At 31.3% G+C, this 60,948-nt stretch overlaps 6 protein-coding genes and 1 pseudogene across 9 annotated transcripts; 4 read left to right on the top strand and 3 right to left on the bottom strand.

The window, feature by feature from the left end:
- Positions 1-9,436: 9,436 nt before the first annotated feature.
- On the top strand, positions 9,437-11,936 carry LOC123193227 (putative deoxyribonuclease TATDN1). Of its 2 annotated transcripts, XM_044606074.1 has the most exons (4): positions 9,437-9,577; positions 9,681-9,791; positions 10,624-10,706; positions 11,590-11,936. In XM_044606074.1, exons 2-4 carry the CDS (start codon positions 9,727-9,729, stop codon positions 11,808-11,810), a joined length of 369 nt encoding a protein of 122 aa, XP_044462009.1. In that variant the 5' UTR covers positions 9,437-9,577; positions 9,681-9,726; the 3' UTR covers positions 11,811-11,936. The 2 variants fall into 2 exon arrangements, with proteins under 2 accessions (XP_044462009.1, XP_044462008.1); XM_044606073.1 differs by having other exon boundaries at positions 9,437-9,791.
- Positions 11,937-13,568: 1,632 nt separating this feature from the next.
- Positions 13,569-17,309, bottom strand: LOC123193226 (asparagine--tRNA ligase, cytoplasmic 1-like). The gene is made up of 7 exons (XM_044606072.1): positions 17,151-17,309; positions 16,604-17,061; positions 15,445-16,035; positions 14,515-14,771; positions 14,308-14,437; positions 14,127-14,185; positions 13,569-13,940 (listed from the first exon to the last, which is right to left on the bottom strand). Exons 1-7 carry the CDS (start codon positions 17,152-17,154, stop codon positions 13,757-13,759), a joined length of 1,683 nt encoding a protein of 560 aa, XP_044462007.1. The 5' UTR covers positions 17,155-17,309; the 3' UTR covers positions 13,569-13,756.
- A 3,592-nt stretch (positions 17,310-20,901) lies between these two features.
- Positions 20,902-25,207, top strand: LOC123192276 (basic leucine zipper 34-like). Of its 3 annotated transcripts, none has more exons than XM_044604759.1 (5): positions 20,902-21,115; positions 22,087-22,671; positions 23,581-23,656; positions 24,208-24,334; positions 24,859-25,207. In XM_044604759.1, the coding sequence occupies exons 2-5, from the start codon at positions 22,121-22,123 to the stop codon at positions 25,026-25,028; spliced, it is 924 nt and encodes a 307-aa protein (XP_044460694.1). In that variant the 5' UTR covers positions 20,902-21,115; positions 22,087-22,120; the 3' UTR covers positions 25,029-25,207. The 3 variants fall into 3 exon arrangements, with proteins under 3 accessions (XP_044460694.1, XP_044460693.1, XP_044460692.1); XM_044604758.1 differs by having other exon boundaries at positions 21,967-22,671; XM_044604757.1 differs by lacking the exon at positions 20,902-21,115 and having other exon boundaries at positions 21,273-22,671.
- A 4,387-nt stretch (positions 25,208-29,594) lies between these two features.
- On the top strand, positions 29,595-34,833 carry LOC123193170 (annotated as a pseudogene).
- A 12-nt stretch (positions 34,834-34,845) lies between these two features.
- LOC123192502 (vacuolar protein sorting-associated protein 60.2-like) lies at positions 34,846-39,181 on the bottom strand. Its single transcript, XM_044605084.1, has 7 exons — positions 38,972-39,181; positions 38,442-38,593; positions 37,432-37,525; positions 36,605-36,676; positions 36,403-36,514; positions 35,915-36,066; positions 34,846-35,323 (listed from the first exon to the last, which is right to left on the bottom strand). The coding sequence occupies exons 1-7, from the start codon at positions 39,038-39,040 to the stop codon at positions 35,270-35,272; spliced, it is 705 nt and encodes a 234-aa protein (XP_044461019.1). The 5' UTR covers positions 39,041-39,181; the 3' UTR covers positions 34,846-35,269.
- A 7,266-nt stretch (positions 39,182-46,447) lies between these two features.
- On the top strand, positions 46,448-49,552 carry LOC123192500 (uricase-2-like). The gene is made up of 8 exons (XM_044605082.1): positions 46,448-46,783; positions 47,110-47,202; positions 47,731-47,806; positions 47,950-48,059; positions 48,245-48,336; positions 48,470-48,643; positions 48,793-48,886; positions 49,268-49,552. Exons 1-8 carry the CDS (start codon positions 46,574-46,576, stop codon positions 49,349-49,351), a joined length of 933 nt encoding a protein of 310 aa, XP_044461017.1. The 5' UTR covers positions 46,448-46,573; the 3' UTR covers positions 49,352-49,552.
- Positions 49,553-49,989: 437 nt separating this feature from the next.
- LOC123192501 (nudix hydrolase 26, chloroplastic-like) lies at positions 49,990-57,985 on the bottom strand. Its single transcript, XM_044605083.1, has 5 exons — positions 57,716-57,985; positions 57,580-57,630; positions 56,300-56,392; positions 54,899-54,993; positions 49,990-50,226 (listed from the first exon to the last, which is right to left on the bottom strand). The coding sequence occupies exons 1-5, from the start codon at positions 57,968-57,970 to the stop codon at positions 50,088-50,090; spliced, it is 633 nt and encodes a 210-aa protein (XP_044461018.1). The 5' UTR covers positions 57,971-57,985; the 3' UTR covers positions 49,990-50,087.
- Between the last annotated feature and the right edge of the window lie 2,963 nt (positions 57,986-60,948).

The raw sequence follows: 60,948 nt of genomic DNA, 5'->3' as shown, positions 1-60,948 counted from the left end.
GGGAATGAAATTTGCTTCCTTTCCTTCACTTCTTTCAATCCCGTAAACTCTCCTAAGAACTCTAAGTATGTGCAGCTGCTCTCCAATTTCAGTTCCAGATCTAGAGTACAACCCTCCTCAATCTTAAGTTCTGGCCTATTTTCTCCGTCAACAAGGGTTTCTCAAGATGAAACGGTTCAGTTCAAGTGTTATGACGTGCTAATAGAAGATTTGTCCAGCGATTGGGATTTCGACGACGAGAAGTTTGACGACGATGACAACGTGGACAACACAAATATATTTCAGGTTTGTGTTTTTCCATTTTTTCACTTTCAATTTTTTAATTTTTGCCTTAGATTGATTAAACCCTAACTTTGGAATTAGGGTTTCTGAATTGGGGGTTACTTTGTTGTATCATGAATTTTATTTGCCTAGGGGTTCAGATAAATGTCCATAAGAGGTTTTGTTATATTTTATTAGTTCTATGAATTCTTTGCATAAGCAAAAGAGTGGGTAATATATTGTCTTGTAAAAAATATTAATCACCTATTTGGTCGATTAAGATTTTCACAGATGATTGCAACTTGTTCCATTGCCTTGATGTCAGAGTTACTGAATTAATATAAAGAAGTCTGATTATTGTTTAGTTTTCTCCCCTATTTTTTTGCAAATTTTCTGTTTATTATGATTATTTTATGAATCTACATTGAATAATTCTTCCTCTTATTGCAAGCTTAGGTTTGAAGACTTTGATTGTTTTTCATTTGTGAAAGGATACTTGATTATAATTGTTCTCATTTGTTTTTTTTTTAGTGCTATGTACAAGTATTGTTCTATATTTTATTTCTTTCTAAAAGTTTTCAATATTGTCCATTTGATATGAAATTTAACATGCTGAAAAATTGGAAATAACAAAATAAATGGATAGTAACGGTTCTGAGTAGGAACTAGACCTAAAACCAAAACTAACCATGTTGGTTCTGGGTAGGAACTGAACTTGGTTGGCTCTGGCTCTGGCTCGGGTTCAGGCTAAAATAAAACAAAGTTCTCGTTTTTGTGTCAAGGACTGAAATAAAACAAAATTATCTCAATACCTAATGTATTTATTTAGATTGGAATCATTCACTGTGGCTGGATAGAAGTTTGGCACTATCTTTGTGAGTTCAACCTCGTTTAGGAAATCTTAATGATATTTTGGCTGAAAGCTTGGCTGAATTGCGGGGTTTTTGTTGTGTTCTTAATAAACATAATTATGTTAATATCTTTCCTAGTTGAATTGGTCTAAAAAGCTACTCTTCTTCATTGTAAATAAACTTTTGTGTTCCTTTTATCATATCAAAGCTCTCAGAGTTTCTTCTTCATGCTTTAGAGTAGGTTTTCTTAGATATTACCAAGCTTTTGAAAATGATTGTAAACTACAATGAAGCTTTATAAATTTTGTATTGAATTTTGGAAATTGTCCTTTAACTAGTGGTGGTCATTAATTTTTTATTACACTAAATTCATGAGTAATAATATGTTGTTATGATGAATGTTTGTTGTATATTTTATTGCTTGTACTTGCTTGTCTATTTTTTTGATCTTTTATACTTGCTTGTCCATTTTTCTGATTTGTTTATACTTGCTTGTCCATTTTTCTTTATCCTTGGTATAAACATGCCCTTACTTCAGTTAGAAGTTAATTTGATCTCTAAATTTTGAGCCCTGGAAAATTTGCAATTTCAAATTTCAGATCAATGCTTGTATATTTTATTGTCTAATGTGATGTAGTGCAGGGTATCTTGAATTTGAACCGTTATACCATTATGTTGTTTTCTCTGACTAACCATTGACATGTGATTGTGATGTAGAATATGACGTCAAGAAGAGTAGAACCATCTAGAGCAAGTCGAGCTTTATCGCAAGCATTTACTGCAAGCACAATGGCTCCTTATGTATGTGCATCCATTAAGAGAAAATCGATGCAAATTGAAGCACTTATACCTACTGAAACGGTTGGAATTGATGATGTGGATATTGATTTGATTGCAATAGGAGATTTTGATATCTCAGCTTCAAGTGAAGAAGTCAAAGCAACTGAACGTCCTGAAAGACAAACAGAAGCACCACCTTTTATTATTCCATCTACTAAAAGGAAGAAAACATCAGTTATTTGAGAGTGTTTTCCAGAAGATATGTTTGTTACTATTGGAGATGCTACATATGTGGTTTGCAAGTATTGCTAGAAAAAGATGAAGTTGTAAAAGACCAAGTCTACTTCCCAGTTGACACGACATATGAGACAATATGTTGAAAGGAAGAAACCAATGGGGAAAGACTTAGTCATGGGGGGACAAACTATCTTGGGTTTTGAGGGTTCAACCTTAGGGGTACTTACTCTAACTGTGGTGAAAACAAAGACTAATTATGAGTATCCTAAGGTCAGTTTGAGTTCAATTAATTAATAACGTCTATTATTACTATGAAATTGTTATGAAATTAATTATATTAACTAATGCAATGATTATGGTGTTGGTGTTTCAGGTTCGAGAGGCCTTAGCTCACTTGATTATGATAACTGAATTGTCATTTAATATAGTTGAGCACCCCGATTTCATTAATTTTTGTCACGTTTTGCAATTTCTTTATGAAAACGTTAGAAGGAAACAAGTAAAAGTTGATTGCATTAGGGTTTATCAAGCAGAGCGTGAGAGGTTGAAGAATACTTTTGAGGAGACTAGAAGGATTAGTATTACTATTAATCTTTAGAAGTCAGACTATCAAAATATTGAGTATATAGTACTCACGACACATTGGGTGGACCAATTGTGGTCCTTAAATAAACGAATTATAAATTTTGTGCACCTACCTCTGCTTAGGAGAGGAATAGACATTGCAAAGTAATTTTTGATTATCTAAAGCGCTGGGGGATTGAAAACAAGGTAAAATCAAATTTGCAAATTGTTTATCAAAATACACATATAATTTTATTGCATATAATTTCATTAATATTCATTAATTTTGTTTGTAGGTGTAAACTATTACAGTAGAGAATGCTACTGCAAATGATAATTGCGTTAGAAGACTGAAAGAAGATTTTCAAATGCAGAGACCTTTGTTATGTGATAGAAAACTTTTCCATGTTAGGTGCATTGCCCATATTGTAAATTTGTTAGTTCAGGATAGGGTGGCTGTGATTAAACCCATCATAAACAATATTCAAGAAAGTGTGAAGTTTATAAGAGCTAGTGAGGCAAGACAAAAAAATTTTGCGAAAATTGCTATACAGTGTGGAATAAAAGAGAGGAAGTTAGTTTTAGATTATGCTACACGATGGAATAGTGCATACAAAATGCTAATGACAACATTACAGTTCAGAGAGTTCTTTCTTCATTTTATGTTTGTTAAGTCAAGCTATATATATTGCCCGACAAGAGAAGAATAGGAGAGATTGAAGGTTGTTTATGACTTTTTAGAAATATTTGATGATATAATAAAATTAATTTCTGGGTCGTAGTATACAACTGCAAATAGGTATTTTCAATAAGTGTTTAGGATAAAAGAGATCCTTAAAGAGCGAGAATTTGATGAAGATTATTCTATATCAATGATGGTGCAAGCAATGTCAGAAAAATTTAACAAATATTGGGGTGAGGTGAATTTTCTTATGGCGATTGCTAGCATCATAGATCTCAGGTAATTAATTTACAATTGATTGAGTTTATTATAATATATATGTATACAAAGAACATGTTTCTAACTAATTAGTTTGACTTGTGATGATTTCAAGATAAAATTTCTTATGATTACTTTGACATTTCCCATTTTACATGGTAAAGAAAATGCCCTTGTGGAGATAGAAAATATCAAAAGAACGTTAGAAAAATTATACAAAGAATACGTTGACATGTTATCATAAGGAAATTCATCAACTGTATTTGCACATCCACAACATGAGCTAAGGATCCAACAAGCACCATCAAGTACATCAAGTACATTAGATCATTGTCATTAAATGAAACTTTATCACATATCATAAGTTTTAATATTTAATTTGTAGGTAAATCATCTAGATCTTGAATATAGTTGGTTGCGTTTGAAAGATCATAAAGAGAAAACATACTCAGAAGAAACCATCTGAGTTAGAAATATATCTGGAAGAACGTACTATTGAGATATTTGACGATGTCAACTTAGGTGACTTTAATGTGGTTCACTGGTAGAGGGACAATCAATATAAGTATAAAGTACTTTCACAAATGGCAGTCGATATCTTAGCAATTCCTATTACAACAGTGGCTTTGGAGAGCACATTTAGTATGGGTAGTAGAGTGATTGACATGTACAGACATCTTTATCGACAGAAACAGTCAATATGCTTATGTGTGGAGCTGATTGGATGAGAACACGTGATAATATTAAGAAACAAGATGAGGTAGTCAATTACTTATCACAACTGCATGATTTTTAACTTGATTTTTCATTTAATTGTTGGCAGTATGATTAATAGCTTTCATTCATTTTTAATTTCTTGAAGATTGAAGGTGAAAAATGATATTGTTGAGCTTATCTTGCTAGATAAATAAAGATATAAGGTAACATAATGTTTAATAACATTTAATTTTTAATTGTTGTTGTTTTTATAATGTTTAATAGTTGAGTAACTTTAAGAGTGTATGTGATGTTGTTTTTTTATCTTAATAGAATCCGGTTGGGTTTAATAGCATGTATGAACTTTTGTGCACCTATATTGTTAGAAGCAGCCCATATTTTATGGATTTTTTGCAAAGGATCATAAAGACCTAAGGGTGCTGATATGAAAGCTATGGTAAGCACTAAGCAGATCTCATGCTTTGAATTGCCTGTTGTATCAAAATTTTACTTTTAGTTTTGTATATGAACTTGGGTTTTACTTGTTTGAAAGCCTGTTGTTTGTTACAAGAAGGCTTTTTTGTACGGTTGGTGTCCACCCCACAAGATGCAAGGTTACTTACTGTTTCTTTTTAATTTTATTTTGAATGATTGTTGTGATGTAACTTGACTACTTGTAGTTATGTGGTCTGTTTCGAGATGTTTGGGAATGTTGTTTTTGTATGTTATTTCAAGAATTTGAAGAGAGTGGAGATTCTAAAAGGTATTTTCAGGTTTTGTTGCCATTAGCCAAGAAGGGAATTGAGAGGGGAAAGGTATGATTTAAATGAAAAGTGAAGGTTATGGTATTTAAAAAAAAGAAGAAATGTTTTCTTATAAACTAAGAAGTGTTTCTGAAACGGCCCGAAACTGGTACAAAACATTTCGGGGCAGTTTCGATAATTTTGGATAAAAGGGAAATACGTTTTTTTACCAGAAACAGTTTCCTATGCATACCAGGATTCTGAAAGTGTATCATAAAAGGATTTTGAAAATAAATAACAAAAATAGTTTCCTATGCGTAATGATCTTCTGGGCGTCTTCTCTTCTTTGCTGTCGATCTCCTGGGCATTTTCTCTTCTTTGCTGTCAATCTCCTGGGCGTCTTCTTCTCTTCTTTGCTGATATTCTCCTGGGCGTCTTCTTCGTCTCTGAACAGTGGCTGGAAGAAAGAAATCTCTGGGAAAAAAGTGTGCGTTTTCTTGCCCTTTTATGATTAAAATTAGTTTATATGGATTTTAATTTAATGCATCTCTATTCCCAAGATTAATTTCTTTTTATAAAATACATATTAATTTATTATATATACTCTATTTCCAAGACTATAATTCTACATGCCTCTTCCAGATTTGTTAGCTTTCCAAGATTTGTTAGTTTTCCAAGATTTTTATTTATTATAAAACATATATTAAATTATTATATATATACTTCATTAGCCTGCCTTTTGCTCAAAGATGTTATATATCTCAGTCAATGCATGCTTTCTTCCAGATGTGTCAACGTTTGAATTCTAATTTCTTATAAAATATGTTTTAAAACATTAAATTATTTTATATGCTCTATTCCCCCCCCCCCTATATATATATATATATATATATATATATATATATATATATATATATATCATGACTATAATTTGTAATTATAATCCATAATTTATTTTATTAATAATTATTGAATATTTGATTTTATATAATTTAATTGAATAATTTTATAGTCTGTAATTTAGTTATTCTTGTTTGATTTGAATATTATTTATAGATAAAAGTTTTTCTATAATTAAATTGATTTATTTATGTTTTCAATTTGTGATTTTATTTCAGTTGTGTAGTAAACTGTCAAGAAGAATAGTCGGTAATTTATGTGATTTGGTTGATTTTAGCAAATTGTTGGTGATACTGAATTTGGGTTAATCATTAATGGATTCTGCTACTGGTAAGGAAAATTCTAATTCTAAAAGTAGTAGTAGTAGTGTGGGTTCTATAAAAAAGAATAATGATGAAGACCAAAATCCATTATGGAAATATGTCACAAAAATTGAGAAACTTGGAGAATTAGGAGGTACATGTAAATGGGTTTGCAATTTTTGTCATGAAGAAAGGCAAAGGACTTATACTAGAGTTAAAGCTCACCTATTAAAAATTATGGGGAAAGGAATCGGTGTTTGTTCTAAAGTGAAATTTGAAGATTTAGTAGAAATGAGAAAATTAGATGATAAAGCTACCAATAAGATTTATAATTCTCAACCTAAAGAAGTGGCATTACCTAGTAGTACTACTAATGTAAATCAATCATTGTCTTTATCCTTACCGTCAGCGAGTGGGTCAAATCTTTTTTCAAAGAAGAGAAAAGTTGATGATTCTCCTAGTGCTGACATACAAACTAGAGCTCAATTAGATGAGAAAATTGTTAGAATGTTTTACACTAGTGGTCTTCCTTTTAATTTTGCTAAGAATCCAAACTATATTAGTGCCTTTTCATTTGTAGCTAATCATTCATTGGGTGGTTATGTGCCTCCTGGGTACAATAAATTAAGAACTACACTAATTCAGCAAGAGAAAACAAATGTGGAAAGGTTATTGGAACATATTAAAAACACTTGGATAGAAAAAGGGGTTAGTATTGTTAGTGATGGATGGAGTGACCCACAAAGGAGACCTTTAATTAACTTCATGATTGTTTGTGAATCAGGCCTGATGTTTATTAAAGCTGTTAATTGTGCAGGTGAAGTTAAAGATAAATATTTCATTGCTAATTTATTGAAGGAGATAATTGATGAGGTTGGTCATCAAAAAGTAGTTCAAGTAATAACTGATAATGCTAAAAATTGTAAAGGTGTTGGAGAAATCATTGAAGGTATGTTTCCACATATTTATTGGACTCCATGTTTTGTGCATACTTTGAATTTAGCTTTGAAAAATATATGTGTAGCTAAAAATGTAGAATCTAATCAAGAGACATATGATGAATGTCATTGGATAACTAACGTTTATGGTGATATTATGGTAATTAAAAACTTCATAATAAACCATTCAATGCGATTGGCTATGTTTAATCGATTTAGTCTTTTGAAATTACTTTCAGTTGCGGACACTCATTTTGCTTCTGTTGTTGTTATGCTTAAAAAATTTAAATTAATGAAGGGTGCTTTAGAATCAATGATTGTAAGTGAACAATGAGGACAATATAAAGAAAATGATCAAGGCAAAGTAAGATTTGTTCGTGATAAGGTGTTGGATGAGAATTGGTGGGTAAAGGTCAATTACATTCTTGCTTTTACTGCACCGATTTATGATATGAATCGAATGTGTGATACAAATAAGTCATGTCTTCATTTGATTTATGAGAATTAAGATTCTATGATTGAAAAGGTTAAATTGATTATTTATGAACATGAAGGAAAGTTTCCTACCTAAGATTCTCCTTTTTATTCAGTGATTTATAGTATTCTTTATGATCGTTGGGCAAAAAGTAATTCTCCACTCCATTGTCTAGCTCATTCATTGAATCCAAGGTAAATATCTAATTGAATTATATATTTATTTCATACTTATTTGATATATTTATTTATTAAATTGGGTATTAATTTGTTAACTATTTGATATATCTATTATTTGTGAAGGTTTTATAGTGAACAAGGGCTTGAAGGAGGTAAAGGTAGAATGTCTCCTCATATGGATGGGGAAGTATTTATTGAGAGGAACAAATGTTTTAGAAGAATCTTTTTTGAAGATGAGTGTGTTAAAGTATTAGATGAGTATGCTAACTTCTCCCTCAAAAGTGGACCGTTTGAAGATCCTGACTCAATTGGTGCTAGATTTAATACAGAATCGATGAAGTGGTGGGCATGTTTTGGTTCGAATGCTCCATTGCTTCAAAAGTTAACATTCAGAGTACTTGGACAACAGAGTTCCTCCTCTTGTTGTGAAAGAAATTAGAGTATTTATTCCTTCATTTATTCAATTAGAAAGAATAAATTAATTCCAAAACGTGCAGAAGATTTGGTTTTTGTTCATAAAAATCTTCGTTTATTGTCAAGAGTTAACTCTAAGTATTATGATGGTAAGGAGAAGATGTGGGATGTTGGTGGAGATGACTTTGGGAGTATGGAAGATGTGAGAGTTCTTCAATTAGCCAACCTGTCATTAGATGAACCAGAATTGGAGTCTGTTTTTTTCGATGAAGATGCGAATGATATAATAGATAAGGAGAATGATCAAATAGAGAAAATACAATAAATATTTTACTATTTTTAAAATTTTTTTCATTATATTTTATTTGATGACTTTGATATTGACCCTTGGAAATTATTATTTTGATGAAATAATATTGAGTTTGTAGGTTGATTTATTTACATTTTGATAAAATATATTGATTTATATACATGTTTATTTTCCATTTTAAAAAATGAATATATAAGTATTGATTTAATTTATACATACATGTTTCAAGAACTTGAATTTGTAATTTATTTTTGGTATAAAATTATTTTGTTATGTGTTATTTTAAATTGGTTGGAAAAAATCAATTGTTGTATTTTTTTAATTAAAATATAAGTTATTATATTTTTTATAAAAATTTCATATTTATAAAAAAATCCTATATTTTTTATATTTACACGTTTCTCCACGTTTTCGTTTCCTACTTTTTTAAGAAAATACGTTTCTACGTTTTCGTTTCCACGTTTCAACGTTTTCGTTTCCGTGCTACCTAGCTTATAAATTGTAAATAGAAAAGATACTATTACCAAAGTTTGCACTCTAGTTTGAAGAGAGTGATTAGCTTTGTGTTGTGTATGCCATTGGCAGATCTTTCATAAATAAATGTATACCGAATTTTGAATTTTAGTTGTTAATTCATCTCTGGTCAGTGTGGCTTCATGATTAGATGATTGAAATACTACTAGAGTTTATGTTCTAATAATTGTAAAAAGTATCCATGCAGTTAGAATCTGTTAACAAGTTTCTGTTGATCTAGATATAAAGATCCATTTCTTGATTTCAATTTCAATCGTATGACCCACTTGTTAAATGTTTAGATAATAGTTATAAATTTTTGTACTCCTGAATAGTACATAAGACATATGGACTCCAAATGAGTTGTATTTTATGTTAAACTTACATATTAAATGCATATAAGGTAGTGGCCATTGGTGAATGCGGATTGGACTATGACAGGCTTCACTTTTGCCCAGCAAAAACTCAAAGGAAGTAAGTGGTTACTGAGGCTCTTCATGTTATTTATTAGTTGCATAGTCCTTTCTTACATTCAGATAATCCATGTTTGCATCACCTTTTGTGATCTAAAAACTAGGTATTTTGAGAAGCAGTTTGAATTAGCATATGCAACAAAGCTGCCAATGTTCTTGCATATGCGTGCTGCTGCTGAAGATTTCTGTGAAATTTTAAAGCGAAATAAGGACAGGTGAGATTACTTGATTCTGTAGCTTTCAAAAATTATGCAGAATGAAAATCATCACAAAACCCTTTTCTCCTTTTGCAGAACTATACTCTTTTGCACTTGCACCCAATGAATGATTGCTGCAATTGTGGATTTTTTGCTTTCCAGAGTATTTGTGGTTTTTTCCTTATTGGGAAAAACAATTGTTATTACCATTGACTATAGGAGAGAAATTTAAGCTCTGATTTACCCTCACCTTGTCTCTGAAGCTCTAAAAATGTCACCCCAAAAGTGCAGCATTTTCTTTTATCAGTTACAAAATCTTTACCTGTGCTTATGGATATTTAGAGGAAACTCCAACATAATTCTGCTAAATGGCTGAGACTATATGCACCCTTAAATTAGTCTTGACACCCCTATTTTAAGTATAACAATTATTAACTTTGTATGTGAAAAATTAATATTGCAGCTAATTCCAAACTAATAGATCAACATGTAATTATGTATAAAAGAAATTAAAACATTTTTTTTTTTTTAACAATTGATAGGGAAATTTATAAAAAGGTATTTCCATTGATAAGTTATCTTTGACAAAATCTTATTTCAGGTGTCTTTCCATTCAATTAAAGAGTCAGTCTCCTAAATTAAATTGATATATGTATTTATTTTCCTAATTATAAAAATTTTCTGAGTAAAAATATAGTTCTTCCTTTTTTAAATAGTGTGGCGTACTTCGAAGAGAGGGTGTGGAGAGTTCTTTTAGAGGTGCCTATAGCCTCATTCTGCACAATATATAGTTAAATTATCAGATGACTTACATGTCTGCTTCTTTAATAAGTTATCTTCTTATTTTTAGTTTCAGTGCTGGAGTTACCCATTCATTTACAGATAATGCAGAAGATCGTGATAAGCTTCTTTCATTCAGTATTATGTATATAGGTGAATATTCTGCTGTTTTTTGGATAACCTTTTCACATTTCCATTCCATTGTTGAATGCTACTTTGCATGCGTCTATCATGTCATATTTGACCCTTAAATGTCAACTACCGCACCTGATGGATTTGAAAATGAGAGTTGTGCTGAGTAAAACAACAGAAGATTATATTAGTATCAATACTTTTGGTTCTTATTGGCCAATTTCTTTAATTGAAAGCTACACGTTTAGGATGTAAAAATTTTTTGTGTATTGCCTGTAAAGATCAGGCTGTTTGTAATTCCTGAGGATTTGATATGATGATATGAGATTTATGAACACTGGAGAGTATTTTATCAGTAACATACATGATAATTAAAATAAATTAACAATCTGCCGAATGAGATAGAATCATATAAAACTGATGCTCCAAGGTGAATGATGTAGTATAAGAGAGCTTGTAGAAAGGGAATGGTGGGATGAAATGTTGGGAAATTATATAATAGAATCTCATCTGTTTGTGATGCTACATCTCAACTTTAACCTATGGATTTTTTTTTCCTTGCTTTTACTATTTTGTTAACTGTCATCTACTTTCTACAATACAATCTGATAGACAATTCTTCAATCTTGATTAGATGTATATATCCTCATATAATGAAGCCACAGGAAATCACAACAAAACTGGTGTATGATAATTCCTCAAATTTGTGGAGTTTAGAGCTCCCATTTAACTTTGATCTTATTATTATTATAATTTTTGATGGATAAGACATTAGAAGATATTTGTCTTTCTCTTCTGTTTAATCATATTGATTTAGAAGAATATTTCGTGAAACGTTTTATTGTTAAAGATGTTACAGGTGTAACGTTTTGATAATGTTGTCAAGATCTTTTTTACTGAACAGGTATAAATGGTTGCTCACTTAAGACAAGTGAGAATCTTGATGTTGTAAGGGGCATACCTATTGAAAGAATGATGATTGAGACAGATTCTCCATATTGTGAAATCAAAAACACTCATGCTGGGATTACTTATGTAAAGTCTACATGGCCTTCAAGGAAGAAAGAAAAGTATGATCCAGAGTGCATAGTAAAAGGCCGCAATGAACCTTGCCTAGTTCGGTGAGTGCCAATGTTTTCTTCTGCAATATTGTATATTTCTTCACCTCAATAAGACGAATATCTTATTGCATGAGAATTAACTAGGAAATCAGTTTCTTTGAATGGAATTCATTCTTGATATTGAGTATTCTGCACTACTATACACAATTGACAAACAAGAAAAATCCTTACTGTACACAACTGACAAACAAGAATGGAAATTGTAGAGATTGATTATTTGTTAAATTAATTTTGTGTTTCTTTTTTAAAATATTTAAAATATATAAATAGATTGATTTACAAACAATGAAAATACATTAAGCAATCAACTCGTTCGACGAGCTCGAGCCACGGCTCAAGCTCGAATGAACAATTATCGAGCTGATATTGAGTTTACTTGTGTTTGAACTCGGCTCAATTCGAATCTACTCCTAATAACAGGTCCTCTACTAACCAAAGGATTACAACCCATTATTCAAAGAAAATATTGTCAATATGGGTGTGATTAACTTTTTTTATTTTTTGGGTTAATGGGAGTTAAGTTTATTTCTTGATTTTTTGAGTAACATTTTCCATGATTTTATGAGATTGACTTTATTTAATGATAATCATTGTTTACTTTGCTGATGATGTGCACTGTGAGAATAAATACAACTTAATGACTTGAGACAGAGTCTGACATGTACTCTGTTTTAAGCCTTCAGTTTGTTTAAAGCTTGACAGTTTCAAGTGACTGTGAAATTGCAGTGGACTAATGAGAAAATGTCTCTATTATTTTTATTATATTTGATCACAGTTTGTTACCACCACTACTAGGCTTTAAGTCATGTTGTTATAATTGTCTAATATAAGTGTAATTTTTAATATTATATGATATACGATATTTATTATATAATCTGTTACAGATTAAAAGAAAGACATATCATAGGTTATATTAAAATTTTTAAAGGTTATATTGCCCCAAAATGCTAACAGAACCAAGCATCATTTTTCCATATTTGAAACCATAACTAATTTTTTTGAAAAAGCTTATGATTCCCCCTGAAAGGGTGTGCATTCTTTCAAACCGTTTGTTGATCAAGCTTTGCAATATTGGTACAAAAGTTCGAACGTGCCTCACAAGATCTGTTTTAGAAGTATAAGATTCATTATAGTCAAATCAGTTATCGTATAATGTATTGAAAATATAATTTTATATATTGTAGGATGTTTTTTAAAAAATAAAATAATAAAAATGTTAATAATCAAGTTATCATCCTAAAAAAATCACAAAACACTTTTAAAAAATTTAAAAATTTTTATATATACCTCTATCATATTATCATTTCTTTAAAAATGTGTATTAATCAGTCTCTATAATATATATCGTATCATATCATATAATATATCTATTGTATCATACTAATTCGATATATTTTATAATATGTATATTTTTTCGTATCATAAAATACATATAGGATCCCCAAGGGCAGATGACAAGGCTATATTCATTTATAGGACTGTTTTTCAAAACCATTCAATTATATAATGACATATTATTTGTGTACCGAATTATATATTCAAATGTGTGCTAATAGTTAGTTTTATTGTAATGTAAAACATAAGCACTGATACTATTTACAGGGCATGTATCAATTTCGCTGCAGTGATTTCCCATTCCATTTTAAAAATATAAATGACACCATAAAAGGGGATGGTAACATGACAAACCCTCAAAGCTAGCATGGAAACAACAAAAAGATACAGGAAGAATTAAAAAAAAAACAACAGCAAGAATATCGGATTATCAACAAATAGAGTAACATATTCATTAAGCAGTATCATAAAATTGTAACATCATAAGTGGCACTGTCAACAGTATAGAACTTCCGCCTGTAAACAAATCAAGTTCAATGCTATCCTTTCCTTGTTTTAGAATAAAAATTTTGTCATGATATAAAGGGATTCAATTCTGAATGCAAAATACTAACATCAGAGATCTGCTCTTCCTGGATATCTGGGGAAGGGAATAACATCTCTAATATTGTCGATGCCTGTGGCAAAAAGAATCATCCGTTCAAAGCCTAAACCAAATCCACTATGTTTCACTGTCCCAAAGCGACGCAAATCAAGGTACCACTCATATGGCTCAAGAGGCAGCCCCATCTCCTCTATTCTGTAAGCATTCCACAACAAATAGCTCATCAGTACTCAATTGTAGTCATACAACAAGATCCTGACCTAAATGCACTCACATAATGCTCATAACAGGAACTTGCATATTTAAGGATCAAAGAAATAGAGAAAAGCAGTCCAGTGTAAATACTATAACTGGTACCAACTACAGACATCATTTCCATACCTGCTCCTAATAACATCGTAGCGTTCTTCCCTTTGGCTTCCACCGATTAACTCTCCAACCTGTAATATAACAGAAACAATATCACATAAGCTCCTAACAGAATACTTGCACGCCATTCTAGTAGGAATATTACAACAAAGCACAAGGTACGCATTGATTGAAACCAGAAGAAACAGCTCACCTTTGGTACTAGGACATCCATAGCTGCCACAGTCTTTAAGTCATCATTAACCCTCATGTAAAATGCTTTAATTCCTTTTGGGTAGTTATACACAATAACAGGCTTCTGGAATTTAATCTCTGTTAGGTATCTGCAATAGTACAAACCAAGGTGTCAATACCATGACTTAAAACCTGACAGGACCATAAATCAAAAAGATTTGCAAACCTTTCATGCTCAGATGCTAAATCAATCCCCCACTCCACATTATTCTCAAATTTCTTTCCCTCTTTCACAGCCTCCAGTAGCAGATCCACTGCTTCTGTGTATGATATGCGCTCAAAGGGAGTTGAAGCGACCATTCTTAGGCGATCAATACAGCTTTTGTCATAACTTTTAGCCATAAATTCCATATCATCAAGGCATTTGTCAAGTAACCACTGACATAAATATTTTACATATGCCTCCGCACAGTTCATATCATCCTACATATGCAAGAGAACTTTCAGAATCATGAATCCTATATGTACATTGAAAACTCTTAAATGAATTTGCACCAGTTCACATGATTACACATTAGCAGTTCAAGAAACACAATCAAGCTAATTTCTAAACAAATGAACATAATCATGGTTACAATGAAGAAACAAAGGATAACCTTGAACACCTATCCTTAAATTCTTACATTCTAGAAAATAAGGTACTTCCCATTGATGCTATAGAAGCCCAAAAAGAAACTTTTTAGGTATACAAGCACATAAGATGTCAAAAATATATAATTCATATCCCAGGAGAGCATTTCACACATTCACAATTCTTTTCCTTATGCATCTGAAAAATATCATTGACCAACTTGAAATTATCCCCCACTATATCCAGCTAAACATAAAATGACACTAAGAAGCCACAATCTGGCCCTTTCAACTCATTAACTCTATCTTCGACCCTGCTTGGATGCATAAAAGTGAGTGTTTGAGGTATAAAGATACAAGCAAGCTTTATAGCCACAAATGTATCTATGTGTTACACAATCCATTACATTGGGAATAAGACTTATCAAGCACAGTGTTGCATGTATGCTCATAAAATATGCAAGTTCCTGTCAAACTTCAAAGCCTCTTGAACACCTACATACAGCAAGCATTCTTAGTCTTATACCTTAAGATCTGCGAAAGCTATTTCAGGTTCCACCATCCAGAATTCTGCCAAATGCCTGGAAGTATGGGAGTTTTCAGCTCTAAAAGTTGGTCCGAATGTATAAACATTACTAACAGCACAAGCATAAGTTTCAACTTGCAGTTGGCCAGAAACAGTCAAAAAGGCTTGGCGGGCAAAGAAATCTTGTGAATAATCAATCTTTCCATCCTTTTGAGGAATTCCTGGTTTGAGCTTCGATCTCTCCTCAAGCTTTGAAAGATTCTCCTTTGCTTTTGTAAGTTCAGCAACAGAAGCACTAATTACCTCTTTGCTTGCTTTTTCAGATTTTAGTTTGGCAACAACCTCTCCTTTCTCCTTAACAACAAGCTTGGCAGCTTCCACATCAGCTTCAGTGGGTGAAGGATTCTTGATCAGCTCCTTCTCTATCTTCTCAGCCTCACTAATCAAGGTTGTTACTTGAAACATTTCACCAGCACCCTCGCAATCACTAGTAGTGATTATTGGAGTGTGAATGTAGAGAAACCCATTCTCTTGAAAGAATGTATGAGTGGCATAAGCAAGTGCATTCCGGATTCGTGCAACTGCAGATATCTGAAATTTCCACAGCAATTAAAAAAAAAATTAAATCTTTCAAAAATAAATCAATCAGATTTTGGTAGGTTGGCCTTATCTACTTGCTAAAAGAGCTTATCTAAAGTCATTAAGCACATCTAAATAGGTTGTGTTTAAAAATGCTTATAAGGCTTTATAAAAATATTTTACAGAAAAGCTTGAAATTTGAGCTTATTTAAAGCCTTTATAATTTCAAAATATCCCTATTTTATTTTATACATGTGACTTGATCTATTCTGATATTTACATTTATCTAACCAAACAACTAAAACACTAATCATAAAACCTATATTTTCCATAACCTCTACTCAAATTAGCTTTTCTTTCCTTCTTTCAGATGCTTTACTCCAATAAGCCATTTCAAACCCATATATCTCATAACCGAGTGGCATATACCAAGTTCAAAATTGGCACTACTGCGATTATAATTCTGACATTTTACATTACAACTAATAAGTTTCTATGATAACTAGTAAGTTATAAAATTTACCGTTCAATGAATAAATTTGACCAACCAAAACTGCGAAAAAAAGAAACTGAAAGATACCGTATTAGTCCTGGGTCGGAAATGAATGCGATCCCTCAAGAACTCAAGAGTGAGCTTCGTCTTAGGAATCGGATACTTAGCCGGGTCAACGGTGCCCACATCAATCACTTTCTCGACCCGAAGCTCGATCTTCTGCTTGGTTCCCTCAGGAGGGTTCTTAAGCAAACCTTCAACCAAGACACAAGTGCCAGTAGGCACCAGCGGGCCCAAATCCGCTACAGCCGCATCCACGATAACTTGCAGATTCGCAGGACAGGACCCGTCATTCACCTCCAAAAATGCAAACGACCCTTTGCCTTGTTCACGACCCGTTTTCACCCATCCTCCGACTCGGACTCGCTGTCCCGCCAGACCAGCGCCGCCGTCTGTTCGGGTCAGGATTGCCCGGATAGTTACCCGGTCTGAGAATGCGTGTTTTTCTACTTTAGAACCGGACGCGGCATTGTCCAGGGTCGTCACTGCCAATAAAATTCAAAATAAATAAATTAATAATCAAATTTTTATGAAATGAAACCGCGTAGGTTCTGAACAAGAGGTGAGAAATTACCCATGGCTGCAGCCGAGCGTTCGAGTTGCTAAGCGTGTGGGGAGAGACAGAATATTGCTGCTTTAGGGTTTAGTGAGAGGTCGGAAATGAGTGTGTGCTTAAACCCGCACAGTAAGCCCAAAATATTGTGGGCTGGATCTCTAGCCCATCTGTTAAGCGGTCCAACTCTGTCCGATAATAACGATGTCGTATGGAATTGAAAATTTGAAACGTGGCATTTTGTCTGGACTGGTAATCCAATGGATAATCGTTGTTAAAAGACATTGTTTTGGGATGTTAGTTTGAATTGCATAATTACTTCCTTCTTTGAGAACCTTGTCCTCAACGGAGAAATCGAGAAGTTGCTAGGTGACAAAAGATAAACCTTACCATTGTATTAGAAGTTGAGTTGCAACCAAATTCAATCATTTGACCATATGTCTGTCAAGTAAGATTGGATTTGAGTCAAACTGAATTCAAACTTATTTAACTCAAATTTGTTTCAAAAGTGTTTAAGCTTGATTTGTTTAAAAAGAACTGAATTCAAACTGAGTTTTAAACATGATTCAATACTGTAATCAAATAAAAATGACTAAAACGATAACGTTTTGATACGTAATAGTCAAAGAAACATTATTTTGCTCTATTCATATCAAATTTTTTAAGCTTAATAAGTCAAATACCCCTAAAGTTTGAGTTTGAGTTTGAGTTTGAAAAATTTAACTATCAAGTTCGAGTTTAAGCTCAAACTTGCTTGAGTCAAACCGGTTTTAGATTCGTTCAAGCGAAGCTTAAGTTTGAACAAATTCAATTCGAATTCAATACTATTGTCAACTATGGCCTATGGGGTGAAATATGGAGATGCAATTGTGCATAAAATGCTTTTAGAAGCTTGTATTGGTGAACGAACAAGTTTGAGCAAGGACACATGAAAATATTATGTGTTTTAGAGTGGGCAATCAAAGCTAATAAGCAACAACACTTATGGCGTCCTAAATTTAGAACGGACCAAAATATTTAGCTTGAAGTTTCTAGTTACACTGAAACATTAAAATTTATCATTATAGTTAGAGTTTAACAAACACCCCATCTCTAATTTAGAAATTCATTTAAATTCTCTTTTCGTCTATAAATGACTTCATTTAGTTTTAGGCTCTCATAAATGTTGTTTTAGCAATTGGAGAGTGGCTTCCGTAGTACGAATGAATTATTGATTGCTTCAAATTTAGAGCCATTAGAAAGTAAAGGGAAAAACTAAGTGGTGTGTAATCATATCAAGCCTCTAAAGGGAACATTTGAATGTCTGAATGGTATGAAGTAGTATATCAAATTTTTTTCAAATACATCCATTGAAACCATGTATGTGGCATATCTCTTGCCATACATCTCAAGTAGTTTTCTAGGTACTAGTTAACAACTTTTGTTCGTTCATTCGTATAATAGTAGGTTGCAAACAGTTATAGCCCTGTAAACAGTTATAGCCCCACACTTTGCAATTTAAACAACTTTTGTTAAATTTTATGGGTGAACATCATCCCTCGATCACTAGTGATAGTATTAGGCATGCCATGTAGCTTGTAAACATCATCCAAGTTGGTTTGAGCCATAGTAGTCATAGAGAAAGGATTATTTAACCTCATGAAATATGCATATTTTGTAAGCTTGTCCACAGTAACATATATAAAAGATTTCTCCTTGTGATCTTCGAAGGCTTTCAATGAAATGGAACATGTAAGGGTTGTATTAAAGCAAGAGAAACTATAATCTCTGGTTTATATCTCTGACATGTTTGGCAACTCCAGATGTAGTTTCTTACATCTTTCCAAATTCCCTTCAAATACACCATGGAAGCTAGGCTTTTAATTGTTACATTAACTCTTGAATTGCCCCATTTTAGTGTCAAGAAACAATGTTATAAGGTCATGCCTCAAGGTAGCATAATTTCCCACCACATACTCCCCTTTTCTTTTCAACTTATTTTGATGCCAGGCATAAATATCATAAGCATTTGACTTTTGTTGTTTTTCCTCTATAATGACTTGGAAGTGGGTCGACTGCTAAGGAGAGAACGGAGTAGCTTGACCATAAGGGAAAGAGCTATTGGAGTTGAACATAAACACTCTAAGAGCACTAAGCATGGCGGAAACTTCTGGTAGTATTCAGACGCAGGAAATTTCCCCAACAAGCCCACAATTGCAAGAATCAATATGCCTACAAAGAATAGCCTCAAGAGGGCTTGAAATTCTTACTGTGGAATCCGAAAGTTGTACTTTGGAGATGCTTTCCTTAATAGGTTCATGCTTGATGATGATGTTACTTGTGCTCTTCAATCACTCTCCTTACAGAAATTTAAAATGGAAAAAATTCAAAAATAGAGATAATGAAAAAACCAAAAAAAAAATTTGTGCCCTTTTTACTATTAAAATTAATAGAAAAAATAAGACAAAAAATGGGAAAATATCATTTTAAAAGTTAAAGGGTGGAAATTTATTACTCAGGCAAAAACCAAAAACTTCAAGAATACAAGTTAGTTTATATAAATTATAAGTTTTATAACAAAAATTATCGAGTTATTAGATTAAGAAAATAAAAATTATTAAAATTTGATAAGAATTACACAAATAAATCTTTGAAATGACACAATCTATATACATTTATTTAAAAATAATGTTACGTGAACTTATAATAAATTTAAATTTAAATATTAATAATAATATGTAATTATACAATTAAGTATTATTTTATACTTATTTTGATTTTAATATGTTTGATAGCACGATCTTGAAAAAAAAAAGGTCATTGCTTTGTTGAGCAACTTAACTTTAAAATCCCAATTTTTAAAGCAAAAACTCCATCAATTTCACTCATGGGTGTTACTTTTTGCAATGCAATGCAATTGATACATGATGTGTTTGAAAAAGTCTCAATAAATAAAATTGTATATTGTTGATGATGAGAAAGTTACATTTATTTGAGTAAAATGGTTTCCTCTTCAACTTCAAAGAAACTTGATACTTCATTAACTTGTTTCTTTTTCCTCTTTTGATACATTTCTTTCTCTTTTTCTTTGTTTAGGAAAGAAAAAAAGCCTTGATTAAGGGGGAACATTTTCAAAAAATTATGTGCACCCATTTCTTGATTTGCTTTTCCATAGAAGGAAAAAGGGTAAGAACTAGAATGAATTGTGTTCTTGATTTTCAAAAATATAATAATATAAGGAAAAATAATAATATCCACCTTCATGAAAGTGGAAACAAAATTAATAAAGGAAAACAATCAAGCATTGCATTATTAGGAAAATAGAAGAGACTTAGAGGAGTATTTTTAAATGGCCAAAAGACCTTTTCCCACCCAAAGTTTACCCATTTTTGAAACCACACCCATGGGGTCTCAAAAATCTAAACACTCATTTATGATTAGTTAATGCAATGTTTGATTGTTTGAGAGTTAGAATTGAGGGGAAAAATAAATTTTTTAAAACTTAATCTTGGAAAAAATTATTAGTTTTTTAAACTCAAAAGAAAAATATATAAACTTTGAGCGTTTTAAGGTTTAGTAATAAAATAATGATTTTAATGATTTTTATTAAATTTAACCGTACAAGAATAGGTGTCTAAATTTGGTAATTTAACATTATTTATATTAAATTTCACATAAAAGAAAAAAAGGTTTTTTTTCTATTTTTATTTTTGATATAAATCTTAAATTGAGCACCGTATCCCTACAGTGAGAGTAGCGTATAAATACAAATATAAGCAAAAATACATAAAGGCACAATAAAATACGGTGTTGTTGTTGGTGGAGGAAGGAGAGTGATGTGAGAAAGTGAGAGTCTTTGTTATTTGTGTATATACATATGCAATTTGCATAGATGAGGGGCGCACGTTAGCTGTGCTTCACTCACTTGTCTCTCCCATTCTTCTTCCTTCTCTTTCTCAGTTTCTCTGTTGTTACACAAGATATTTTCCAAAGAATATAATTATAAGGTAACCCCATGTTTCTGTAATTACTGTTTTATTTTGAAGATTTTTATCTTCCTTTTTCATTGTTCTTCCCTGAAATTTTTATTTTTGCTTTCTGGGTTTTTAATTTGAAGCGGCTTTGCTTAGTAAATTTTTTTTTGTTTGTGGTCTTTTTTTTTGTCTTTTTCTTTTATTTTTTTTATGTTAATATAAATAAATCTCATTGTTGAGTGTCACTGTTGCATTAATTAAGCTTATTATATTCCTTTTCTTTTTCGTTTTTCTTTGTATTAAATGTAGAATGTAGCTTCTTCTTCTTCTGATAAGGAGCTAGTTTTGACTACAAACGCTTTTGGGTTGCCTTAGTTTGATAGATTTGATTGTGGTTGTGTGTAACGTGTTTGTTTCCCTAGAAAGTGAGCGAAAGAGGAAGAAGTTTTCTTTCTTTGCGTTTCATGATTCATGTTATGTTGGCTTAAAAAAATATGAAATCTCAAATTTTCTGTAGATTTATTGTTTTTGACAATGCTTGGAAAAAAAATTAAAGGGAAAAAGAGAGAGAAAATTAAGAAGAAAAAGAAAAAGAAAGTGAAGGAAATAAAAAAGATACAAGTTTTAGTTTGAAATTGCTTTACTACGCTATTGTTTTTACTGATCAACTAATTTTATTTTGAATTTTTGTCATATTTATTGAATACTATACGCTTCACAAAAGCTTTACATAATTTTTTTTATTTGTTTTAAGAAATTTTTTTTTTTTCATACATGAAGCGTTTACTTTGTTAAGCTGGTTTGATTTTCATGTCCTCATGTGTTTTCAGTTTTTGATAAAAATTTCAGAAGCTTTTCTTATTGTAAGGTTTTGTACCAATAAGGTGCTGGTAGGTTAGGTTGCTGGCAGAAGAATGGCGCTAAGCCACTTAAAGGAGGAACATGCTATCTTCTTCTCTTTTCTATAAGACTAACATTAAAGCTTTTGAATAAATATTTGGTAGGAAGCGCTAGCTCACAGTTTAAGTTTAGATCACCATGTCAAGGCAAGCTCATCTTCCCCCTCGTTGCCCTTTTCAAAAGAGACCCGTTTCTCGTCCATCTAGTTACCCAATCTCTCCTCTACAGCGTACAGAATCATACCCTAGCCACAACAAATCCTCCTTCCAAAGCTCAATCCTAGAGGATCCGCCTACATGGCTGGATGATTTATTGAGTGACCCTGGCGCAAATTCTGTGGGAATTATTCATCGCCGGTCTTCTAGTGATTCAGTCACTCTCTTGGATGGTCTTGCAGACGCTTTTTCAGGATTGAATCCTCATAAGGATGATGAGAATTCAGCTGGGGATGAAACTTGTAGTGGGTTGGAATCCACTTGTGTTTATGGTCCTAATTCCCCTAGGAAAAGGGGTAATTTAACCTTTGCAGAAAATGCCATAGTTTCAGCATTATCAGAATGTGCTGTTGAGAACCCTTTGCAGTATGTGGATGAGAGCCTTTGCATTTCTGGGATTAATCATTCTGATTTGAAAGGGGATGCTTGTACTTCGACTGATGAGCTCAATGCTGAAACAAAGATGACAAAAAGGTTCAGATCTGAATTCCCTTTTTTAAACTGTCCAATTTATACATGTTATAAGAACTGCTACTGATATCTCCATGTTAACAATATGTAAGCCGTTTTTCTTCAGCATGCATGTTCAGTTGTGATTTTGCCGAGGGTAACAGTGGCCTGCTTACTAGATCAAAATTTCATAGTATTTTGTCCATTTGTGCTTATGGTTGAACATTAATTAATTTCTTATCTCTGATGGATTTATTGTGATAATTTCAGTTCTAGTTGCCGCAGATTTTGTTTTGCAAATCTTTTAGCATGGTCATGCTTGCATCATTTGTTCTTGACTTTTATACTCTCCATTAGGTCGGTAAGGAGAGAAGACTATTTTGGCAGTGATAAAAACCCACATCCGTGAGAAGCACTAAATGATTTCTAGTCCTGCTGCATGCTCAAAATGGACTGATTTTTAGCATTAGCTTTTGATTTTCAGAAGAGTCTTCAGCTGCTCTGTTATTGAAAATTGTCTTGTACAGCTAACAAAAGATTTATTATTCTGGCTTTTAGGCTTCAAAAGCCGGAAGATTCCTTATTATATAATGAAAACTAGCCAAAATATTGAACTGAAAATTCCTTGTAAAAAACAGTACATCAATTAAGGGACAGAAATTGCTCCTACTTAGTTTTAAATGTAACCACAGTACTTCTAGCATTGATGGACTTCAACCATTGGCAATATCAAGAACTTTTACGTAGCATGTTATGCTTTTATCATCTTGAAGTGATAATGTACTTAAAATTTATGAAATCCAAGATTTTTGGCATGTGACAAATAAGCATCCCTTGTTTGTTATAGTATGCTTCTTACGAATTTTTGTTCATTTGTAAACTGAGAGAGATTTGTTGGCAATTGGATGGCATGTTTTGATGACTGTTTTGCAGGCACTCCGGGCAACGGTCTAGGGTTCGCAAGCTCCAGTATATTGCTGAACTGGAAAGAACTGTTAGTGATTTTCAGGTAATTTCTCAGAAGATGACATCATTTGTGTGACTTCATTGACTACATGACATGATGTGTCTTTATGGGGGTAGTGAACAAATAGCCTGCTCACTACTATGTAACGAATCATTTATCTTGTTTATAAAGTGCAAAGAGTAAGTCATACAACTGTGCACAACATGCTTGTGAGTATTCATTTTTTTTATGACATTAAAAGGGTAGAAATAGCAACTGACTGATTATTCTGTACAAATGGAGTGCTTATTATATAGCCTCTTTACTTTGTAGCCCTGCGTTTAAGATTAAGAGGAGAGCAATTCTAAATTATTGGACTTATTCTCATAACTCCTGTCTATCTCAATTTTTCATATTCATGTTTTTCATTTCAATGTTGGAATAATTTCTAAACCAGTTGAGCAATGGACACTTTTTTCATTCTTTATTGATTGTGCTTAGTTGTAAATAATGAATCCCTACTAAAGAAAAATGAATGAACAAATAAAATCTATTACTGATCCGTTTCTTGTGGTGAAAATTTTCTTAACCTATGCTTGATATCTCTTTCTCAGACTCTACAGTCAGAATTGTCAGTCAGAGTTGCTTCACTGCTTCAGCAACATGTTTCTTTGTCCCTGGAAAACAGAACACTAAAGCAGCAGATGGCCAGATTGCAGCAGGAAAAATTGATCATGGAAGGTGAGTTTGTCATTATGTTGTTCATCCTGTGGTAATGGTCCTGCAAAGTATCTGACATTTAATGACACATTTATTATTATTATTATTGTTATTATTATTATTATTATTATTTTTGGTAAATATGGCACTTATTTATTTTGTGCATTCAATAGTGTCTTATTCTACCCTTATATTATTTTAATAAAATTTTGGTTGAATGTAGAACTTTGATGACTAAATATGATTAAACTAGACAAAAAAACTAGAAGCTCAAGCCACCCATTGCATTGAAAATACCTCTACAGGACTGGAATTGTGCTTTACAAGAAGCATTACAGCAGTTTAATTTCTGTACTTAGAAATCTAGTTCAGAAATATGTCATTCAAAACATTTCATCAGATGGATAGGATGAAATAGCATTTCTGTTTAACAGTCTCTCTAAGGACATATGTTCTGCCCTAGCCTAGCAAAGCATCTTGTTGTAAGAGATCTTTTTTTCTTTTTTATGATTTTCTCGTATTTTATGTGCATTCATTTGTTACAGGTCAATTTAAGTCGCTGAAGAAAGAAGCTGAGAGATTGAAAAATGGTCTGGCCAAATCATCCCCAAGTAGCAAGGCCACAGCTTATTTTGGGTCTCGATCTGCAGCTGAAGCATCTAGATCAGAGGTTACTAGGCAGATGTTAGATCTGGCTAATCTTGATCTTAATTGATACCTAAAGGCCATAAACCTTAGTTTTTGATGCACTAAAACTAGATATAACTCTTACTCTCTTATGCATAATTGCTAAACATGAATGCAGCTAAACTTCATTCCAGTTGCTGAATTGTAAATTTCTTGCTGCATTTTACATTGTAGCAACTAATTTTAATTTGAACTTTTTTTTGTTAATCTGTGTAAAGTGGCATCAGTGTGAAGAATGCACATGTCTATGGCTAGGCAGATGCATTTGAGCATTCAAAGAAACTCAACTAAAAGTGAGCAGTAAATCAAGGATTTGATGACAACGACCCTTTTAAAAAGTGTTCATCCTCAAACGTTAATGTGTCATTATATAATAGGGTTTTCAATCTCATTTCAGATCGAGTCTTTCATTTCCTTTGGGATTGTGAAGTCGATCGAAAATACACTGCCCTTAGGGTTGAATCAGGTAAAATTGGACTAATAATCCCCCTATCAAATAAGTTAAGGATTGGATTTGGATATAGCTGGAGTCTTTTGGAAATTTTATATGTTTTATCCTTCAAATTATTGCCTAGACAATTTATTTGTTCGTAATATATAATATATTATTTTAAATTTGGATATACGGTAGACTACTGGTAGAGTAGACTTTTCCCTTAAAATTTGCTTTTTGGCCCATCGAACTCCCCCATAGCTAGGAGAGTAGGAGCTGAGAGTGAGCTGTTTCCCACCAAATGTCCTACTGGAGACAACTGTATTCGGTAATATAAGCAAGGGGTGTTCCACATCTACCCAAGCCTCAAGGGTCCCTCGAAGTTAATATGAACTTTTTTCTCGGCCACAATTTATTCAAGAAGAAACACAAACTGAAGCCGGCTCTCCTTTAACAAAAATGAGGCCGACAACAGACATGGCAATCCATGAGAGGTCCTGAAAATCAAAGAGGAATCTAATGTGCCCAAACATTCTCCTATCCTCAATCTTCATTTCCCATAATCTCACTTCTTTCTCATGGATCATCAAATTCTTCGATACTCATTTGAACACCCAAAAAACTTTGCTACATTTCACGCCTGTTTTACTTCTATATTATCTATAGAAATCTGAGTCTTCATTGATATGTATACATTTACATATGACGGTGTGGATAAGAGGATGAGTGGGACGTCAGTCCTTCACCATCACTGATAGCTCTTCACGCCACCAGAAGATTAACCCAAAACCAGAACCCCAGAAGTTGATTTAAGATTGAAGTAGCAGGAGTGCTTATCCTTCTTAAAAAGATGCAAGAACTCGGAAGATTTCAAACAAGTTCATGTTCAAGTCCTCAAGGGGGGTTATTTTTTAAACCTCTTTTGTGCAGGCACTCTTGTGGCAACTTATGCTCTCTCAAATTGGAGCAGCATGGACTACGCTTGCTCAATTCAAGGAAAAAAATTTGATGAACCAGGTCAGACACGTCAATTGGCTGGGTCGGCCAACTCCAACTCTATCGATCAAGCTAATGGGCTGGGCTGGTCTATTAACATGTGAGGCCTAAAGCCCAATCCTATAGGGTTAGACCAATCCATTAAAACAATATTTTTAAAAAAATTTAATTAAAATTTTTATATACAAATTTTTTCAATTATTAAAACTAAGGACAGTGTCCCAAACATTTTGTTTATAATCCTTCACTTGTGGAGGAGGAATATCATGGTTATATGATAAAAAATATTTCAAGTTTATAATATAATACAAATAAATTAATTTACATTATGTATAAATTACAAAACATAAATAAAATATATATAATATATTATTTATCTACTTATCTTCAACATCCGAATCTCTAAATTCTTCAAAGATATCTTATGTTATATGATTCTGTATTTTGAAATCAGTTTTGACCTAATCCTTTATACACATTATTGTTTAGACTATAATTGAATGTAAATTGGATCGTCTATCATCTAACACGCATCCATCAACACTAAAATTGGATTTTGATGCTATAGTTGACACCAAAGGTGTTAGTAGATCTTAGGTCATGGCAACAAGCATAGGAAAAGTTTATGTCTTATCTTTCCATCATGTCAAAACATTTAGTTTTTCAGTATTATATTTTTAAACAATTTTTAGATAATGGTCAACATTGATATAACTATAAAATTAATCATAATTTGTACTTTGATTTGTAGATTGTTCACCTTTATACAAAAGAGACTATACGCACAATTTTTTTTTGCTTGAACTACCAAAACTTACCTCTACTACAAAACTTTATCCAGTCTTTTCATATTTTTATTCATAAATATTATATATATTAAGTAAACAAATCTTGAACATATTCGACATAATTAACATTGCTATTAATTGACAAATTTTTATTAATAACATCAAATAAATTTTGTAATAGATTAGTTTTTACCCAAAGATATAAAATAGTAACTACAAAATAAAGTAAAAGAATTTCACTCCAATATTTTTAAAATTTTTGTTTCATTTACATAGATATCTTTTGAAAAGTATGATGAGAGTGATAAAGCTTATGTTCTCTTAAAATATCACTTATTTCTACCATACTTATTAAATAAGTTGTTAGATAATACACATTTGAGCAATGATTCGTGGTTGTTTTCAATAGCCCTAACATGTTTATTAGAACCATAGTTCTCTCCAATCTTGATTTGTCAAAAAAAAAATTCACCAAATCTTTTGGTTGGGTATTGAAGTATTGTGTTATACGAACTTCATACCCTTCGCACACTTTCAATATGAGGTATGTTGAATTCCATCTAGTTTTAGTATCTACTTTTAATTTTTTTTTCTTCTTAACCTTATTGATTTAAATAATTGATGATATATTTGTACATATAATGGAGATAATTAAATGTATGCAATAATATGCCTAATTACTTGTAAATGTTTTTTAGCTAAGCTCAACCCTTATTGAGTTATTAAATTAATAATATGACATGCACACCTTATATGAAATAATTTTTCATCAAATGAAGGAGATAAATGATTATACATATATTCAGTAACTTTATCATTATTTTTGGTATTATCAAAAGTAATTGAAAAAATAAAATTATTAATTTTATATTCCTTAAAAATATTTGCTAATGCACAATAAATTGTAAGACCATCATGCGGATATTCTAAATTTCTAAATGTAATCATTTTTTTACATAATTGTCAATTAGAATTAATATAAAGAGTAGTTGCACAAAGATACCCTATATGTTAATTTGTAGTAGTTCATAAATGAAAAGTTATTGAAATAACATTATTAAAATTACTTAATTCGTCAATAATTTTTAATTTCATTAATTCATAATTTCTTAAAATGTCTAACTTAAGAGTCGACTTAGGAATTCTTCTAAATGATGGTTTATCACAATTTTGCATCATCCATTCTAAAATTTCATCTTTTGCATAATTAAAAGGTTGATTAGAAGCAACTAGGAACCCGGTCATGTAGTCCACCATCTTCATTTAATCGTATGTGAAAGTTGATATTTCTCTCATATGTCCGGAACTACTTGGACCTTTTGCTAAACTAGCACTGAGACCAACGAACCGCAATTAGATGAATGCAATTTGTTTTTGTCCTTTGAGTTCATGTGAAATTTTTTTACAATAATCATAAAAGTGTTGACAAAGATATGCCCTCTTACTTATACTTGCACATGTCAAATAAGAACTACAATGTTTACATACTACTCGACAAATTAATTTTCCTTCTATCATTTTCTCTTTTCAATCGAAGTGCTCCCACACCATTTACGTTTGTTTTCTTTTTCTCCCGTCGAATAATGCAAACATATACATATACCTATACCACTTTTACTTATTGGTACTCCACTTATTTCACCTTGTGCATCCTCAATAATATTATCAGCGCTAACATAACAATATTCAAATAGATTAAATTCATTTGACATTGAATTCATTTGTAATATTTTATAATGATAAAATTGAAATAAAAATAAAATTATAAACACAAAGAATTAATGTTTGCGAATTCAGATAGTTTCGAAAAAGAGTTGATGAGAAAAAATGAGATTGAGAATATAATAAAATAATTGAGATTGAGAGATTTGTAAATAAAATTGAAAATAAAAAAAAGTTGAATTAGTTTATATAGAGAAAAATAAATAAATTAAAAAACTAAAAAAAATTAAACAATGGCTACTGGTTAAACGCTAGTAGCTGTTGAAGATGACTTTGCCTTTGTGGCAAATTCTTATGGTAGAAGTCTCAGTTGCTTTTGCCACAAGCAAGCAAATAATTTTTTAATTTTTATTTTTTTACATGGTGTCAAGTTGGGCAAAATCGAGCCAACCCATTAGCTTAATATTATAGCGTTAAGTCCAGTCCGACATGTTGCAGTACTAGGTAGAGTCTTTTCGTGTCGTGCTTCAATTTCATGTTTGGGTCAGGCCTCTATTCAACCCGACCCAATTGACATGTCTACTGAGTGCTTTTGTGTTCAACACTTTGATTAGAGGACTTGTCAAAGATTTCAAGTTTGAAGAAACTTTGTTTCTCTACTTTGAAATGTTGTAAATGAACCCGAGAATTTCACATATCCATCTCTTCTAAAGGCATGAGCGGGCCTGTATATTCGTGGAATGAATGTTCGATGCTTTTTGGGGATATGATAAGTGACAGGTGCTAAAGGCTTAAAGAGAGCACATTAGTCAGAGTGATCTCTGCTTGTGCTTATTTAGGTGCTCTTGATTTAGGAATATGCACACATCAGTTGTCCTGTAATGTGATGATTTCAAGGCTTGGGAAGCTCTCAAATTTTCATGGAAATGCTTGACCCTGATGATTTTATCTATGCGAGTGCTTGTAATCAGTCCGGCCTTATCAATGAAAGTCTACAATTCTTTGACAAGATGAGATTAGAACATTGAATAAATTGTAATACTCTCAGGTATATTTTAGGGACATTTATGTCTTTTGACTCTGTTTTGAGATATTTTCAATTTTAAATGGGAGAAGGACTATTTCCCACCCAACTTTTGATGCGTTTTCAAAATGCCACTCCCACTCACGGCAGATGAAAATCCACTTTTCCCACCCATGAGCAAACTGTTGTCCAATTTTTTAGTTAGGGATAGGGGCAAAATCATCATTTACTATTTAAAACCTTAAAACTTTAAAACTTTACCGTTTCCCCCCTCCAGGTTTTAAAAAATAATAACTAACCTATCCTTAAAGTTTGAAAAGTTTATATTTCACCCCTGGGGTTTGCTTCCTTCTTCGGCCACCATCGATGGTCGACACATTCGATCGATCTCTTATCTCTGACTACAAAGGACGATGAAGGACAACCCTTTGTCGCCCAGATCTGGACGATGAAACGTCGTCTAGATCTGAAAGAACAGACGAAGAATGACGCTTATCATCGCGTTTGGATGACATGACGAGCGACGAAGGACGGCGAAGCGTCGTCCTTCGTCGTCTAGGTGGAGTGACGAAAAGAGACCTCTTTGTCACACTAGAGATCTTTGTCTCTTCGTTGCATCGTGTGACGAGGAGATGAAGATCTCTTCGTCGCACCACTGCCGTCACACCAGGAGAAAGAGGAGGCCAATGACGACATCGGAGATGACGTCGAGAGATGAAGTTGAAGAATGGGGGTAAAATGCTAGTTTTGAAAGTTATGGGGGGCGGCTGTATTTTAAAAAATATGGAAACCCTAGGTTTGGGGGTGAAAATATTAGTTTTCAAAGTTTAAAAACTTTTGGTAAGGTGAAAATATTAGTTTCTAAAACCTAAGAGGGGTGAATGGTAAGACCCTCACATCAATTTTAGGAGATTAAATTAAGGGGTATTTTTGTCATTTCATCTAATAAGGGTAAAATGGGCATTTTACCCTTATACAAACAGAAATCATCATATTAACTACTCATGGGTAGGAAAAGTGGATTTTCATCTGTCGTGGGTGGCATTTTAAGAACGCATCAAAAGTTATGAGTGAAATAGTCCTTCTCCCATTTTAAATATATATGTTTATATGTATGTGTGTGTTTATATATATATATATAGTACAAATGGAAAGAGCTATATATATGTATATATAAACCATATTAAAAGATATAGATATATATAAAGAGAGAGATAAAAAAAAAAGAAACTTTATGCCTTTTTCCATCATCTTCTCCCGTCCATTCCAGAAGCTCAGCTTCTTCATACTGTTTTCTTTGTTTTTTGAAGATAAATGGAGGAATTGAAGGAGTTTTGGAAGACAAAGTAAGAAAAGAAAAAAATGAAACACTTCGAAAGTCTTGGTAACCAAAAGATCTCTTTATTTTTCCTTTACCTATGTATATATATATTAGATGCATGTTATATAAATATGTTAGTGTGTTTTGGTATTAATTTAAAGTGGTTTGGTGATCAAAGAAACAAAATAAAGAAGAGGGAGCCAATTTGACAAAGATTGACTTGAAACAAGGTAAGTGGTATTATTTTTAGTATGTTTCATGTTTTATATTTTTGGTTCCTTAGCTTTTGTTATAAATGATGATTTTAAAGTCGAAAAATGTTGTTTTGTCATTTGAGGTATCTATGTATATGATTTTGTTCATGGCAAAGAGTTGGATAATATTTATAGTTTTGCCACTGATTTCGTCCCACTTTTTAATTGTCTTATCTGATGAATCATGAATGCTATTATAGTTTGTTGGAAAACTCTTTGAATCTTCTTTTCAATGATATATAACTTGTATGAATTAGAGACCGTTTAGAATGTTAAATTGCATGAACAAAAAGACTGTCTTACCAAATAAACAGTGAATACAATTTTTTGCTACTGATTTGGTCTTACGTTTTGACTGTCTTATCTGATGAATCATGAGTATTATTATAGCTTGTTAGAAAGCTCTTTGAATCCTCTTTTCAATTATATATAGTTTGTATGAATTAGAGACCGTTTGGACTATTAAATTATATAAACAAAAAGATTGTTTTATCAAATGAACACTCAAATAAACAGTAATTTACAATTTTGAAAAGAAAAAAAAAATAAAAGAAAGAAATAAAAGAAAAAGAAAAGGAAAAGAAAAGCAAGAAAAGAAATTTAGGGCACAGGATTCAGAGGTTATCCTAAGAGTGTGGTATGATGGGGTATGAATAGTTTTAGATTGAAGCAAGATTAGTAAGAGATAAAGTATGCATGCATACTACAAACTATAAGGGGCTATACCATCTGCAGTAGCACACGTCCGTAGTAGGACATAAACCTGCAGTAAAGTCCTCTCACAATAAAACATACTCATAATATAGTACAATTTAAATTCAGAAAGGGTGTAGTGAGAGAAAGGAAGAGAGCTTGAGCTTAAAAAAACCCTGTAATTGACTTCCATAAAGTATCAAATGGACACTAAATGAGATACAGTGTAACCCAAATAGTAAAGAACAAACTAGATTATCCCTTCGATTCTTTGAAGAGGTTATGATGTGAGATTGAGTCCCAAGAGTGATTTAGAGTAGGAAAGAGATAGTTTACTTAATTCTTTTCCCTTACTGAGTGTTCTTATCTCTCACTTCCTTTTTTTTCATGATTGTAGGTACAAGTCATCAAGGTAGCTGCAAGACAGAGTCAAGTTAGTAAAGATAAATTTGAGTTGAAGCAGGTTATCTCTAATTTATGTTATATGTGTACAGTCATATGTAGACCTGGCCACGGTTCGTGAACAGTCGGTTTCGATTTGAAACCGTAGTTCACGGTTCGAAAACATAAGGACCCTGAACCGAAATCGTAATAGGACGGTTCGTCCACGGTTCGAAACCGATGGTTCCGATTCATGTCCCGGTTCCGACGTCGATTCGAAACCGATATTGAACCGTCAATTTTAATAAATGATCTTGATTTAATTTTTAAATTATTAATTACAATAATTAAAAATTAAAAGAAAGGCTTAGACTTAATTTTTCAATTAAGTTTCTTACGTATTTTCTTAGGGTCTATAAGTTGATTTTCATTTACATTTGATATATGTAAATATTGATCAAATCTCTTATTACCGGAAAAATTTTCACTACTTGTATTTTTTGATAATAAATAAAATTAATTATATAAATAAATTATTTGATTAATTATAAAAGATAATAAAAAAGTAAATAAAATTAATTATATAAATAAATTATATAATTAATTAGAAAAGATAATACAAAAATAATAAATAAAATTAATTATAGAAATAAATTCTATAATTAATTATGAATTGTATAATAAAAATAGAAATTAGAATTAATAAAAAATTAAGAAAGAATTTAATTAAATTTAAGAGAATTTGATTGAATTGAAATATTGAAAGAGTATTAAGAGTTGAAAGAATGAGAATGAGAGTTTGAAGGATTGAGAGTGAGAGTAATAAAGTGATTGAAATTTGAGAGAATGAAATTTGAATTGGTATATATATAAAAAAAAAAAATTGAAAAAATTAAAAAAATAGGGGGGTAAAATAATTTAAGAAATTGCAGGGGACTCTATGAAAAATTTGCAGGGGACTTGGTCCCCTGCAATGTCGCTGAAAATTGTCACCTGCAGTTTTTCTTCAAACTTAAGCAAGCCAACGGTTCAAGGGAACCGTTGGCTGTTTAAGTAAAATTAAAAAAAATTAAAAAAAAATTCAAATTTTTTTCGGTTCAGCACAGTAAACCGTCGGTTCATAAATCGGTGTGAATGGCGGTTTCACGGTTCCAATTTATGTAAACCAGAACCGAACCACAAAACCCCGATTTCGGTTTTATCCGGGCCAGTTTCGATTCGGTTCACAGGCCAAACCGGCTCGTGGCCAAGTCTAGTCATATGTTATTGTTGACTTTTGGCCTTTTTTAGATGGTTGTATAGTTGTATATAATTATTTCATGTTTTTAGATGCTTTTCAGACGAGTTTTCATATGTGATATTTACATCTTTTATTCACTTTCTGATTTTCAGTTTTCTTAGAATAATTTCTGAATACTTGTAGTGACGAGTTTATTTTAAAAAGATTTGTTTTAAAATAATAACTTCAAATATTAATTCGTAAGATTTCTCCTTCGGAGGATAGTACTTCTGGGGAAGGATGTTATATAAACGCCATCGGTTCAACATTACAGTTGCCTGGTGGATCTCCTGGGTTGAGCTGGGAAGCTCCTGGAAGCCTTGGAGCTCATCAAGAGCATGCCTATCAAGTCAAATTATGTCGTTTGACAAAACTTTCCTATTGCTTTTAAGGGACAACAAAGCCTAGAAATCGGGACAATTGTTGCCAGTAACTAGTTCCATTTAAACTCTCAGAATCCTAGCGATTACATTATCCTATCAACCATGTATGCACAAGCTCAAAAGTGGGATGATTTGACTAGACCTCGAATGGAAGTGACTAGTAAAGGCTTGAAACAAACACCAGGATTTAGCTTGGTTGAGGTGTCAAGGAAAGTCTACACATTCATATCACAAGATCATCACATCGCAAATGCAATGACAAAATATGCGAAATGATTCACCAAATGAAATGTCCGTTAAGTTTTAGGGTAATCCCCAGATATGTCGCAGGTGCTGGTTGACATAGATGAAAAAGAAAAGAGACAAAGATTGAAAGGTCATACCCAAGAGTTTGCGATTGCATTTGCACTCATAAATACATCTCAAGGTTCTCCTATAAGAATCACTAGAAGCTTCAGGATGTGTACCTTCATAAATACACAAAATGAACTTAAAAATTATCTGTTAATGACAATATGTTATAAGAGAAAGAAAATGGTTCCACCATTTTAAAGATGGCACCTGCTCTTTTGACATTACTGGTGAACTCACAACTTTGACTGCAAGGATATGCACTTGAAAATGAACTTCTACAAAGAAACTTATAATTCAATATATAATTTACTTCTCACAAACAAATTTGTACATAAATAAAACATGATTGACAATTCCATCCTGGACTGGTTCCCCCCACCAGCGAACAGAAACTAAAAACTGAAAGAAGAGAAAACTTGCACATAGACAGCACAAAGCAACACCATGTGACAGAAAATAAAGATTGTGCAGCAAGCCTTGCCTCCCATTTAACATACAGTAAATCAATTTGATTTTTTTGTTCCTTTCCTTCTTTACAGAGCATGTAGAAGTGCTTATAAAATCGAACTATCAGTGGATGAATGTCAACCATCTAGTTGCAATTAAATCACAGCATCAAAGAAGAATCTGCATAATCTGTTTACAGAGACCAGTCCAAACCGCCCAATGTGAATATGTGCAAAAAGATAGAAAGCAAAATCCTAACCACGGATGGAAGCATGAGGAACAGCAGGTAAACCCAGTTCATCTTCAGCCTGTCAAGCATTGAAGTAAAGAAGATGAAGTATGTTAAGTGAGAAGTGTGCAAAACATATAAAAACTCTTATACCAGTTCAAAATAAAATATTCTAAGGTAGTCTGCAATCTAATATTCAGGTTGTGACCCACAGCCAAAAAATAAATGTTACTCAAATAGTTCATATGATCAGAAATAATACGTGAAAGTCCAAAAGGATAAGCAGTAGAGATTTCCTTTCCATGGGGTAACAAGATTTTGAGTTCAAAAAGCCGAATTTAATTTTCATGACTTAAGGAAATGAAGAAAGACCAACTAGGTAATCTCAAGTCAGAAGCTTACTAAAGTTCCATCAAGGAGTAAAGCATGAAAATCCCTTTTTAAAACAAAAACCAAATGCTTCAACTTTAGTAACATCTAGATGTGGTAACCACATCAGTTACCCCACATACGGAACGATAACACATGACAGATATATCAACCATAGAGTTGACCATTCTCTAATAAGCTTGCTTTTTTTTTTTTTTTTCCATTTCTTAGAAAAAAAATCAAACCATGGTTTCATTTTTCACACATTGGTTTGCAAGAGTTAATATCATTAACACATTACATGTGCATTGGATCTGCCAGGTGCAGCATGTCCAGTAGGTGCTGAAGGCAAGTTCAGCTCCGCATCCAAATCAGGTTCCTTGTCAGGTTGGAGATAAGAGGGCACTCCAGCTTCATCTTCCGTTCCCATGTCTGCTTCCAAAGCATCAAGTTCTGCATCAAAAAGTCATTAAGGATGGTGTACAAGGCATTCAAATGTGGGAAAACACTTTGCTTTACTTTGACACCACAACGATTTGTGCAACATGGAATGCAGAATCTTTGTTTAATCTGGTTCACTTCCTAATATAACAGATTCTCACAAATATAGTGATAGCCCTTGCTCACAAATTACATGTTTATAGTAATATTATAGATGAAGCTTTTAAACTATTTATTTCTTCCAAAAATGTGAATAGAATGAAACATAAATTAGAAGAATCATCATCTCTGACATCCAGGGCATAATATTAGCGTCAGCATGCAAGCATTTAGAACATCTAAACTTACCACCCATGAGTTCTTCCTCATCAATATCATCCGGCACATTATAGCTTCTACCAAGGGTCTCTTGAATTTCGTTACTCACATCCATCAGGTCCATCATCTCATCTTGCAAGTTCTGTAAAGATGACAAAAATGAACAATTCAGCACCAGATGTTCTATAAAGTCATTTTGAAAGAAAGGTAAAAAGGAAAAGAAATTACATACATCTATGTCTTGAATCTTCACAGTTTTCATCATTCCTTTCAACTCCTTGTTGGCACTTTTCAAAGCTGAAATCTGGAAGGACAGAACAAATTGAACTCATAAAAAAGATCATAACTAATATATGACATATGGTTCCCTAAAGTGCCTCAAGGGCGTCGATCTCCTAGACAGATTGGGAAGAGTATAAGAGAATCTAGGACATAGATGAATCATATGTTTCATAAAGGCATCCCTCCCATGACAAATGGTTCACCCCTATCTTCATGAGATAGGCAGCAGGTTCCAATCAGGGTACAAATAAAGCTCTGCCTGGACTTCCCTCAACTGAGGCCGTTTGGGACAAACAAATATTTCAAGGCAAACATAAATGGACCAATCATGACCATACTTGAAGTTTTGAGAGTTGGAGGAGGCAATGAAACTAATCACTTAATTAGAAAGGCATAATTATCTGATCCCATATTATTGACAAAACAAGTGACATCATACTAAAGGCTGACGTCTCTAAAAGAAATCATGAATGCAACCAGAAGAGTTAGCATGATTCGATGGGCTTAGACCAGGACAGAAATTGATCTCTTTGCTGTAGGGTAGTTAACAAGTACTGACATTAAAACATTATACTGTATAACTCCATGTTAGATTGAATGGGCATGGATGTTATACATTTCCAACTCAGATAATATTTACAATTCATCCTTTTATTTAGAAAAAAACAATTAATAATTCATAAGAAACATGAATAAGCCATAAGAAATCTTCAGTGGCATAACCATAAATACAGAAAAAAAAAAAAAAACCAGAATTGAGAATTCTTCAGAACATACAGTTTGCTGAGCATCTTTAATACCCTCAGAAGCAAATGCAACTTGATCAAGGTTAAAGGTCTGATTGTACAGCATGTCACGTTGTTGTTCATACCTGTATAAAAGCATCTTTGATGTATGTCAGTGAAGCAAAAAGTACTCGCATATAGGATGCATACCACTGAAGCAAATCAGCCTGTGTCTTGGATGTACGACATCGAAGCAAAAAAAATATGCATACTGTGAAAAATACAGCAAAGAGAACAATTTATGAAGCATTTTCCTTGAGGCATCCTGACTGAATACATTCCTTGCAACAAAGTAACAGTGTCATGCATCCAATTATAACACCAACTTGGAAAATAAACATAATTTTATAATTAACAAACATTAGTTCCTTCATTTCTTTTCACTTTCCAAGAAAATTGAGGTCTCAAAATGGCAATACCATACAAAATTGAGCACCACTTGGGGAATTTTCACAAAACTTTCAACCAAATAAGTAATGTTCAAGTTTAATTGATTTTCATTCACACTGGCATATATAGCCAAGTCATAAATTAGATTTCATCAAATAAATTGCTGTGTTTGTCTGTTCTAATAACCAAAGGACTAAGGTAACCCCACGAATCAAAAGAAAGAGAAATTCTGTTTCTTCTAATCAGAAGCTAATATGATGATGGTTTTTACAGCACACAGTTTAAGATACTAAACATATATCTTTTCCTCCACTTCTGATAGTATATATTAGTTACATAAGATCAATAAATATCTCATAGATATCATTCAACTTAAGATACTCTAAAAAAGCATACATTTCTATGAGTATTTCCTCCAGCATAATTCATAAAAGAAAACTAGGGCCTAACTGGTCCAGTTTTTAAGTACATTTCCAGTACTCCATTACAAGACAAAATAGGACAGTTATGGTCATTAATTGCAAACCTGTTATGGTTTGAAGCGGAAATATAGCTACAAATTAGCATGCCATTAAAAATAGTTCTGAAAGGGCATAAAAGAAAAGCACTTACATTCGTTTCTGCTTAAGAACCCTCATAGCTCGAGCTTTGACCGCCTCTTGGGCAGGACCAGGGCGTGTTTTCTTAATCTGTTCCTTGTATCTACTCAATTCAGCATCTAAACTCTTGATCTTCTGATCCACATTTTCTCCTCTTTGATTAATCTGAAAAAAAAAAAATTCACACAAAATTTTAAAATCAATTGATAAAACAGCAACAGCTATTTCAATACAAAATTTCACAAATGGAAGACTGATATCTCTCTAATTAATACCACATCAAATTTCAACATCCTCTCTCAAACCTAAAATTCATTACTATTGATGAGTTGAATGATATTTTTGCTGAATTAAAATTAAAAATTTTTAATTGAAAATTCGAGTTCAGTTAAGCAGAATCCACGTTTTCAAATAATTGAATCAACAATATGGAGCTGAAATCGATCAAATATATTTCGATTTCAAAATCCTAATAGTATAATTACAGGAAAATTTGGGTAGGAAAGTAGGAAATATTTGAGAAGTAAAATGAAAATTTCGAACCCTATCGGAGGCGTCGTTAATGGAGGGAGGAGGTTCTTTCTCTTTCTTGAGGCCGAAAACTCTCTTCATCTTCTTCTTCTTGTTTTTGTTATCTATGGAAATCAAATCAAAAGCTTCGATTACTGCGATGTGAATGTGTTTGCCGTCTGCAACAGGCCAACCGCCTCTCAACTTTAGAAACTTATTTGCCTCTTAACTTTAGAAACTTAATTACCTGCCCATAAATGTTAACTCTAATAGTAAAATCATTATTTTATATATAATATTAAAAATAAATTAAAATTTTATTTTATTTTATTCTTTTAAATTTAAAAAAATAACACTTTTTCTTATGAATCAAGTTTAAAAAAAAAAAAATTACATTTTTTTCCTTATAATTTAGTTTTAATATCTACTCTCTCTCTCTAGTGTTATGTGTAACCATCTCTCCTTTTTAATGATTCCCCTTCCACTAACGGTTTACCTCAATGAGACTCTAACCCCTCTAGTGTTGTGCAAAGTTATCTAGAAAAATAAATCATCTTCCCAAACGATGAAAATAAGATCGATCAATCTTGTCATTATTTGAGAAGATGATTATCTTTTTCTTGTCTTTTCCGATAAAGATGAGATCGATAATCAATCTTGTATTCATTTTTTGGAAAGACTATTTGTCTTCTCAAACAATATCACATAACATCGAAAGGATTGAGATCTCGTTAAAGCAAACTATCAGAGAGAGAGACAATTGATAATAGCATTAAAGAGAGTAATTAGATATTGAAACTAAACCCTAAGGGGAAAATGTGATTTTTTTTTTAAACTTGGTTTAAGAGAGAAAATATTAGTTTTTTTAAATTTAAGAGAGAAAAATAAAATAAAATTTTAAACAACTAAAATTTTGTTAACGCGAACTTTTTATGAATGGATAAATATAATTCTTAAAATTAAGGGTTTAAAATTGAGAATACAACATACCTTGGGTGGAATAACAACTTTTGGCCCACCAAACTATCCCAAATGCGTACCTTAGTTTTGAAGCGGTCGATTTCACTGTTTGTATAGTTTTCACACGACAGGACATGTATGTAGTCCACGGATTACAAGATTTAGAACAACAAGGTAAAAAGACAAATTACGGCTTAACTTTATCACCTAAATATTTTGATTGGTTAAAATATAATCATTTATTGAAAAAATAAAAATTATTATAAAAATATATTAATTAAAACATTATTAATTATAAATTATTCTCATATCTAATAAAATTAACTATTTATAAATAATTATTATATTAAATTGATAATAAAATATTATTTTATTTTAATATTTTAAATTTTTTTTATAAATTAATATTATATTTAATTAAATTAACAAAATTTATATTAAAATATTTATCCAGATTTTTTTAAAATAATATATTAAGATTTTTTTATGTTATCGAATTATAAAATTAATTAATTAAATTATTTTTTAATTTATCATGTTATTCTTAATTTATATTTTTTAAATATTTTTTATATTATTTAATATTTTAAATAAAAAATAAAAATATTTAATAAATAAAATAAAATTATAATAAAATTAAAATTAATTTAATAATTTTTTAATATTTTAGACATAAAAGATAATCAGATTATCATTTATGTTAGTTATTACATCACTTTAATAATCAAATATTACTCGAATATTTTATGAGTAGTGTTATATGAATAAATAATGTGTACAATTTTATATACAAATAATAATATGTTATCATATGACTGAATATTATTTTATCTATAATTTAAAACTATTTAATCACATAATAATATGTCATAATTCATATATAATTGTATATATAATTTTGTTAATATTTTATTAATTGATAAATTAAATAAGATAATATCAAAAATATAAAATATCAAGTAACATTTAATTACTCTGGACTAGACACCCCCAAAAAGTATAAAGAAAAATGATTCAACAATTTATTGATATTTCATAATTATTTATAAATTTAATAGGAATAATGAGTGTGGATGAGATTTCTGGCCTTACATATATAATTTCGAGTCTTTTGGGCATGTTAAATAATGTATGTCCCACAAGTAGGTCATAAAGGTCAATTTAATCATTTTAATTTGGTTTAAGAATTTGAATAGAGAAAATTGGACTAATGTTAAGAGAAAATGTGATTTTTGGTCTAATAAACGGTTGTGCATAAAGATGTATATCCATTCGTAAATGTGCCACATAGATAATATGAATATTGTGTCATGTAAGAAATTGTAACGAGATGAATGCTCTTACATCAATGATGTATAAATGATCCTACAGTCACGATATGATTCTATTTAAGGATCACGTGTCATATTTTGAAGTCTTATCCCATATTTGCTTTGATCATGTAATAACAATTAGAGTAATATTATGTATACCCATTTTGGATATATAATTATGTACACACTTATATGTGTCATTATATGATTTTATATTATATTATTTTTAGTTTAAAATCACTCAATCATATGATGATATATATAAGTATGAACATATTTATATGCTCAAAATAGGTACATATAATTTTATTGTGACAATTATATACATCCTTATCTTTTCAATGGTGAACCATTGACATTGATTCATTTATCATTCTCATTGAGAATTTTTATTATTTAAATTCAAAACATACAAACCATAATTTAAAATTGTAGTTCCACAAATAATATCATTTAAACTAATAGTAATAATATAATTAACAATATTAAAACGATATCTTTTATTGTTTATCGGGGATATAAAAATTAAATTTCTAGAAACTGTACTAACAAAATAACAGTCATTAAGTTTTATAACAAGTCTTATGGGCAAACTTAAATAATAAATTGCTATAACTAAAATAATAATACATTTTCTATTTTTAACTCACAAGTAGACCTGGCCACGGGCCGGTTTGGCCCGTGAATCGGACAGAAACCGGCCCGGATAAACCTGGAACCAGATCCTATAGACTCGGAACCAGAATGAATCGGAACTGAAACCGTGGCTCTGCGGTTCTGTTCCGGTTCACATAAATTGGAACCGTGGAACCTCCGGTTCACACCGGTTTATGAAACGACAGTTTACTGTACTGAACCAAAAAAAATTTGAAATTTTTTTGATTTTTTTTTAATTTTATTTAAAAAGGCAACGGTTCCCTGCGCAGGAACCGTTGCCTTTTGAAGAAAAATTGCAGGGGACCAATCCCCTGCTATTTTCAGAGAAAATGCAGGGGACTTGGTCCCTTGCAATTTCTCTGAATCTCAATTCATCCCCCTTATTTTTAATTTTTTTTTTAAAAGTTTTTTCCTATATATACTCCACCAAATTCCATTCTCTCAAATTTCAATCTTTCTACTCTCTCACTCAATCCTTCAAACTCTCATTCTCACTCTTTAAACTCTTAATACTCTCTCAATCTTTCAATTCAATCAATTTCTTAATTTTTTATTAATTTCAATTTCAATTTTAATTTTTGTTATACAATTCATAATTAATTATAGAATTTATTTCTATAATTAATTTTATTTATTATTTTTTATTATCTTTTATAATTAATCATATAATTTATTTATATAATTAATTTTATTTATTGTAATTAAGTCCAAGCCTTTATTTTAATTTTCAATTATTGTAATTAATAATTTAAAAATTAAATCAAGATCATATATGAGAATTGACTGTTTAATATCGGTTTTGAATCGAAACCGTCGGTTCCGAACCTGGGCCATAAACCGGAACCGGTGGTTTCAAACCGTGGACAAACCGTCCTGTTACGGTTTCGGTTCAGGGTCCTTATATTTTCAAACCGTGAACCGACGGTTCCGAACCAAAACCAACGGTTCATGAACCGTGGCCAGGTCTACTCGCAAGTTTACTTCTCTTCTGACAAGGATTTACTTTGTCTTAGTTTTAACAAATTAAAACAAATGTGATAGCCACGTCATTTGTCTACAACACAAGATGAAGGAGAGAAATTAATCTCAATAATGTTAATACCTAAAGTTGAAACAGTCAACTTATTTTTCTTGCTCTTTAGGAAGCCCTTGCAATGTCTCTTCTAATAATCAAACTTGCCACAAAAGAAACAAAACCATAAGTTAAGATATGACCTTTTAATAATGTTGATTTCTCTTTTGTCATTGTCAATGACTGTGCTTCGTCTCCTTTTTCTTGTCATGCCTTTATTACTTGAGTTTAATGTCACCAATGATTGTGTCTCGTCTTCATTTTTTTATCATGACAATATCTTCTTCTTATTTATGATAATAAATTTTTAAATTGATTAGGGTTTTGAATTAATTAGTTTTTTAATTGGTAAATATATATAGATATTAATATTTATATAAAATATTAATGATAATTTCAATAAAATGTAAAATAATTATTTTTATGAAAATCGAACGGAATTCCCTAATAAAGTGAATAATGAATGGAAAAAATTAAAAAAATATTTTCATCAAAGTTTGGGTGTAAGGTAGTATATTGGCCTTATAAATTTGGGTTAATTTTATTTGATTGTTAATTATCAAACATCTTACGATTTTCAGATAATTATCGAATAATATTTAGAACCTTAAGGAAAATCATAAAAAATATCAATAATCTTAATAAAAAATAAAAAACCATCAAATAAAAACCAAACCGCTGCTTGAGTATATTTAACAACTTATTAAAATTTTAAAAAATTTAAGGGTAAAATTTTTAAAAATTTAAGGAACCATTATTGTAAAAAAAAAAAAAAGGGGGGTTATTATCCCCTACATCCCTCAAGGTTTGCATTTATTTGACGCCTGCACAAGTTTGAAATTGCGGGGGATTTAAGGAATGCTAACTTCTGGGGAGATGAAAAAATAATATAAAATATTGATGGGGTTCGGGATCATTACTGAAACAATAGGGGTACTTTACACCGTCAGGATATGGTACAGTACACCTGTCTACATAGAAAAGTATCTCAGGAGCACACAGAAATTTGTCAGTTGTCTATGGGCTGTTTGCGTGGAAGAAATTTCATTTGTCTTAAGCCATTATCCTTAATGATTCATGTTACGGAGTATAATATTCCACGCTCAATAATAAGCGAGTGGATGTCACAGCAAAGATACGAGAACCATAAGCAATCGTCTGGGAAAATCTCAACATTTTAAAAAAGTCAAATGACTTCTTCTTCCTCGATTTTTTATTCTTTAATTTTTTAAAAATCCTTCAAAATACTTATAAATGGTTAAATTTATTAATTTTAAAGATAAAAATATTATTTTATTTATAATATTAAAAATAAACTAAAATTTTATCTTTTTCTTTATAAAAACTAAGAAGTAACAATTTTTTTCTAAACTAAATTTTAAAAAATAATATTTTTGTTTTAGGGTTTACTTTTCAATCTTTGATAACTCCTCTGATAGTCTCTTCTCCTAACACGTTCTCTCGTTTTGACGGTCTTTCTCTCCCTCTAGTCGATCGTGTGGTGTTTCCATCTACTTTGTTTGGGACGACAACGAAGACGAGATCCTAAAGAGAAAAAATGTTGTTTTTTAAAATTTAGTTTAAGAAAAAATTATTACTTTTTGGGGTTTAAAGAGAAAATAATATAAAAATTTTAAAACTAATAGATTCAATTAATTTTAACAGTCCATAAATGAATAAAAAAGTTTTTAAAAATTAAAAGATGAGAATTTAAGAAAAGAGTAATCTTTAAACGGGAATAAGTTCTTCAACCTTAAAAAAGTATTTTACAAATACACATTAGTATGTAATTTAAGTATATAAATAATATGTCATTATGTGATTAAATATTATTTTATTTTAAATTCAAAATCATATAATCATATAGTAATGCATACAAAAAAATTTGTGCATATAATTTTATTGTATTTAAAAGTATAAAATATTTAATTTTTTTAATTTTAAAATAAAATAATTATAAAAATTGTGTGATTTAATTTCATTACCTTTAATGGAACACATATACAAGTGAATATTCTCTTTAATTTTGCCTTAATATTTAATAAGTTGATGAGACATGGCAAGATTATATGTGGGAGATCAAGTTCCCTTTTTTTAAAATTTTTTATTATGTTTCAATTTTCTCTTCTTTACCAAATTAAATTCAATTTTAACAATTTTAAAAAACCTTCCATTTTTATATTTTCTTACTAAGTGTGGATCAATGAAGGTAATTTTTAATATATGTAATTTGAGTAATTAAAATGAATTTAAAAGATTTTTAAAATGGTAAGATTAATTAACTAAAATGTAATTAACCAAAGTCATAAAAGAAAATGTGTGTGGAAAATGACAAGTTTCTTTTATCATTAACATAAGTATGCTTTTTGGGAATTAGGATCTTATCAAAAAAGAAAGATCTTGGCCATTGTATTTCAATTTTTTTTTAAAATTATTAATGATTTTTTTTGTGAAATTAAAGATTTTTTTTTCTTATAATAATTTTTATGGAATAGGATAGAATATCACATTTATTAAGAGAGATTTTCTCAACCCTTTAAATTTAATCAAACAACAAACTTCCTCTTAAAATTATAAATAGCACAAAACCCTTGTCACTAATAAATTATTAATGTAATAATTAAAATTTATAATATGATGTCTTAACAAATGGCCAAAGGACTTATTTCCCCCAAAGTTTTGATGTGTTTTTAAAGTTATATTAATAGAGTTTGAAAAATTTAAAGTCTTACTCATAGGTTAATTGTCGTTATAATTTTTTGTTAGAAATAGGGGTAAAATTATTATTTTACTATTTTTTATAGCAAGTTTTTAAAAATTAACAACTTCGTCATTGTCTAAAGTTTTTAAACTTTAAAAAGTCACATTTTTTTCCTTTCAAATCTAGGATTTTTTCTTCATCCCTCCAGCAACCGTCTTTATCTCCAATACGAACGACCTCCCATTCTCACCCTAAACAATTGGTCGACACATCCTAAACCATCTTTAATGAAGATATCTAGAGTAGATCTCATTGTCTCTTTGTCAAAGATAATTTAGGGTGTAACGACCAATGATTTTTGAGGAAAAGAGAGGTCATTCATGTTGGAAATGATGATCAGATGGGTGAAGAAAAAAATCTTAAATTTGGGGGGAGAGAGAGAGAAAAGAATGTGATTTTTTAAAGTTAGATAAGGGAAGAGTGTGACATTATAAAGTTATTAGTTTTTAAAATTTATGGAGAAAAAATAATGAATTTTATAATTTTATAATATTATTAATAAGATGATGATTTTACTCTTACCTTTAACAAAAAAATTCTAACGATAATTAATTTATAGATAAAATTTTGTTATAACTACGTTCAGGATTTTTGTTGTTTAATTAAACCCTAAATAATTACCTTAATTAATTTTAAGTCAATTCATTTTGTGAACCACGCGCCGTGTTAGAGAGTGAAATCAAAAATAAAAATCAAGTGCGGCATTACAAACTTTCTTCTATTTTTTTTTTGAAAAACAGGCTTATCTTTACACTCTTTTGTAATAAAAAATCCAATCCTTCAATAGATCTCATCACGGTAAGCTTGGCTACTTCTTTTCTCGTTTCTTCTCCTCTGCATCTTCGACCGAACCGATCAGATTCACGGCGGCGATGGCGAAAGGTTTGGCTGTGGAAGGCTTCAATTTTAATCAGCAACATGGCAAATCTCGAGTGAGAGTTGCGAGGGTTTGGAAAGGTAAAGACGGCCGCGACTCCATTGTGGAATGGAACGTCAGCATCAGCTTGCTGTCCAAATGCATCAACGCTTATCTCCACGGCGACAACTCCAATATCGTCGCCACTGACACCATAAAAAACACGGTACGGCTTTTTTTTTTCCTGATATTGTCGTTCGTATATTTTTTACGTTTTAACGGCGCCGTTCCTAAGCGTACGATTAAAGTACTAATAATTTAGATTGGATTTAAGGCGAGCTGGCTCAGAAGAGTGGGGCCTAGGCTTGAACTCGACAACTTTGGAAAGAGCCGATCTTGAGCACGATATGATGACCCCCTTCCTTGGCCTAGTCTAGCCTAGGCTTGCCCCTCCCTGGGCCCGGATTGGGTTTAGCCCGGGCCTTTTTGCTGAGCTCTAGAAAATATCTAATTACAAATTAAATTTATTTATTGAAAATTTTGATTATGTAGGTATATGCTAAAGCCAAGGAATGCTCAGAGCAGCTTTCAGTGGAGGATTTTGCTGTGCTACTTGCCAAGCACTTCATATCTTTTTATGAGAAGGTAAACGTTATTTTTTTGCAAAAACACTTTTTGCATTGAAAATTGAAGGATTTCTGATTGGAGGAACTTCACTTCATAAGTGTATTTGAAAATAATTGACAAATATATTATTGCTAAAGATTGTGGAGTGAATACATTATTTCTTTTATTATTTAAGCTAGAATTGTTGAGTATACATTATTGCTTTTGGCGGTGTCAAAAGGGCTTACTGCAAAAGTGTGTACCTTAAAGGGTTGTTTGGTGTTAGGCATTGGATTGGATTAATTTTTTAGTATAGGATTAGACTGGATCGAATAAAATTGGATTGATTAGATTTAATATTGTTGATGCTTCACTTGATTATATATCTGATTATTTAAAGACATTTGAATTTGATTAGTGTTTGATGATGACTCCAATAGCACTGTTGGGTAGATCTTCTGGGAATCTAATTAGTAAAATGACTTATTTAAAGACTTAACGGGCTTTCTTGGCACTTTTAATTTGAATTATTTGGATGATTGAACATTGCTATTTTCTTTTCTTCAGGTTACTGGTGCCATAATAAAAATAGTGGAAAAGCCATGGGAACGTATACATGTAGCTGGGCAACCACATGATCATGGTTTGTCCTTTTGATCTTAAGTTTAGAATATAAGATTATTATAATACTTTTTAGTGATATTTAGAGTGTTGTATGGATTGGAAACTCCGTGGGTTGTCATTTTCAATCTTCTTCTAAGTTGCTTTTGATGCTTTTTTTTGAAGGTTTCAGACTTGGATCTGAGAAGCATACCACAGAGGTTATAGTACATGAGAATGGTGCTTTGAAGATTACTTCTGGTGTTCAAGGACTAGCTTTGCTGAAGACCACCAAGGTAAACTCATTTCTCTTCAGCTTTTCATATAGCGTGAATCAGCTCTGAGGTTGATGTTGAACATAAGAGTATATCAACTTACTGTGTAATGTTGATTTGAGACTGTAATATGACATTTCTGATCTAGCATGCCTTTATTTATTTATTTTGCTGATTGCTGACTTTGGAGTCTATGTTATGAACAGTCTGGCTTTGAAGGGTTTATTAATGACAAATACACAGCTCTTCCTGATACTCGAGAGAGGATCCTGGCAACAGAGGTCACTGGTACATGGAGGTACAGAATTTACACAGCATCTAGGTTCTTTTGTACTAAAATTTGATACCAGCAGTATTATTTTCTTAGCATAATTTTCCCTAGTTCAAAGGATGCAGAGGCATATTTCTTATTTAAATGTGGATTGATGCAGGTATTGGTATCCGTCTGTGTTCAAACTCCCTGAGAATCCACTTTATTTCACGGAGAGATATCTGGATGTGAAAAAAGTTTTGATGGATACATTCTTTGGTCATCCAAAGGTGGGAGTATACAGCCCATCTGTGCAAAGCACTCTTTATGAGATGGCTAAGGCTGTCCTCAGCAGGTGACCCTTAATGATTTCTCTCTTTATATCCAACTTGCTTGAATGTGCACTCATACATGCATACACTCGTAAACTATTTCAACACTTAACCTCTTGCTTTAGTTTTTTAAGTAGCATTATTTTGACTGTCTCGATTTTCATGGTTTTAGGTTTTCTGACGTATCTTCAGTTGAACTGAAAATGCCAAATCTCCATTTCTTGCCAGTTAATTTATCAAGCAGAGATAAGAACACTATTGTGAAGGTAATTTTCTGTTTTAGGTGATTTGATACTCCTATAGTACATTAGAAATCATACTCTTATTACAAATGTTTGCAGTAAGTTTCATTGCTGCATTGATGGATAACTCTTACTGAAAAAATTGGAAAATTTACTGACAGAAAAATGATAAATTGGACCCTCGGGGTTAACAAAACTGGTGGAGCATTAGAATTTCTAGGGATAAGGCCTAGGTTCGAGTCTTTGTCAAATTTATGAAATTTTGATTTACTTGTTGCAGTGATTGTGAGTTTGATCATTGTGCCTTAGGTTTATCTGTTCAACCAATATGGGTGGGGTCTTCAGTTACCTAAAAAAAAAAAAACCGCCTCATGATAACAATAATGATTTTGTTGAATTCTGCAGTTCAACAATGATGTATATTTACCGACAGACGAACCACATGGATCGATTGAAGCAAGCTTGAGCCGCATCCCGGCAAGTATGTAGAAGATGTTGCAGGCATGTTTGCACTGTAAGGCTTTCTTCTAGCTTGTAACTCAGCTTAAAAAAACAAAAACAAGTATCATAAGAACTTGCTTGTGAAGTGTTATCCTATGTTATGTATATAAAACAAAGATGTTGCTCTGTAACAGCTTATGGAGATTGAATTAATGGCCTTCATTTTGAATGGGGCTTATGATGTCATAATTCTTCTGCCTTTTTTTTTTTTAAATTATTGCTAGATTAAATGATAAATCTCAATATGGTTTTTTAAAATATAGAAATAAAGGAATTTTATGCCATCAAATTATTATTTTACTTTGAATTATATAAGGGGTGTTGTAACTTAAAGTTTTGACACTCCGTGAATCTTTAATCTGTATGCATAAGTTACATTTAATGCTAATTCAATATATTTTATGGCAGTTGGATCTATACAGATAAATAAAACACACACGAAAGAAATGAAATTAGAAAATCCTAACCCTTAAATAAATTAGGCCAAAAGACTTGTTCCCACCCAAGGTTTGATGTAATTCCAAATATTACTTGTCAATTTTTAAAAACTCAAAGTCTTAAAGTAATTTTTGTTAAAATTTTCAGTTAGAGTTAATGGTAAAAATGTTATTTAATTAAAAAAATTAAAAAAAAAACTAAAATATTATCACTTTGTCTTTCTTCATATTTTGACAAAAATTTAAGATCAATCCAAGGAAAATATACAAACTTGTTCTTGTATGAACTAATGTAGGGAAGGTCTACTGACATGCTCAATTACTTGTTCCGGTGACATCCATGACCACTGGCCAAACTCAGGTTTCTCAGTCCCATCACCCAGAAGATTGATCTCCTCCTCCTTCCCAGTGAACTTAAGGAGAAACCTTTAATTTTACACTTTGTAGATCAGATGACACATTAAATTATAAAAATATCAATCAAAGAAGCCAATGCAGAAATAGGTAAGCATGAATATGAACCTCAGCAGAGTATAATCATGAAGTGAAAAATGATTACAATATATATAGAAATGAATTAGCATTACTCTCTGCCAATTAAAATCCCAAAAAATGAGGGAAGAATAAATAAACTATTGCTAGAATCAGGAAAGATAAGGAATGAAACTGCCAAATCTGGTCCAACCCAAGTGAAGTAATAAATTCTGTAATAACTTCTTTAAGAAAATCAAGCTGGCTAGTAAGTGAGAGTTTGGTTTGAGTGAACTTTTATTATCAATAATGAAAATTACAATGAAAATTAATTATATGAGAGATAACTAAATATAAATTATTATTATATTTGATAAATTTTAATATATATAAATAATTATTACGTTTGTTTGATAAAAATAAAAGAATAATATAATATTATTTTACATAAATGTTGTTTGGATACAAATTAATATTATGTTTGATTAAACTAATATGTCTTATATTAAATATTTGATTAGCGTAATTTCTTAAATATTTTCCATTGCAATAATATAATAGGATTTTTTTTCATGTTGTCAAATTATAAAATTACTTAATTAAATTATTTTTTTACAAGTTATCATCTTATTGCTAGTATATTTTTCAAATACATTCTTCATATTATTAGTTATTTTAATTGAAAATATTGTTATTTTTGTCCTAAAAATTAATATTTAATGATAAAATTGTAACACAATTTAAACTATCTTGGTAACCTCTTAATATCTAAAATGAAGGTGGTATTCAAATTACTTCTATATCATCTACCATATCAACCCTAGTTGTATAAAATTATCTAAACTTTGCATTATTTGACAAAATAAATAGATAATATCAATAATAAAAGATAAATTATAAAATAATTAAATTTTTTTCCTGAACCAAATATCCCTAAATCTTGCTCTTATCAACTTGGAAATCAATCCTTCAAAGTCAACTCATGATAAGCTTTTTTGAGGTTATCAACAATTTGACAAGTAGTAGGAGGATAAAATAGGTGACATGACATCATATTCAATCTTTTCTTTAATAAAATAGAGATCTATCTCAATATGTTTGGTGCTATCATCATAGATTGGATTCTTGGCTATGTTAATAGCTACTTGATTGTCATAAAACACGCTCACAGACTTCTCACTAGATAGTCTCATTTTAGAAAAAAATCTTTTTAACCACATAATTTTGCAAATTCTAAGGGCTATTGATCTGAATTCAGCCTCAACACTGTTTTTTTTTTTTTCCCAGTAAATTCCTCAACACTGTTCCTAGAAACACCTGATTGTTTTTTGCTCCTCTAACTACTAGTTTCCCCAAACATGTGTAGTAGCCAATTGTTGATTTACCATCAGTGGTTGATCTGGCCTAGTCAACATCAACAAAAACAATGGTCTTTTCGAAAAAAGGACATTTCCCTGGTGTCATTTTGAGATATCTTTGAATTCAATACATTGCTTCAAGATGATATTCTTTTGGAATATTCATAAATTAGCTTACAACACTAACAAAAAACCAATATCTGGTCATGTGAGAGATAAATAATTTTTTTCTACAAGATGTTGATATCTTCCTTTGTCAACTAACAAGCTTTCTTGTCCGATTCCCAAATTTCTCATTGAGTTCATGAGTGTGTCAGCAGAGGCTTGCCTCCAAACCACCTATTTCTTTCAGGTCCAATAAACATTTATGTTGTGAGACACAAACACCCTTCTTTGAACGAGCTACATCCATTCCTAGGAAGTGTTTGAGATATCCTAAGTCTTTTATCTCAAATTCCCTAGCTAGAAATACTTTTGGGCCAAAATTTTCTTCTTTATAATCTCCTGTTAGAAAAATGTTATCAACATAAACAATGAGAACGAAGTTTTTTCCTCAAGGAGAACATTTATGATCTGCCTGACACTATGAAAGCCGAACTTCATTGCTCTCGCAAATTTATCAAACTGAGCTCTTGAGGATTATTTAAGTTCATAAAGTGACTTCTTCAGCTTACATACACTTGCTGGGTCAGTTTTAGTGTCAAGACAAGGTGGAACCTCTATATAAACTTATTCCTCAAAATCACCATTAAGGAAGACATTTTTAACATCACATTGATGAAAACACCAATCACGATTGGTTGCAACCATCAAGAGAACTCTTAGGGGGCGTTTGGTTTGAGTAATGTTTTATTATCAAAATAGAAAGATTACCTTGAAGATAAATTACTTAAAAAATTACTGGGTATAAATGATTACTATGTTTAATAAAATTTGATAGGTATAAATAATTATTGTGTTTGGTTAAAGGGAATAAAAGATTACTAGTAAATTATTTTATTTAAATGCCCTTGAATATAATTATTTTTAAATATTTTTCATATTATTTGTCATATTAATTAAATATAAATTTATTTTTGTTTCAAAAAATTAATAAATACTAATATAATTATAATAAAATCAAGATCACCTTGGTAATCTTTAAATACCTAAGGTGAATGTGATAATCAGATTACCACCTATATTACCTGTCACGTCAGTATAGGTAATAGAAGATTACTGTAATATTTTATTACTGATAAACCAAACAAGGGAATAAAAGATAGATTACCAAGGTAATTTTTAAAACCCATAACCAAACGACCCCTTATAGTATTGAGTTTTGCCACATAAGCAAATGTTTCTAGATAATTAACTTTATAAGTCTATACACCTGGATTTAGACCTGGTCACGGTTAATGAATTGGCGGTTTCAGTTTGGAACCACAAGTTCATGGTTAAAAAAAAATAGGAACTCTAAACTGAAACCGTTACAGGACAATTTATAACCGGTTCAAAACCAATGGTTCCGATTCATGGCCTTGGTTTAAAACCGACATTGAACCATCGGTTTTAATTTATAGTCTCGATTTATTTTTTCAATTAATAATTATAATAATTAAAAATAAAAAAAAAGTTTGAACATAATTTTTCAATTATACATATCCTCTTGGGGTTTAGAATAATTAAAGTCCACGTAGTTCTATTTGTTATTTTTGATAATAAAAAAAATAAATTATATAATTAAGTATGAAAGATAATGAGAAAAATAAAAGTAATAGTTAATAAATAAAATTAATTATAGAGATAAATTCTATAATTAATTATGAAATTGTATAATAAAAAGATAATAATAATTAAATTATAGAAATTAAAATTAGAATTGATAAAAATAAAGAGAAAATTTAATTAAATTTGAGATAATTTGACTGAAAGATTGAGAGAGTATTAAGAATTGAGAGAATGAGAAATGAGAAATGAGAGAGTTGAAATATTGAGTAGTATTTATAAGTAAAATTTTATATAAAAAATTAAAAAAAATAGGCCTAAGCCTCCTAACAGCCATATTTTAAACATTTGTAGGGGACCAAATGGTTTTAAAGCTAATGTTTTAGAACATTTGCATTTGCCCATTCATGCAAATTTTTTTTAATTTAAAAAATAAAAAAACAGGTTCATGAATCTTTGAACCGTCAGTAACGGTTCAAAAAAATAAAAATCCCAAACCATCAGAATCCGATTTTGGTTTCAGTTCTAGTTCAAATCGGTTCCAATTTTGACGGTTCTGATTCCAATTTTGCATTGGCTGATTCCAATCCGGTTCACAGGCCAAACCGGCCTGTGGCTAAGACTACCTAGATTTGAAAGCCCCAACTAAGATCTTATTCATCAAAATTTCATTGTCGTGAGCATCAAGCTTCTCCTTTTTACTTTGAAAATTTGCCTTAATTTCCTTGAGTTTACTCTCAAATTTCATATGAATTTGAGTTACAACCTCCTTTATCTCTCACTCATAATCAAGTTTTAGTTGGAGCTCAGTTTCATCTTGGCTCTTCATGATCTTGTCTATATCTTCACAAATTCTTTCCAACTCCTTTTGGATAGGATAGTTTTGTGCCTTTGATTGGCACAATACTCACAACTGGCGAGTTGGAGGTGCCAAAGGAATTTGCCATAGTTTGGGCTTTTGGTTATGCCGACTAGGTTGTCTTAAGCTCTAATACCATGTAGATGTGGTATTTTTCTCTTATTCATATTAAAAAATGATTACAATACAGGTAGGGATGAATTGACATTAACATTTGCCAATTAAAATCCCAAAAAAAGAGGGGAAAATAGATAAATGATTGCTAGAATCAGGAAAGATAAGGAAAGGAATCACTGGAATATAGAATCTGCCAATCTGGTACAAACCAATCCAAGTAAACTTCTTGAATAACTCCTAAGAGAAGATCAAGGAATTCCACAAAAAAGTAGAGGCACAAATCCACTTTTTTTACTTGATAATATTACCAATCCAAGCCTAATTAAACAAAGCCTAGTTTGCATATTACATATTAAAAGATTGAGCACCATGTTAAATGAGTCTACCAATTCTAAGTTGGGCTAGTTGGTGAATATTGAACCAGAGCACCAGTATATGGCCACTTCCTCAAAATTTTCTTTCTAATAAATGAAAGATGCTTAAAAAGTGGGTCGTAATTTCATATCTTTAAATCTCCTAACTTTGGTCGTGTTTCTGGTCCAAACAATATATATAATAAATCAAAGGGCTAAACCAAAACAATTACCACTTTTGTGCTTGACCTTTCCAGTCAGATCCCCATAGATGTTTAAGTTTTTCCCTGACGTCAAGGGGGAAATCATATGTCAACCAAAGAGGTGTCTGCATTCATTTAAAATATTCAAATTAGCAATTGGCAAAATTTATTAATTTCAATAGATTAAGTAAGACCACATAACAAATACGTAATTGTGTCAAAAACTCAACAAACATAGGTGCCACCAATTTTTCAGCCACACATAAAACTCAAAGGGCCATATGTGTGACTTTAGGCTAGAAGGGTTTACTATGATCTTAAAACTTGAACACATCAGACGATCACATAATTAATTTTGGCCAAAAGAAAATTCATTCCATTACTAAAAGAATTAGATAAGTCTAAGTATAAAATGAAAGACATCAGGATCTATAGGCATCAAAATCAAAGCATAAACAAATTGCCAATGATAAAGTAGAATGGTTGACTGAGTTCCAAATATGGTGTAGACCAAGATAAAACAAAGATAATTTATGTAATATGCATATAATTACAAAAATTGGCAACGCTAAAACTTGCATCAACATTCAACAGCAGAAAGCTACATTTAAGTAGCACAACAATAAACCTACATCCATGGCAATAAAGCAACAACATGATCTATCTTAAAAATAAAAAAATAATCGTCAATAAAGTGAAAACCAAAATTTGAATTAGGGACTGAATAGCAAACATCTGTCTATGAGCTAACAACCCTCTAGAAGTTAAATATGGTTCACTGCGACGTGTTTCAATATTCTGTAAGACCACCCTAAGGTTCAGAAATTCGTTAAACACTTCCCCACAAAAGAATCAAATCATTAAAATAACTATTTGACATAGCTTGACGATTGAATATCAGCTTCCATCATTTTTTTCTCAACAGACCCAAAATGAACTATTTTAGTCCTAATAATTAACTGAAGTTATGAAATAAAGCAACTAAAAACAACAGTAAGACAAACTTGACCAAACAACATTACAAGCTTGAAAAGAATAATGAGGAGTTTCTTTTTTCAAAGGGCCTAATAAGATTGGTTTGTTATTTGTTTCTTAAATCATGTTGTTATATTATCTCTCAACCCATAGAAAAATCATCTAAACTTTGTTTTTTTGACATTTTTTCAGTCTTTAGCTGCAACAAAACATGAAGACTAATTAGTCCATTTTGATCACTTCAAGTAAACAAAAACAAAACTAAAATTTCAATAGTCAATTTTAAGTCAAACAGTTATTGAAAGAGGGCGGCATTCAAGGAATATCAAATTCTAGTTAGGTGAGCTTAGTTGAGCAAATATATTTATGAAACAAAATTGAAAATCTTCACAAATGTTTAATCAAGCATTCCAGAAAGTCGTAATGCACGAGAAAGAACAATAAGTATAGCCAAACCTCAACAAGAACTTCTGCTGAGCTTATTCCAGTTTCTTCTCTTAATTCTCTAATGGCTGCGACTTTTGGATCTTCACCCTCATCAATGCCACCCTGTTCAGCAAGTTAATTTGTATTCAGTTGCCACTAAATGTCAGGTAAAAGAAGTGTTTTCCAAAAGGAAAACTAGAGGCATCGCTACCAGCTTCACTTCAACTTTAAAATACTGCAAAACATAGCTATAAATCCTACAATGAATCAGAATCTGTTTATGTGCATATGAAAATGCTCCAAAATACAGCTATAAGTAATAACCATCAGAGGTTCACTCTCCATTTTCTCAACATAAAAACATCCATGACCTTGTGAATTGTAAGAATTGAGTTATGCAAGAAATGTTGGTAATGTAACAATGAGATGATACAATTACACATCTACCGAATAATTGGGATAACATACCATGGAGTCCCAAATTTCTTACGACTTGGTGTTAAAATTGTTTTTGAATAGGTTCATACCACATCAAAACCATCACCAAATTTCAGTATTGACATTGGAAACATAGTTTTGGAAATATCAAAGATTACACTTGTAATTCATTACAATTATAACTTCCCATGTTTCTAGAAACCTAGTTCCATATCTGCTAACATATATTAATCCTAGTGCCTTTCTAGTATTGGGGGCAAACTTATAATAATTGGATTTCGAGGACCCTTTAATATTAACACTTAAAACTTATAACATAGTAGCAAGTATTAACATTCAGCGCTAATACACCACTCTGTTATCCGATCCTTGGCAGCCATTGAATTGGCACTGCACTCTTATGCCAATCCAAGGGTTGCTAAAGACACATACCCAGATATTAGCATTACACTTTCACAAAACTAACTGATGATTTGGCTTTGAACACACAACCGCATCTCTTCAAAGATAGGTAAAAATCTATATTTTTTCCAGGAAAATTCAAGCATTTGTAACTGAACCATAAACAACTATTAATAAAACAAATTCATACTAATCCAATGGTGTTAATTTTCGTATCACAAAATGACCCTCAAGTGATAACTTAACAGGGGTATAAACAACTATTACACTTTCTCAAAACTTATAACCGATGATTTGGACTTGAACCCACAACCACATTTCTTCCAAGATAACTAAATATCTAAATTTTCAAGGACAAGTCTAGTATGTGTAAACTAATAAACCATAAACAACTATTAATAGAACTACTGCACACTAATCCAATAGTATCAATTTCAGTAATATAAAAGATCCTCAAGCGATAAAGTCACCTGGGGCATTTGCCAGGAATTGGGTATATCGAGCCTTGAAGCAGCAAAAATCTGAATATTTTACATAAAATGAATTAATATGCACAAAAACACATAATTTAGAATGTCGCGCGAGAGAGAAAGGGGTTATTAAAACCTTCTTGGAAGAATTGATGAGACAGATACCGACGTTTCTTCGATAACCTTCCGGAGGGGTGTCCATTGATGAATGAACAAGCGGCAAAGCGGAAAATTTGGAGAGATTAGAAGGGTATTTTGGGAATGCAAAACTAGGGTTGGAGCAATTCAGTAGAGAAGTAGGGGAACGAATAACTGGGGAATTTAAGGAGTCCTTGCCATGTTTTTCTTTCCGGTTTGGCCACTGGACGTGTTTTCCACCCAAAGTTTCCATTCCTCGGAAGTACTCTTTTAACTATTGAGAAATACAATTAAGTTTGGGGGATAAAAATATTTCGGTTAGATTCAGAGTTGAAAATTTTTTACGGAATTTTATTTTAAGATAGATTAGAGTTTAGGATTTTTGACACAAAATTCGAATTGATATGATCTGATCTGATGATACAAACTATTAAGTCTAATGGTGGAAATAATGCTAGAGCTTATAATGGCAGTGTTGATAATTTTGATTTGATGTCCAGTGGGCAAAGGGAGAAAAACATGACGCTAGATGTATTTGATGAAAATTAGAGTAGTCTAAGTCAAGTTCACTAGACAAGCTAGAGTTAAAAGGCAAAGTATTCCCTAAGGCCAAAGTAATGTGTAAAGTTTGTGGGGAAAATGGTATTATCTAAACATTAGAATTGCCTTCACTGATCCATATGGGTTTCAAAAAAAATAGAACAAACTTGCAACCTTATTTAGATGGATTAGAGTCATAGGCTCTTGTTTAGTTTAAGTTAGAAAACTCAAGATATTACAAGCCAATAAATTCAAAAGAAAACCAAGCCTTCTCTGCTCAAACAAATTATCCCTTCTTCAAAGCTAGTTTTTAAAACATGAATTCACCCAACCCAAACACAATGAAGGCACTTATTGTCCATAATAATCAATACTCAACCAACCTAAACACAGTAGAAGATCCCAGCTGGTATTTGGACTTAGATGCCACATACCATGTAGCCTCAAACCTTTAACAACTTGTTTTTAAGTTTGAGTACAATGGAAAACAATAGCTATAGGTTCAAGGTGAAGAATGCCCAGGTATAACCCGTACAAGTTTCACATCTTGTCCTTCATTTAATTCAGCTAGATATATGCACCTTAAAAATATACTGTGTATAAAAAATAACAAAACAAATCTCCTTAGTATTTCAAATTCACTAAACACAATAATATAATTGTTGAATTCATTTATAATTTTTGTGTTGTCAAGAACAAGAGCACAAAAGGTGCCTCCTCTTGAAGGAACACTTAGAGATGAACAATATAAACTGAATTCATAACCAAGTCTTCTTGCTCATGTAGGTAAGAACACTCATCAAAGTTGTTTTACTGCTTTTAGAAAACAAAATGTTGACAATAAAGTCTTAGGATCTATTTTTAATGTAAGCAATATGGATTTAATTACTTGGCGTAAGAGATTAGGACATTTTTGTTCAAATATTATGTCAAATATATTTGAAACCATGTTGTTATAAAATTATAAGTTGAATAAAATGTCATTTTGTGTTGATTTGTGTATTAATTACTGTTATGCAGAACAAAGAAAAACTATCTTGAATCTCACACGCTAATGTATAATTTCACTCCAAAGTTTTTTTTTTTTTTAAATTTGCATTATCACTGGATTTAGTTTAAAGTTTAAGGTCGCGAACATGACTTCCGTCGCATAATTTGTAATCTTGCAATGATAAATTAAATATATCGAGCTTATTTATGAAGATACATTGAAAATACAAAAAAACCTAAGTAGACAATTTTTTTATCCTCATAATGTAAAATATCCAAAAAAGCATTTATATATAAAATATTATAACCTAGGCATAGAATATAAAAAACAACAATTTGTAAAACAAAGAAAGATTATGTTTTAGTCCTATATACGTAAATTTGCCTATTGAAGCGGATTACACCTACCAAAAGATCTAATTCGTTTTCTTGATTCTAACAACTTTTTCCATTTAAATCCTATAAATCATTAATGAAACAAATTATCAAATATACATCTTCGTATTCTTGGGGTTGGTGCCTTTAAACCAATCTCCATAATGATATAGGTTCATGAATAAATGTGCTAACTGTAATTTCCAGTGGTTTGCCCTTTTTGTAAGAGCATATATTTATGCGTAGACAAATGCCTTTAGAGTGGTTGAATCGTAATGAAGGAACTAATACATTAACAACTAACCTATATGCATATTAAGTAGTTGTTCTTAAAACATCTGTAGTTTTGATACCATGATGAATGGCTCATGTAGCAGTGATATATTTATTATAGTGTTAAATAACCTCATTGAAAGATAATGGCATATTATGTGTTAAAATTGTTTGTTGACAACTTAGTATGACATATGAGTGTAAGTTGTATACGTGTTCACCAAATGACCTATCGAAGAGGATTTTATATGGATTGATGCTCTAGTGTTTATGAAATAAATCCTTTTAGCGGAAAAAGGGAACATGTGGTCCTTAGACTTGATATACTAGATTGTTTTGTACAAGAATCAATATGCTTTGACACTAGTTGCAACACCCTTTTCTGGGCACTTATCTTTATCCAAAATATGCACTTTCAGAGATGTGACCTACCTAACTTCCATTATATGCTATAACAATTTTTAAATGCAATACATTGAAAATGGTCCCATAATCCCAAAAGTGTATTATGAATTTTAAATCGATTGGTCAAACACTAATTGAATAATATATGAAACAATCCAACCATAATGATAGATCCATACAATGTAATGTCAAACAAATATCTATCAAGTCTGAGTGTATAAATATATGTGAATGGAAATCAATAAAAATGTAAGTCAACAGTTCATGAGAAAAGATGTTCAAGCCCCTAACCTTATGCATCGCATTGAGTTCTATTGTTAGTCTCTTTTCGCCACCTAGCTACTCCAAAACTTTGCTTGCAAAACCACACAACAAATATATGAGTGAATTTACACAGTAAGTAATAATGATAATATATGAGACAATACAATTCTCCTTATATAAGAATCTATGGATGTTTCCCTAGCATCTCAAATACCTATTTATATTATTTTAGTGCCTTGCGCCCTTACTCATATAATAAGGTTTCATCCTGAATAACTATCCCATATAATATACATCGACATCTCATATGTTATGTAAAAGCTTATGACATCTTGAATGTCTTTCATATTTGCAATTTATACACATGTTGGCTAAACTTTGACT

Source organism: Mangifera indica, chromosome 12 (genome assembly GCF_011075055.1).
Source record: "Mangifera indica cultivar Alphonso chromosome 12, CATAS_Mindica_2.1, whole genome shotgun sequence".
Taxonomy (NCBI): domain Eukaryota; kingdom Viridiplantae; phylum Streptophyta; class Magnoliopsida; order Sapindales; family Anacardiaceae; genus Mangifera; species Mangifera indica.
Note: the sequence above shows the minus strand (reverse complement) of the source record. Positions and strands in the feature narration are given on the sequence as shown.

Coding starts and splice junctions, on each gene's coding strand:
- LOC123193226 (XM_044606072.1), bottom strand. Junction 16,036..16,603: donor TCCGACCCAGGACTAATACG/GTATCTTTCAGT, acceptor TGGAAATTTCAG/ATATCTGCAGTTGCACGAAT. Junction 14,772..15,444: donor TAGCTTTCGCAGATCTTAAG/GTATAAGACTAA, acceptor TTGCATATGTAG/GATGATATGAACTGTGCGGA.
- LOC123192500 (XM_044605082.1), top strand. CDS start 46,574: ATGGCGAAAGGTTTGGCTGTGGAAGGCTTCAATTTTAATCAGCAACAT. Junction 46,784..47,109: donor CTGACACCATAAAAAACACG/GTACGGCTTTTT, acceptor TTGATTATGTAG/GTATATGCTAAAGCCAAGGA. Junction 48,060..48,244: donor CTTTGCTGAAGACCACCAAG/GTAAACTCATTT, acceptor TGTTATGAACAG/TCTGGCTTTGAAGGGTTTAT.
- LOC123192276 (XM_044604759.1), top strand. CDS start 22,121: ATGTCAAGGCAAGCTCATCTTCCCCCTCGTTGCCCTTTTCAAAAGAGA. Junction 22,672..23,580: donor GAAACAAAGATGACAAAAAG/GTTCAGATCTGA, acceptor ACTGTTTTGCAG/GCACTCCGGGCAACGGTCTA. Junction 24,335..24,858: donor GGAAAAATTGATCATGGAAG/GTGAGTTTGTCA, acceptor CATTTGTTACAG/GTCAATTTAAGTCGCTGAAG.
- LOC123192502 (XM_044605084.1), bottom strand. CDS start 39,040: ATGAAGAGAGTTTTCGGCCTCAAGAAAGAGAAAGAACCTCCTCCCTCC. Junction 37,526..38,441: donor GTTCTTAAGCAGAAACGAAT/GTAAGTGCTTTT, acceptor GCTTTTATACAG/GTATGAACAACAACGTGACA. Junction 36,067..36,402: donor TGAGGAAGAACTCATGGGTG/GTAAGTTTAGAT, acceptor TTTTTGATGCAG/AACTTGATGCTTTGGAAGCA.
- LOC123192501 (XM_044605083.1), bottom strand. CDS start 57,970: ATGGAAACTTTGGGTGGAAAACACGTCCAGTGGCCAAACCGGAAAGAA. Junction 54,994..56,299: donor CAGCAGAAGTTCTTGTTGAG/GTTTGGCTATAC, acceptor AAATGAATGCAG/ACACCTCTTTGGTTGACATA. Junction 50,227..54,898: donor AAAGGTCAAGCACAAAAGTG/GTAATTGTTTTG, acceptor GTAAAATTAAAG/GTTTCTCCTTAAGTTCACTG.
- LOC123193227 (XM_044606073.1), top strand. CDS start 9,538: ATGACAGGCTTCACTTTTGCCCAGCAAAAACTCAAAGGAAGTAAGTGG. Junction 9,792..10,623: donor TTAAAGCGAAATAAGGACAG/GTGAGATTACTT, acceptor TCTTATTTTTAG/TTTCAGTGCTGGAGTTACCC. Junction 10,707..11,589: donor ATTCAGTATTATGTATATAG/GTGAATATTCTG, acceptor TTTACTGAACAG/GTATAAATGGTTGCTCACTT.